This window comes from Quercus robur, chromosome 3 (assembly GCF_932294415.1).
Source record: "Quercus robur chromosome 3, dhQueRobu3.1, whole genome shotgun sequence".
NCBI lineage: Eukaryota > Viridiplantae > Streptophyta > Magnoliopsida > Fagales > Fagaceae > Quercus > Quercus robur.
Genome location: NC_065536.1, coordinates 56656735 through 56713841, shown reverse-complemented (window position 1 = coordinate 56713841; position 57107 = coordinate 56656735). Strand labels below are relative to the sequence as shown.

General features: G+C 39.0%; 5 protein-coding genes across 6 annotated transcripts; 2 read left to right on the top strand and 3 right to left on the bottom strand.

Moving 5' to 3' along the window:
* Positions 1 to 10825: 10825 nt before the first annotated feature.
* Positions 10826 to 16437, top strand: LOC126718498 (proline-rich receptor-like protein kinase PERK13). The gene is given in 9 exon segments (XM_050420725.1): positions 10826 to 12336; positions 12417 to 12872; positions 12958 to 13007; positions 13009 to 13048; positions 13361 to 13431; positions 13533 to 13609; positions 14069 to 14216; positions 15285 to 15446; positions 15731 to 16437. Coding segments are annotated over 9 exon segments (2238 nt in total). The 5' UTR covers positions 10826 to 11414; the 3' UTR covers positions 16043 to 16437.
* Positions 16438 to 16548: 111 nt separating this feature from the next.
* On the bottom strand, positions 16549 to 19857 carry LOC126718497 (transcription factor bHLH90). 2 transcript variants are annotated; one of them, XM_050420724.1, is made up of 8 exons: positions 19646 to 19857; positions 19335 to 19490; positions 19165 to 19243; positions 18607 to 18675; positions 17994 to 18518; positions 17641 to 17871; positions 17363 to 17539; positions 16549 to 16958 (listed from the first exon to the last, which is right to left on the bottom strand). In XM_050420724.1, the coding sequence occupies exons 1-8, from the start codon at positions 19753 to 19755 to the stop codon at positions 16884 to 16886; spliced, it is 1422 nt and encodes a 473-aa protein (XP_050276681.1). In that variant the 5' UTR covers positions 19756 to 19857; the 3' UTR covers positions 16549 to 16883. The 2 variants fall into 2 exon arrangements, with proteins under 2 accessions (XP_050276681.1, XP_050276680.1); XM_050420723.1 differs by having other exon boundaries at positions 19335 to 19520; positions 19646 to 19855.
* Positions 19858 to 23287: 3430 nt separating this feature from the next.
* Positions 23288 to 24342, bottom strand: LOC126718496 (uncharacterized). Its single transcript, XM_050420722.1, has one exon. It carries the CDS (start codon positions 23959 to 23961, stop codon positions 23488 to 23490), a length of 474 nt encoding a protein of 157 aa, XP_050276679.1. The 5' UTR covers positions 23962 to 24342; the 3' UTR covers positions 23288 to 23487.
* Positions 24343 to 25955: 1613 nt separating this feature from the next.
* Positions 25956 to 27532, top strand: LOC126719829 (glucan endo-1,3-beta-glucosidase-like). The gene is made up of 2 exons (XM_050422339.1): positions 25956 to 25992; positions 26561 to 27532. The coding sequence occupies exons 1-2, from the start codon at positions 25956 to 25958 to the stop codon at positions 27523 to 27525; spliced, it is 1002 nt and encodes a 333-aa protein (XP_050278296.1). The 3' UTR covers positions 27526 to 27532.
* A 21683-nt stretch (positions 27533 to 49215) lies between these two features.
* LOC126716430 (uncharacterized) lies at positions 49216 to 50416 on the bottom strand. Its single transcript, XM_050417269.1, has 2 exons — positions 49991 to 50416; positions 49216 to 49912 (listed from the first exon to the last, which is right to left on the bottom strand). The coding sequence occupies exons 1-2, from the start codon at positions 50144 to 50146 to the stop codon at positions 49397 to 49399; spliced, it is 672 nt and encodes a 223-aa protein (XP_050273226.1). The 5' UTR covers positions 50147 to 50416; the 3' UTR covers positions 49216 to 49396.
* Positions 50417 to 57107: the final 6691 nt, after the last annotated feature.

Sequence of the window (57107 nt, the reverse complement as noted above, 5' to 3'; positions counted from 1 at the left end):
TCTTTTTTAGCAAGAAATTATCATTTAATTTTTTTTAATATAGAATAATTATCATATTAATTATAAAAAATTAAATTCTATAAAGATGTGGTGTAAAACCCAAGTTTCATCTTTCTAATCCTAATATGCCACATCATCATATTATATATTAAAGAATTGTAAGTTATAATATTCGGAAAGAATGTAAACTTTATTTTTTGTAAATTAGAGTCATGAATAGAAAATTTATAAATATATAATATTATCTAATAACATGAGAAATGAGAAATCAATAATGCTCTTGGAAAATCTAAAGGGTAATTTGACCAAATAATTTTTTTTTTTTTTTTTTAAATTTCAGCATGCACATTCATTATTGAAAACTTAAAATTGATCTTGTTTAGATATTAAGGTCCATTACTAGTCAAAGCCTAAATCCATTACCTTAATCCATGTTCATTGTACTAGACCTAAGTAATTCTAATTTTACTTGTAATGACCTTACTTGTAGCGCAAGTAAAATAGTCCTAATCCTACTTGTAGTAACCTTACTGCTTGCAATTCAAGTATTTTAATCTTAATTAGTTTAGGGTAAGCCTAAGTTTTAATCTAATACTATAATACTTATAAACTTGAATGAATCATTGTAACAAATAAATTTATTATCATAATAAATATATAATCATTAAGGACTTCGTTATATACGTAGCATATAAATTTTAGCAAGCACATATAAGAATGAACCAAGTTAATGTTAGTTTTGCTCGATATTTCTCTCTCTCCTCTCAATGACACAATCAATAAAGCAATTCTAGTTTTTCTTGAATCATGACCCTTTATTAGATTCAAGTTACAGAAGTGTTTTAATCTCATATGACCATTAACAATTCCCTAATTAGTAAATGGGTTGGAAAATTTAGAAATTATCACAAAAACTAGCAAAATAAATAAATAATAATGATTGTGTTCATTACACACAAGTTGTCACACACAGTTTTATACACACCTTATTTTTAAATTGAAATCACGACTTAAAGTTACAATTTTGAACTTGAAAATTGTGACTTCAAGTTATAATTTCAATTCAAAAATAGGATGTCTAAAACTGTGTGTAATCACTCCTGTGCAACAAATATTACCTAAAGGAAAATGGTAGAAAATAGGGAGTGGGTTGGAAGATTTAGAAATTATCACAAAAACAAGCAAAATAAATAAAGGAAAATGTTATTACGCACAAGCTTTTATACATAGTTTTACACATTTTATTTTTAAATTGAATCTGTGATTTGAAACCACAATTTTGAACTTGAAAATCATGACTTGAAGTTGCAATTTATGTTAAAAAACGGAGTGTGTGCAAAACTATTTGTAATAGTTAATGTGCAACAACAATTGTGGAAATTAGGGATTGGATAGTTTATGTGCAACAAGAATTGTGGAAATTAGGGATTGGGTAACGAGGAGGTGCTTATTTTTGGTTTGCTTGTTTTCATCACCCAATTCTTATTTTTCACAACTCAATTCCTAAATTTGTGGGCCCCACCCTATTTCAGTTTGTTTGGGTTAATTTCCAAACTCAAATTTCATAACTCAATACTCAAAAAATTGAGTTTAAGTTGTCGAAACTGAGAACAAACTTTTATTATTTTGACAAATGGACTAGCAACTATGTTAAATTTGCTTTTATAAGAGAGGAAAAAAAAAAAAAAAAATCTAAGCTATGAAATGCCAAACACAAATTATTCTGGGTTAGGAGAAAATTGGGTAACAGATTTGAGTTAAGAGTTACAAATTATGCGTTATGGATTATGGATAATGAGTGATGTGTTATGAGTAATGAATAATGTGATAACCAAAAATATTAATTTAACTATCATTTTTTTTTTTTTTTTTGAGAAAGAGCTATCAAAAAGTTGAAACCGACATCTTTTTTATTCTTTAATTTTTTGGAGAATAAACGGCTGAGAAACCGACATCTATTGGTATTGCTAGTTGTGCAGCACGATTTTTTTTATACCTTTAATATAAAAATCTTTACCCTCTCCAATGGGTGGATCTGTGGCTTTGCGCTCAGCACATGGAAATCAAAGGCACTTCAAATATGCAGCCATTGTTATTATTATTTTGCTTATACCATGGGCATCAACCAAAGAAGAGGAATACGATTTTGATTCTTAAACTGTATCAAAGACTAATTTCGTTTATAAAATAATGGATTGTATCAATTAGCCTTAGAACTTTACAAATGGAGAAACAGTTTGTACGATTTTGTTAGTTACTTTTGATTAAATATTTGATGATAAGTAAAATACCTATTGTTATAGGTTAAAAAGTAAATTTTATATATGTTGTCACTATGATTAAGGTGTTCTAGAATTAAGGTGATCACTTCACTATGAAGGGATTATGAATCTCAATGGTTCTTAATGTAACTCCAACGTGGAATTTCTATAATTCTATCTTATATTTTGAAATGAATAGATTATATTTTATCTTGATGTTAACATTTATACAAAATGTTAACTATCGTCGATGTGTTTTTTTATTTTTATTTATTTTTAATTAATTAATTAATTATATTATATTTTTTTAATTTGTAAAAATTATTGATGATTTAGTAAAATTTAATCCAACCATTTGAAAATAGATGAATAAAATTTTAAGAATTATACAGTAGAGTTACTCTAAAAACTCTAAATAATCCTTGTTGAGGGCCATTTGTGAGAGCCCAGGCAGACAGGAAGAAAGCCCAATAATAAGGGCAACAAGGAATTGACAAAATAGATAGCAAAAAACCATTAGACCCAAGCGGCATGAATAATGGATCACAAACCCACAAATAAACAAATGGGTTTTGAAGAAGTAAGTGGGCTCAAAGAAGCCCGGAAAGAAAGAAATAGTATTCCATGGGCAGTGTATGAGAAAAAAAAGCGAGAAAGGGCCGCCACAGGTCCAAGGCAATGCAAACTAAGAGAGTAAGGGGTTTATGGCAGGTCCATGAACTCCAAGGATGAGAATAAGGTTATTGAGTCAGAGAAGCCCAATGAAGTTAGTAAAAAGTCCATGGGAGTGAGGAATTAGCAAATGGGCCGAGGAAGCCCAAAGAAAGCAAACGGGCCGTGGATGCCCAAAGGAAAGTCCAAAGGGACATAGGAGCCCATAAGAAAAATCAAAACAGTGGCCATGACAAGCCACTGAGAGAAGGAATAAACGGCTGACCCAAAAGAGGCCCAGCAGGATTAAGTTATTACGGCAGGAATAACAATATAACGTTGCAAGAAATAAAGAAAATCGAGAGTGGACCAAAGAAATGTAAGGCCCATCATCAGACAAAGTCCAGCTCTTAAATGGAGCGGGAAATCAAAGAAAAGCCCACATAAGAGGTCAAAAAACACGGACGGAAAGTCTCCAGATCACAGCAAACGCATGAGCAGCAGGCAGACTTTTGGACATATCTGAAAGGAAAGCACGCGCAAGGCCCAGACACCACCAGCCTGTACCCAGCCAATATGGGGCGTGGTGGGGACATGAGTCAGAGATAAGAGGTAAAGGGGGTATGGTTTGGTGGTAGGGAGAGGGGAAAGGACCTATTTTGCGGCTCCTGCCCAAGCCCTTTTGGGAGGTACGTCCTGCTGGGATGACAGACCACCCAAAAGAGGTAAGGTTGATGGGGGAACCGTTCGGTGCATGCCTTGAGGGAAAGAGAGAGAAAACATTTATACCGTGGCAGGAAAGAGTGCTATGGTGGACTGAGGAGTGAGACAAACCTGCTTTTGTCTAGCAAGGGTAAGTGTCACACACCTTTGGTGGTCGGCAAGTACGCCTAGACCAGAAAAAGGCGGTTAAGGGGTAAAGTGGTAAAAACTGGCTACGGCAGGCACTATAAAAGGACCTTTGTCGTGCCCTGAGAAGGGGATCGAAAAACAGAGCATTCACGGAGTAAAAAAAGAAAACACAGTAAAAGAAAAGAAAAAAAGATAAGAAAGAAAATAAAGAAGAAAAGAAAGGAAATTGAGGAAAAGAGAGAGATAGTACAATGGGCATGCACCAGTAGATCGGTTTCCCTTTCTTCCCCTTCAAATCCCGCTCTCTTCCAAAACATAACAAGGATTCCTTTTGGGCAATAACCATTCAGGTTCGACTCCCTCAAAGCCATTAATCCCCACGGCAGGATCTTTTCCTAGGAGATTATTTGCATTGAGATGAGGCGTTCTCCCCTCTTTGGCTTTGCTTCGACGGACTAAACTTAAAACTTGATTTATGCCCATTCTTGATTAGTTCATATTGTTTTCTTTCTCCTTTACTTTCTCTGTAAATGACATTATCACGACTGTAATCATGCTTTATAAGTAGGGATTACTTGGCCATTTTATTTAAATAGTCAGAATACTCTGTTTTGGTTATTATTATTATATCTGCCTACCGTAACTCATCTAAAACAGTTTTGCTTGCTATAAGCCAACTCCTGGCAGGCAAGGCATAGTTTGTGCACAAACCAACCCAAGTTGAGTTATAATTGGACACGCCCCAACTCTCTTACTCAGAAACATTCGGGCCCATTACCGCAGAAGGCAGCCCAGCCCAACGCACAATACGTAAGAAAGGCCCCTACAATCCTTAACCTATATAATTGACTTTTTAGTATAAATTGAATGAATTTGTCCATGTGTCTGGATTACATCAACACAAAATCCACCTACTTGATTAATGAGTAATGCTATCGTCATAAATTATTTTACAACATTTTTACAAACTATTGATGTGACCAACCTTTTATTGGTTTTCATTTAGACCCACTATTAATATCATTTTTTTATTTACCAATAATCATTCACCACATCAGCAGTTTGTAAAAAAATTTATAAAATAGTTTGTATCTCTAGTATTATTCCTGGGTTAATTGGGTTCTCAAATTAAGTTCCAGTAACCTTTTGCCTTAAAAAGACATGTTAATAGATATCTTCTTTTCTTATTCAGTAGTTATTCTTTCCTTTCTTTTTTCACAAGAAAACTTCTCATATTTATAGGATTAAGGCTTTGTTTTGATGTATAAATTGTATCATTCTTCTTTTTCCTTTTTCACTATCAAACTTCTTAAAAAAAAAAAAAAAAAAAAGAGGAAACTTGACCTTGGTGACGGAAACGACGTCGGACTCGGACTTGCAGATACAGCAACGGCGATCCTCACAGATGAAGCGGAGGTGAGCGACGCAGGTGGAGCAGACCTCTTTGTGGCCACAAGCTCCATACACAACCCATTCAAGAGCATTGGCACACATAGCACAACTATCGTCCATGTCTTCCCCCTCTTTCTTGCAAAACCCTAATTGGACGTTGAAGACGAAGATGGAGATCTAAATTTCTAGGGTTCAAAGAAAGGGACGACACCTACACCAACGCCACCTTTGTCGTGCATTTTAGAAGCAACGTCACCTGGGATCGGATCCAAGTCCTCTCCGTTTGGGACTGCCCCACCGCCTCCGATTTAGGCCACCACCTCCGATTTGCTAAACTTTTTTTTTTAAAAAAATTATTATTGTTATTGTTGTTGTTGTTGTTTTTATTTTGATGATTCTCATGAGCTTTTTATCTCTGAGACGATTGATTAGTTGAGTTATTTGTTATTCTATTAATGCTTTTGATGTTAGTAATATTAGTTTTCGATTTTGATTTCCTGTTTGGTTGCCAAGAAAGCTGAGGTAAAATAGAATTTATAATTATTTTTATTTTTATAATATTGTTGTGTTCTCTGAAAATTTAGTGGAAAAGGTAATCCATGAAAGTTTTGGAGTTTTTACTTTAATGGTATTTTAGTAATTTTGATAATTGGGTAATTAGGAGAGTTGAAGTTTACCTATAATAATTGAGTTGAGTTGGATTTAGGTTAGAAGTAATTAGTTTTTTTTTTTTTTTTTACAAGATAAAATTTCTACTCTAGTTTAATCTAAGTGTATATGTGTATGAGTCTCCTTTTTAGAGACTTGAACCCGGTCCTTACTCCTCACACCCCACAAGCACTTATACTTGTGGAGTGATCATCGTACCAAGGGTGTGCGGTGGTGAAGTAATTAGTTAAATGAATTTTAATGGGTAAATGAATTTTATATACCCAATTCAATTATGCCCACTTCAAACCCACACATTCGACAGTCCTAATTATATGATATTTTTTAAAGGTACAGGTCACGAAAGTCTCCATTTTAACCAACAATGAAATTTAGGAAATATCTCGGCCATTACAGTGGAATTCAGGAAATAGAAATACCTCTAAAGCCATAGGCCATTGGCCTTTTATATATATATATATATATATATATATGTTGTAATACCCGAAAAAAAAGAAAAAGAAAAAGAAAGGGTATTTAAGTAAATCTTTTGTGGGGTCAATTTTATAATTAATATTACTGAGGGAGATTTTAGAAAACTAGGTTGAAACCCTAGTTATATATAAGCTAATTAAGTTAGAATAACATTAGATATTTTTTGAAGGAGAACTTCTAAGTTTGTTCAAGTAGTGAAAGATTGACGACACACTTGATGTAAAAGTCTAAGAAATCTCAATTTTTGTCAGATTTAGGTTTTTTTTATGGATTTAGAATATTTTGTTTATGTGAGTATTTTGGCTAATAGTGAGACTTTCTTTAGGCATGGCCGCATGGGTCTGTTCTGCATAATTTTTCTTAAAGGAATAGTATCGGATTGATGAAAAAAAAAAGGCTTGACGAAAAGGAACACCAACTTCTTTATGATTTGGCTATTCAATTGGGAATAAGCCAGCTAGAAATAGAGCTTGATGCCAGGGTGATTGTGGAGAATCGGAGATGCTCCAAAATACAAATTGTCCTAGTAGAAGTTTTACTACTTTACTGCATAATTGCAGGTGTCTCATGGCCAGGTTCAGGCAGGTTCGGGTGGGGCATGTGTTTAGAGAGACGAATAAATGCGCCGACCTTTTGGCTAAGAGGGGTTGTTCCTTGTTGGAGAATTTTGTTGTGTTTGATACCTCTCCCTCTGATGACTTAAATATATTACTTGAATCTGATAGGAATGAGTTGTATTATTATAGGCATGTTGCCAATACTTTGACCATTTTGTAGTTGCTTTTGTTGTTTATACAAGTACTTGTTTAACCAAAAGAGAAAAAAAAAAAATTTCTTTGTGATTTATTATTATTTGTTTATTGATTTGGTAGAGGAAGAAGAGTGTTTCCATAAAAAGTTTGAGTCAGAGCTTGATTTGTGTGATCTGTCCTCATGCCAAAAAAAAGTTAGAGGCGCAAGTGGCAAATATATATATATATATATATAATTAATCCATAGAATAATCCCCTTGACAAAGCAATGCGCCAACGCCAGCTTCCTTCTAATATTATTTTTATTATTAGTTCATTGGTTTGGTAATTGAGGCGTTTGGGGAAGTCAGCAAGTGATCATGGAACATGGTCTAAGCTATGCTTTTGATCCTATATGACAATATGTATCCTAGGTTTTGTTAGAGGCAGTAGAGGATATGTACAAGAATTTTTTACTTTGAGATAGTAAAAAGAAATTATTGGATATTTTTAGTAGTCGCTCTGTTGGCCGGATACCATTATAAGTCATTTTTAAATTATTTGAGTATTGAGTAAATGATACTTGCAAAATTGTTTTAGGTGATATCTAAGGATTTTAGAAGAAGTGTTAGGGATAAGTTTCTTTTGGTATGGCTTTGGGAGGTAGGTAACCTTATCCTATTTGGGTTTTATTTTGTTTATATTAATGTATTTTTAACTACTGAAAATTGTTTATAATTGTTAGAATTTTTATTTTTATTGTATTACTGATTTCAAGTAAAGGATTATTATAAATATATTTTAAGATTGAGTATATGATTTTTATATACATGCTTGAATAAGATATATTTTTGTTAGAAACTATGATTTCATATATATGATTATGGACAATCTGACTATGAAATGATTCTGATACCCAGCCAATGAGAGTTATTTATTGGTACTTTGATACTCAAACCAATGGAGGTTATTCATTGGTATTCTGATACCCAAACCAATGGCAATGAGAGTTATTCATTGGTACTTTGATACCCAACCAATGAAGATTATTCATTGGTACTCTAATGCCTAGTCACGGAGATATAGCGTGACTATAGTCATAAGATTGTTAAAAATATGAATTACGTTTGAATATTTGAACTATTTTAAGTCCCTGAAACTACATATTTGATTTTGGAAATGTTTGAGTATTTGAACTATTTTGAGTTATTAAAACTGCTTGTGTATTTTTGGAACCTATTGTAAGGTATAGCTTTTGATATATGGAAAATTGACTACTTTCTAAACCATCTATGATATATTTGTAAGATTAAAGTATGTGATCTATTTGCAACTTATTATTTTAAGACTACGAAACTTCTTTAGTTATTTTTGAAAACCAATAGTATATCATAACTTTTGAAGACTCATATTACATCTTCTATACTATTATTTAAGGGGCTTCCCCTATTTGGATTCCTCATTTTTTAGTTCAAAAATGCTCTTACACCCTTATGTTTAAGTAGAGACAAAACTAAAGGTCAATTCGGTAAAAATGCAACTATAACTCCCATTAAAACATTGTCTAAAAAATAGGACTACTCTCATTTTATTTTTCAAATTGATTTATTCACTTATAAATTAGATTTTTAAAATAAAAATTATATATATAATAAAAAAACACAATTTTTGTTTTACAAAATAGGACCACTAAAAAAAAAAAAGCCTCATCGCATGCGCGAAGCACGTGTGATGAGGCTAGTATTACCTTACAGATCTATTGCTTGATAGAACTTATTAAAAATTTGGTTACTTATTGAGTTGTCAGCTCACCCCTTTTTCCCCTCCAGTTTCAGATTGTGAAGAATAACAAGTTTTGGGAGTTTTGGTATTGTGTTCTGAGTAGGAAAAGAAGTTTAGTGATTTTGGGATTGGATGGTCTTCTAATAGTTTTATATTTATTGGCCAATTGACATTATGTACATGAGGTTTGGATTTTGTTCATATTAAATTATTGGAGATCTATTCATAAATAAATTGTTTAGGTATTTTGGATTTATTTGATTTAATTTTTGAGGATAAATTTTAGTTGTTAAGAAGGTTTTGCATACTTGTAGGGTGCTTACCATATAAGCGTGCGGCAGTTGTCACATGCCTATCTTTATAGTTGGGTTCGGCGTGACATACGTAGTTTTGAGTAACAGAACTGGTTGATAATTTGATATAACTATTGTCTTTCTTGAATGTTTTTGCTTTGTAAAATGGGTATTAGGTGCAGTTGTTGCTTTGTAGGAGGCAAACTACAAAATGTTTATAAAAAGAATTTGGAGTCAAAATTGATCAGAATGAGTGCACATCACTTGGTTATTAGAAGATTCCTTTATAAACTCTTCCATATTCAAACGAGATAAAGGTTTTTGATCTTCCAGAAGGACCAGAAAAAAATAAAATCGGAGTCTAGGGGTTTGGACTTTAGTTTAGACCCAAGAATAAGGCTAGAAACAACAACAACCACCCACACCCCCCCCCCCCCCAACCAAAAAAAAAAAAAAAAAACTCACAATTTTCCTAAATTGGTATTATTTTTACATGAGTTTATCAATTTTACTATGCATAAAACACAACATGAAACCTTAAAAATTATGAAAAAAAGTTGTGAAATTTTTTGTATCACTGAATCTATCCAGTAAGAAATATTGTAACCCAAAAATGAGAGGTCTTTTTCAAAAAAAGAAAGTTTAGAGGCACAACAAAATCTTACAACATTATAAAAAATAATACCTTTGAAGTTTAGAAGTGTTTGAATTTTACACTATGAAGTTTGAAAATTTGGATTTTACTCCATGAAGTATTGGGGTGTTTGAATTTTACATATTAATGTTTCAGAATTTGGATTTTACCTTTTAAATTTTATGGGTGTTTAGATTTTTCTCCTTAAAGTTTTATAATTTGGACCATAAAAGCCAAACACCTTGAAATTTCAAGGGATAAAATCAAAATTTTGAAATATCAAGGTGAAAAAAAATTTCAGAGGTAAATTCCAAAATTTGAAACTTCAAAGTGTAAAATTTAAATATCCTCAAATTTTAGGGGTATAATTTACAATTTATCATATATATCTATACTACTATACTATTTAAGGAGCTTATCTTGTTTAGACTGGACTTTTATGTGGTTTAGAAATACCCCTAAACCTAATGTTTAACAGAGAAAAGACTTGAGAACAACCTGGTAAAAATATATTTCTAACTCCACTTAAAATGCATATAAAATAGGACACTCTCTTACTAATATATGTTTTCAAAACAAACTTAGCCAAAATTATCCATAAAAAAAAAAAAAAGCCAATTTTTTTTATATATTAAAAAAGGAAATTATGACACTAGACCAAAAAAAAAAATCTCATTGTACGCGCAAAGAGCGTGTAATGAGACTAGTAAACTCTTGAGAGAGAGACTAGAGAAATTATAAGGTTCTTATAGTGGACAAGTGATATGGTCTAGCATTCCATTAAAAGCCTTTCATCTATTTAAAATTACTGAGTCAGAATTTTTTTTTAAACAAAAACTAATTACTGACTCAGTAACTCTTGAGAGAGAGAGAGAGAGAGAGAGAGAGAGAGATGTGGCAAGATTATAGTGGATATTATTTATCGCTGGTTCCTTTCCGGGTAAAGACCCAAACCCGGGCAGAACAAAACCCGTTATTCTTAATTTGCGCGGTAACCCGAAATTGAAGGAGAATTTGCACCATTAGAAAACAAAGGCAGCGAGACAGTTGGGACGTAACAATTTGTAACAAACCGAAAAGGATACTGCGCTCCAATGTCCAATCCAACCAAAAATGAGACAAAATCTTTACCTTAATAAGAAGTAAGAACCAGAATTTCTTGCAATTTTTGTTGTTGTTGGATTGTCTTTTATTAGTTTCTTTGACTTCGTTTCATTGAAGCCGTTCTCTTCTCTCACCATTATTTCCTCAACCCCTCTGAAAATGGCTCATCATCACCATGCGAATCCACGAATTCTGATCTAGCTTCAACTTTATTTTCACTTTCCACACATAACCCAGGTTTCATTTTTTCTCCTATCGTTTTTGTTTGGTTCAAGTTTGTGTCTTTAGAATTCAGTTTTGTTTTCTTGGCGTGCAAATTGAGCATATTGTAGTTTGTTGTGATTGAGATTGTGTGGTTTCTGCTGTAAATCACAGAGCAGTAGTTTTTTTTTTTTTTTTTTTTTTTTATTAACATTTGAAAGAAAGAAAGAAATGTAGAATCCATGTTTGTAGAATTGAAGAAAGAAGAAGGAGAAGATACAATAGAAAGCATTTGAGAAGAAAGCTTTGGCAGGAAGAAAAAGAAAAAGAAAACAATCACAAAATAACGAAATTTGTTAAGCTAAGGAGAATGGCAGACTCAGCGGAAACGCTGGGTTCTTTGGTCTCTAGTTCCCCTTCACCAGAGGGATCAGGGAAAGATAGTCCTCCTCCCCCACCTGATAATTCCTCTCCTCCACCGGTGGATTCTTCATCTTCTCCACCTTCACCTAGTTCAAGTTCTCCTCCTCCTTCTCCTCCTCCTCCTACTACTTCTTCTCCACCGCCTTCAAATTCAAAATCCCCGCCTCCTACCTCGTCTCCAGGCTCAGGTTCTAATCCCCCTTCACCCCCACCGCCATCGGATACAGTAGCTCCGAAGGCTTCACCTCCACCACCATCAAATTCAAAACCTCCACCACCATCACCACCACAAAAATCTCCTCCTCCTCCTCCTCCTCCTTCTACTCCTACTCCTACTCCTCCTCCTTCTAATAATAATGGATCTTCTCAAAACTCGCCACCTCCATCACAATCCCCACCTTCTTCTTCTTCTCCTCCTCTTTCTTCTCCTCCTCCTCCTCCTACTGATAATAATTCTACTTCTCAGCCAACTTCACCACCTCCATCTAATACCCTTGTTCCTCCTCCAACTGCCAGTTCCTCACCTAACCCGCCTGGTTCACCACCCAAGATATCGAACACTTCTCAGCCACCCCCTCCAGCCAAATCATCACCATCACCTCGGTCATCCCCTTCTGGTTCTGGCCTGTCCCCTCCTCCCCCCAAAACTGTAGGTTCCTCTACTGAGGTTAGCTCCAGCCCACCACCACCAGCACAGAGTGGGAGTGAAACTGTTACTACTACTGCTACTTATGTTGGGGTGGCGGTAGCAGGAGTGTTCATCATTGCCTTAATTGCAGTCGTTTGCGTAACCACAAGACGGAGGAAAAGGCGAGCTCAGATCTATACCTCCCATTACATGCCCCCCAATAGTGTTGCGGTGAAAACAGGTAAAAAGAAGTTCTTGAGGATTCGACTTGCATACTACATGTCTCTATGATCTATTAATTTTGGCGTTTCTGATATACAGATGGATTTTACTACAACCAGTCACAGACTGTGGGGAATAATGGAGGAGATCTCTATTATCATTCATTTGGAAGTAGTCAAGGGAGTCAAAGGGGGAATGCATACCAAGGACAAGGAGGGGCACCAGAATCGAATTCCCTAGGTGCTACTAAGTCATTTTTCACCTATGAAGAGTTGATGGAGATAACCAATGGGTTTTCTCGCCAAAATGTTATTGGTGAGGGTGGGTTTGGGTATGTTTACAAGGGTCAGCTACCTGATGGAAGGGTGGTGGCTGTTAAGCAGCTCAAGGCGGGTAGTGGACAAGGGGAGCGGGAATTCAGGGCTGAAGTTGAGATTATTAGTCGTGTTCATCATCGACATTTGGTCTCGTTGGTGGGTTATTGCATCTCTGAGCAACAAAGAATGCTCATATATGAATTTGTTCCAAATAAAACACTTGAGCATCATATGCATGGTAAGGGGAAATTCTTGTTTTCTCACCTTATCAATCATTGTCATAAACTCATAATTCTCAGTATGATATTGGTATCTGCTGTCAGGTCAAGGAATGCCAGTGTTGGATTGGACCAAAAGAATGAAGATTGCTTTAGGGTCTGCAAAGGGTTTGGCATATTTACATGAAGATTGTATGTATCTCTTCTGGCATTATCATGACTATTGTACTTGTGCTTATTGAAAACAAAAACATTCTCTCTTAAATATTTTCTTTTGTTTAGCAATGCTTGAATATGCCTTTGATCATAGTTGAGTTTTTTTTTTTCAATGAATTGAAATCTAATTTTCTTGCCCACCTCCATAATGTAAAGACAGTTCACCAGTAAAATTTAGGTCATATTAACTTTTTATGAACTCCTGTCGATCTAATATAACCGTCCAATGCTTAATTAACTGTTAGATAACTATGTTATCTGATTATTTCTTCTCACCGTCACTTGTTTCTAGGCCATCCAAAAATTATTCACAGAGACATTAAGTCGGCAAATATTCTTTTGGATGATGTTTTTGAGGCACAGGCATGTGTTTTGATCTCTTTGCTTATTTTTTTTTTTCTCTTCTAATGCTACCAATGATGTTTCTCTAACAGGTTTTAATTTGAGAATTGCTTTGAGCACAGGTTGCAGACTTTGGACTTGCCAAACTGGCAAATGACACTCACACTCATGTATCCACTCGAGTCATGGGGACATTTGGGTAGGTTTGAATGTCTGGAACACCTTGGCACTTTTACAATGTTGAAGCATTTTATGAGTCTGTTCCATTTCTTTTTCTTCCTACAATTCATGAGTACAATTCCAGAGAAAGCTAGTTGAAGTACTAAAAATGGCAAATACCTCAAACAGTCATGATATGTGGTCATGTGAAACAGAGGTGGGGTTTAGGACCTTCAGTTATTGCCCAGTGGCGCTCCATCACATTCTGAGAAATAGAACTTAGCCAGGATGGATATTTACAACAATCCAATCTATCACTTCCTTTAGAAGGCAAGGAAGTGATTGGTTGAGATATAGAGGACGGACTTGAATCTAAAGAGAGAAAACTCCCATTTTGGATCCATTACATGATAATTTTTGGCTTTATTCAGTTAATAGTAAAGGGATTTTAAAAACTTGGTTTTGTCTTTGCATAATCAATGTTTAATTTGCCTGTCAGGTACTTGGCACCCGAATATGCATCGAGTGGAAAATTAACAGACAGATCAGATGTATTCTCATTTGGAGTTGTGCTTCTAGAGCTAATCACTGGGCGTAAACCTGTTGACCCAAGGCAGCCTTTGGGAGATGAGAGTTTGGTTGAATGGGTATGAATTATCACTGTACTTACTCTTCAAGTTATTTAGAAGACTGATGGACTTTCTAACTTACACTCTTTCCAGTGGTCCTTTTACTACTAGTTTTCTTTCAAATGTTGGTGACCCTGGGGCCTGAAATATGGAAGAAGTTTAACTGTGGCCAATATTATTACTTCATATTTGAAAAAAGTGAAAATGATAAAGTATGCTTATTCTAGTAGAAGTATTTCCATGTCAGCTACCTCTCTTGCACTTTGGTATTGTCACATGGATATCTCAAGAAAAACAATGGAGTGACTAAATTAAATTCTTCCCTAATGCCTTGTATGTTTTCTTGTAAAACAGTTTTGCTTACCTTGAAGGTGTCTCATTTGTCTCCCATTGCCTTCTGTTTTCAATGAATGCAAATTTCCTAGTCCAATACATCCCTATTGCACCCTTACAATTGCAATTGATAACATGTATATTTGAGAGTTGGTACAAAAATTTCAATTCAGTTCTGTATATCAATAAAAATTATAATAAATTTTTAGCATTGCCAGGGGTTTGGTTTTGACGACAGCCCAGGATTTTTCTCTGTAACCTGCTGAATCTATACTTACAATCCACCTCCCCCCTCCCCCCTCCCACTTCCCCCATCGAAAAAAAAAAAAAAAAAAAAAAAAAAACCACCTTCCGAATCTGTATGAGATGATCAATCCTGATTTCTGAAAACTGACATGCTGTGATCAAAACAAATTTGTGAAGGCTTTTTCTTTAAGAAGGACAATATTAGGCATACCAAAAGCTACTGCTGCCTAGGCTGAGCTACTTTCTATGGTCAGTTTGGATTTGTTTCAAGTCCATGTTTCATTTGACCATGTCCAACAGATGAAGACTCTTTGACCTTATAAACGATCAAAAGGTCCTAAATACTTAAGTGTAATGATTTCCTATATCATCTCTTGGTATCTAGAGTAGAGGGTTTGAATCATAGAATTTATTTATTTTTGGGTACTTACATTTAATCTGTTAGAATGATGCTGGTAATTCTTTTCTTATGATTCACTTGGTTCCCTTTGAAAAATGTGTTGTCAGGCTCGTCCACACCTTATTCATGCCCTTGAAACTGCTGATTTTAGTGCATTGGTAGATCCACGACTTGAAAAGCAGTATGTGGAGGTTGAAATGTTCAGAATGATTGAGGCAGCTGCTGCGTGCATTAGGCATTCTGCTCCAAAACGCCCACGCATGGCGCAGGTAATACTAATAAACAGCACTTTGTGATTTCTCTTTGTTGTTGCCAGTTCAATCTCATGCTTCTTATTTACATATAACATTAAGAGAGAAATATGCTTAATGGGATTAAATGACATAAGGTTAGCTCTACATCAGCTTTACCCTTTCTCCTATTTTTAATACAGTTTGACTTCTAATCTTCTATGACTAATATGTAGGTCTTTTCTTATAAAACTTATTCCCATCTCCAAGCTTCTTGTGGTAGTTCTCTGACTACAATAAACTATTTGGGCTCTCCATTTCAGGTGGTAAGAGCATTGGACAGTGAAGGTGAAATGTCTGATCTGTCTAATGGGGTGAAATATGGCCAGAGCACAATATATGATTCTGGCCAATACAATAAAGAAATTATGAGATTTAGGAGGATGGCACTTGGCAGTGACGGCTCAGATCTTGACGCGTACAGTGGACCATACAGTGGACCATACAATTCTAAAGAAATGCCAAAGCTTAAGGATGAATATTCAAGTTCTGAATCAGAAACTCGAGCCTTTAATGCACGTAGTGGTGAGCAACGATATGGCAGCACAAGAGAAGGCAGTGCCCGCCGGTTTTAACTACATGTGATTCCAAATGGTTTTCTACTGCACAATATTTGACCCATATAGGGCACTAGAAAAGGCAATATCTGCAAGAGAGGCATTTGTTTGATTTAATCTGACTTAACTAGTGTGTAAAGCTTTTTTTTCTTTTTCTTTTTTCCCCTTTTTCCTTTTCTGGTGAATCCTGGTATATCACTTAGTCCTTTAAAGTATTTGCAGAGTAGGGGAAGCTTAAACTAAGTAATACTCAGAAGGTAAATTTTAATACCAACAATGTCTTGATACTGGGGCGAGACCGTTCATTTTTGTGTGAATACTTATTGTGATAAACGTTTTATCATGGTGAAATGATTTAGCGTTTTCTGTATTGGATGCATATCATTTACTACTATTATCATCGTGTTTTTCTACTCTTTTTGCCAGAAGAAATTACCTGTATCTTAATATATGAACTGTAGAAGTTGCAACATGCTGGTAGTTTCTTTTGCAAAATAATCAAGTTATTCGCTTGAGAAGAAACGAAAGGCAACACAGGAGGGAAAAATTCTCAAATTCAAAAGTAGTATGCCTAAATGTCTCGCAAATGAAACAAGAGGTAAGAAAGTTATGTACAAGACACACTTGATGAGCTCCATCTATCATAAACCGACTTGAAGAAAAACTACAAAATTAGAAAGCTGCAATTTTACCCTTTTCTACTTTCATATTTTCAAGATCTACTTTACTAAATTGGATTTCAAAGTTGATGTATCAATGATCATGCAATATTGAGTGATACTATATGGTTAGAGGAGGTGTCAAAACTTTGTCATACCCTTTGCTTTCTGAAATCAATACCACACATTCTATCTTCCGTCTATTGTGATAGTCTACAGTCTACTAGCTCGAACAGAGCATCCCTCAACTTCTTCGGCTTAATGTCTGTGTTTGCCTGGGCAATATACAATGTTATTCTGTATCAGACAGATGATCCAACGAACAATCATGCAAAAGGAGAAATGGATGTGTTATGCAATTTTAAGCAGGATTCAATATGAATACATTGTTGTTTTACTTAAAATAAATTTATTGACTTGTTTACTCTCTCTCTCTCTCTCTCTCTCTCTCTCAGTTTATTATTATTATTTTTTATGGTTTTGGTTATGATGGTATTCCCTAACAAGCTGGCTCTTTCAGTGCTATGTAAATAAATAAGGACTGGCTGATGCTATGCAAAGGCAAAATGAAGTTATTATATTTCCCACTGAGCTCCAAACATCCCGAGGAATTTTAGCAATAAACCATTACTTTCACATCACCTAAACCCGTTTTGGTATGTCTTTACTTGAATCTTACCTCAACTCTGAGAATGTTCAAGACCTGGCCACAGAATGTGGTGACATTGGCATCGGCTACTTGAAGTCCTAAGGAATCTATAGCCTCCATGAACCTCGCAAACCCACCTCGCTTCTGCTCACAGATGATCTTAATCAAGAAGTCTCTTTGGCCTATCTGGCTTACTTCCACTTGCACCTAAGAAAAGGTTTATGCCAAAGGTGTTGAGGCATATTGCAATAATAAACTGAACAAAGACATTGGAAGTGACAGCTAAAGGTTATGCTAGCACTACATACCTCTGTTTGCTTCTTTTCTCCAAGGCTGGATGATTCTGGTTTTTGCTCAGTAGGAGCAAAACATGTGGTGCCACCATTTGTTCTGTTTGGTTTTAAGATCTTCAACTCTGCTCTATTCTTTTCGCAGTCCTCTTCTTCCATTTCCCTGAGCTCATCGTTAAGTTGCTCAACCTCCTTCTGCAACTCTTGTATATATTCAATTGCATCTCCAACAATCGCAGCTCTATCCATCTAGAAATTCATTAAATGAAAGAATAAAAGCTGAATAAATACAGAGAGGCACATCCAAGTTGGGTGGAAAAAGGGAGACCAATTCACTATTATAGTATTTCACAAGTATTTATCATCTTAACCTTGGTTATCTTTGGGACTAAAGCACGTAGAGTGAAGAGCCCATCTTTAATCCTGTGCCTTCTTTTCCTCTCTGTGGCGAGATTTTTTGAATGGAATTTTTTTGTTTTTGGCTCCTGGATAACTTTTTCCTTCTCTTTTTCTACCACATTGCCACAATTTAATGCCAATTTTGTCTTCAATGAACTCACATTGTACTCAGGCTTTTTAGAGCCAGAAGATTTTCCAATTGACTGATTCATAGAACCATGTAGTGGTATATAACCACAATTTAAGTCAAATGGACATTCACTGGAACGAGTGGATCCACTAGATAATCCCTCAACACTAGGATAGGAGCTGGACTGGGTCACCGGAGAAAGAGCTTGTATTCCAGGCCAATGTTGTGAGTACTCTTCAGGCAATGGAGCAAGATGATGTTCACTGAGTTTCACATTGGCAGTGTTCCAGACACTCTTGGCATCTTGGTCTAAAGAGATGTTAAACTGAGCTGTAATGAACTCTATGGTCTTTTGGTCTTTTGGTAGCTGAAAAGAAGAATTATATATTTATAGACGGGAGGAGAATATCTCAATTATAATGCTGAAATTAAATTAAGCACAAAGCTAATCTTACATGCTTTGCGACAAAGAGCTCAATAAGACCACCAACAACTGGGATCAGAACTCGGGTTCCGAGTTTGTCCTGTCAAAATAAAATTTTATTTTTAGTTAAGTAGCCAGTAACACCTCTATGTTTTCTAATGGTCTGTCTCAATCCATAATGATCCTTTCAGATATGGCCATTTATGATGTAACAAATCTGTGGGATGTCCCATGTTTTCTATGTCTTGGTAGTATAGTCAATTTTTCAAGCATATCATCAACTACTTGATGAGGGACACTTAAGGAAAAATATATGTTAGAGCCTAGAGCCTGGAATATGTGATTAGCCTCAAGCCCATATCAATGGCCTAAAGCTCCTTTTGGTTGCTAAGAAAATATTTGGTAAAAAAAAATTGAAATTCAGTTATTGTGTTTGGGACCTGAGGAAGCAAAAGCCTACTCTTTGAACATTTTATTTCTTGGAAAATCAGACTGTTTAATCCATAGGATGGAGTATGTACTTTCTTTTTGGTTTCATCAGTTTGTTATCTGAAAGCAAATTCACAGAGAGAGATATTGGTGTACCCACGTTTGAAATATCTGAATCCAAGGCATTGGCATCGCAAATCCACCTGGGTTGGGTTGATATGACAACTTCACCATGAACCCTGGTTCCAGTTTTCCATATCATTGTATCTTTATCATGTATTCACAGAATGAAAGGTCAAGATTTTGAGAGAGAGAGAAAGAAAGTTGTACCCAGAATACAGTGGCATAGAAGAAGGAAGTTGAGCAAGAGCTTCACAAGCCTTTGTGCTTATGGGATGCTGGAAGTGACCATCTTTGCAAAGAGGACTCAAATGATGCTCCACGCCTCTTTCCTCTTTCACATTAGCAACAAATCTATAACCACCACTACAACAGCAACCCATCCATTCAATAAACCTACAATAATCAATGACCACAAAAAAAAAAGAAAAAAAAAAGAGCAAAGAGTGTCAAAATCTGATGTTGGGTCTAGTTGAAAATGTTTGATACAATGTAAAACAATATGCTAATAGTAATACTACCTAGATGGATCATCTCCTAGTTTCCAAACAACACAATAGTCCCAGGTCTTTGTCCGAACAAAGGGTCTAAGCCACTCCACTGTTCTCTCCAAACCCCTCATTGTCTCCATTTACAACAATTTTGGTTTGTTTGTGAGTTTGCTAAGAGTACTAGTAGAGTCCCAGGTCTTAAAAGCCTTTCTTTCTTTCTTTCTTTCTTTAATTTGGATGAGTACAAAGGAGCTTTTAACTTTTGTTATATGTCTCCCTGTATATGTCTCCAAACTAGAGGCAAAATGGTACGCGACAATGCCAACACTCCTGTGCTTTTCAATTGGGAGGGTATCGTAGTAGTCAGTTGCAAATCCGTGACAGTGGGAATCTGATGCCAGAAGAGAGAGAGAGAGAGAGTGAGAGTGTCATGTGTGTGTTTTTTGACCGATTACTAGAGTTGGTATAAAAAACAACCATCGAATGGTTCAAAAGCTCCTGTGAAAACAACCCATGACAGCACATAATCACTATTTCATTCTTTATTATTTGGAAAATGAATACAAGCTTACCATTTTTGAAGCATGTATACCATCCTCTTTATGTGTATATATATATATATATATATATTTATATATATATATTTAAGAATCAATACCATCTTCTTCATTTTAAATAATGTTCACTAGATTAAAGGGTTCGCTAGAAAAATCGGGATGGACTTCTTATTTGCAGCAATTGTAACTTTGATTGTGTAGAGAATGAACTGGATGCTAAAGCTATTATAGATGTCTTGGCCAATCCTAATTATGTAAATAACATTGTCTCCTATCTTGGGTGATTGTAGGCAATTGATCTGAAATCTTCCCTAGGTCCGGTTTAGTCATTGCTATTGTGAAGTGAATTGCTGTGTTGATGAGCTTGCTAGGATGGGTTCGAGCCATAATTTAGGTTTTGTTATTTTTGACAGTTCGCTTGTGGACTTGCTTTCTATTTTTGAGGATGACTTCAATAGGATGTACCTAAACCAGCTTTGCTTTAAGATTTTTGTTCTGGTTTAGTTTTAATCTATTATCCTTTGCACAAAAAAAAAAAAAAAAAATGTACACCCTATAAATAAGATTCTTAATCATGAAATTGACTCTTTCAATTTTCAATTAAATGGAGAGGGTTGTGGTTAATTGTGGTGAAAATTTTTTTGGCTCCTTAGTTTAATATATGAGTATAGTTTGATCTGCATTCATGTTCAATATGTGAGGTCTTTGATCTTAGATTATTGAAGGAAAAAAAAATTATGGTAATTCCCAATTGAATTCATGCAGTGCTATTTGGTGCTTTTACGGCTGTTAAGTTGGGTTTTTGACAAAGAAATGACATTTAAGAATAAGATTACTTGTCAATTATCCCAATTTACCAATCAGCTATAAACCTATGTGATCTACTAATGGTATTCTGATCCTTTACGTGGGCTTTGATTCAGAATCAAATCCTTCATTTACAGTTATCAAAAAAAAAAAAAAAAGAAAAGCCTTCATTAACTTAAAAAAAAAATAAATAAATGACAAAGTTAATATAGACATCGCTACAAGCCTATTAAAGTATTGTATATGAAACAGTAACACTCTAAAACCAAACATCATTTTGAAGTGTAAAATTACAAAACGTAATAAGTCTGTTATTAATAATAATAACTGCAAATACTAATACTTTCTTCACAAGTTTCAAATAAGTGGTACGCTTATATTTTACAAAAGAAACAAAAAGTGGCATGTAAACTTGTAGGACAAGGATTTCAGAAAATGGAATATTACACGGTTTGGCTCTGTTTCACCATAACAGGTACAATTCTGTATTGTTCCTAAACGGTACAATAATGAAAGGCGGTATTTAGCTAAACGACAATCATGGAAAAATGCAGACATTTTGCACAATGCATGAAGATCTTAAAATCCATAACAATAATAAACAGAAAAAAAAAAAAAAAAAAAGAAAAGAAAAGAAAAGGAGTTGAGTTGAATGTGTCACAAATTTTTTAGCAATTTTTGGTTTTATTGCTTGTTGCTTTGTTTGGTTCAATAATACCGTATATCCTAATGTTTACAAACCCACTGAACCAGAAGCTATAGAATTAGAGGGTTCATTTAGAAAAGAGAGTATTTATGAATTAATTAGTATTATTGGGTCACAAGATATATAGATTTGAAAGGGTCAAAGAAAATTTGAGTAATTTTATAATCACAAACTATTTTATAATATTTATATAAAATTATTGATGTAGCAAATTCTTATTGGTTCTTATGAGTCCATTACTAACATTACTTTTTTACTTACTAATAATCAATAGCAATATCACCTATTTGTAAAAATATTTGTAAAATGGTTCATAACTTTACTATTTTCTAAAAAATTTAAACCATTTCAAAAAAGATTGAGGGCTATAGCTTCAACGTGGCACTGCCCTCCATGGGCTTAGTAGAGCTTATCAGTTGGGTTGGGTCGTATATTTATCAGAATTTGGATCCATGACAAGGCCTACATATACATGTGTAATATATTTATATCGCCACTTACTATTTGTACTTTTTGTTTGAAACTTTTTTTTTTTTTTTTGAGGAAAAGACTAAGAATTTTATTAAGAAAAACAGCTATATCAGCTTGAATTACACGTTAAAACTGTGATGGGATATCTTCCATTCACACTAAGAGTCTAACCAATTATTACTTCTTGTATTTAGGGCCTTTCGTTGGTTTCCAAAGTTCTTAGTTATAGAGTTAAAGGATTATATGTAGCTAAAACGAGATCTAATTAATTCATGCTTTCCATTCTATGTTAAATCCATCCATACTTTCAACTAATTCATTTGGTTTGGTATCGGTTTGAAAACATTTCCACTCGTCCTGGCTAGGCCAATTAAGAATCTCCCTTCAATCTACCTAGCTTGACTGATGCACATTCCCAAATACATATACACGAATTGGACAAGTCATTTGATGAACTACAATGACAGTTGCATACCATCTAGCAAGTACCTCAAAAGGTTAGTTTTGTAATTATTGGATAATTTATTGGTGATGTTGAAAGATTTTAGACAATTTTTCTAAACTTATATTTTTTTAAAAAGTGAATTACAATTCACTCTTATGGTTTGGTTTAATCACAGTTTTATTAAAAAAAAATTAATTTTTACATTTGATCCCCTAAGTTTGGATTAAAATATAATCATTAGGTTCCATCCAAATTAATATATTTTGTATTTTGTGGACAAACCTTCAATTAAACTCTTCCCTTTTAGTTTGGCCATGTAACAATTTAGTTCTGCAAAACATTTCAATTGTTCTATTTTGACCCTAAAATTTGAATTAAAATTGAATTGTTGAGAAGGATTTTGACAGAATCCTAACAATTTCGTTCGATCCAAACCTTAAAGGGTCAAATGTGACAATTGAAAGTTTGTGTACTTAATTGTAAGAGGACTCAGTTTAAATGTAATAAAAAAATTTGTTGTTGAAGGTGCACAGTCTAAGTCAAGGGCCTTGTAATCAAAGACGACTCTTCTTTATCAGGAGAATTAGGATTTGAATCCTTTTATAGTAACTAATATATATATATATATATATATATATTCTAAGGTAGATATATATTTCTTGATTTTTCAGCTCAAACAGCCTTGCTAATTAAAACTATTGCATGTCACAACACCACCATATGTAATTACATATTCCAAGTTGTGGCCCTTGTGGGTGGACACTGGAGATATGAAAATACAGAAGAAAAATTAAAATAAAAAACAGAAGGATTTTGATAGAAATGTAAGCCAGGTACATAACTATATCATATGGAAGCTCCTGATCTTTGATTTTCTATACCATCATCATGCACCGGCTCTGGGCTCTCCTTCATGATCACCACCTGGCCTCATTTCACCTCTGTTGTGATGGTGATGATTACCATTTTCGGATGGCCTATGCCCTCTGCTATTATCACCATTTTCAAATGGCCTGTGCCCTCTGCTTCCTCCATTTCCAGATGGTTTGCCTGTTGGAACTTTCTTCTTACCAAACCCAAACTCAATGTCCCCATTATCTTTGGGACGAAAGTTGTGGTTTTGCTTTGCTGGTTTTTGTTTGTTGTAACGCCGGTTGCAGAGCCTGCCAAGAAAGCAAGCTATAGCTGATACAACAATGATCACAGCAAGGACAATAAAAACTGTCCCAAATGACCCATTTGAATGGTGTGAAGGTGGTTCCCCAGTGACAGTGTTGGGGTAAACCAGAACTGGCTGTTGTTGTGGCTGAGGGAGTTGCTGCTGCTGGGGTTGTTGCTGCTGGGGTTGTTGCAAAGACATCTTTAGGCTTAGTTGAGAGAAGAGAAAGAGGAGGGGCTTGGTTTTAGTATTAGTTTGCAGCTCTTGTGCTTTGAGTGCAGACAAAGGTTGTTTTTTGGATTACTCATGAAACAAGCAATTAGATTGCTGTGTGAAAGGGTTATGTATAATTGTGTTGATCCATTCAAATATGTGGGGGGTTTTGCATTCAATAAAGGAGGAATTTTCTTTAATAAAGAGACTGCTAAAGATATTCCTTGTGTTGATTACTGCGGGAGATTCGGTACTGCTGTTGCTTTGTATGGAGAGAAAGTAAGATTTTGGCTGCTTTGAACAACACACTTTTAGATCTCAAGGCCCCCACGAAAGAAAAGCAATTATTTTATTTAGACTCTCTCTCTTTTAATCATTGGAGTGGGATGATCTCCGGTGAAACTCATGCATACAAATAGATGTTATTATGTATTCTTATACGGTTTCTTTGTTGGGTCAAGTGGGCTGAGTTCAATTGATTTTGATTGTTTGAATGCAACATATATGCATGTTTCATATTTGGTATGTAAAGCCGTAATTAATGATGGTTTCATAGATTTGTGTGTAAGAGTGGTTTGAACCGTTCTATTTACATGAAAATTTGTGCTCCTCTCTTTCATTTGGTGAAGAATTCTAGGTTTTTTTGCAGACATTTTTTAAAGGAAGATAGATTATGTGGTTCAAAATTGGGATCTGTGTAATTAGTTATGTACCATTTCCCCAGGCTCAGGCTCATCTGCTTTAATGGGGTCACTCGTCTAATTGTTGTCTTTATTCCTTTCTCTTTTTTCAAAGAAAAAGGATTCTGCTAGAGTGCTATGAGCGGCTTGAGTTTATCATTTTTGTTGATGATTGGAGAGCAATGATATTATAATCATACTGTACTCATAATAGGTTGGTAGTTGGTACAAAAATTCAACAAGGGACCCAATGAATCAGAGGTTCCAATGCACGGAAATAAAGGTGACCTTGCCACTCTTTTTATGCAAGTGCAAGACCAATTGACAGTCCCCTTATTGCTTTATCATTGCATTGTTCTGATGATCATTGGATTACTGGCATTATGCCAATGGATTCACAGCACAGTGGTCTGTGACGTGCCTCTATTTTCCTCTTTAATTATACCATTTTGATATTGTATTTTTGTTATTAGGAATAAAGTAAATAGATAATGGTAGGAGTGATTATTAGTTTAGGCTTTAAATCAACTTTACTTGTAGTAGGTAAATATAGGATTCTTTTGAATTTCAAAGTTATGTTTATCTTATAAAGCCTTTTTTTTACAAGTTATAACTTGACATTGAATAAGAAGACTGGATCAAAAATCTTATCATTGAATGAAATTTTCACTTTGCATGATCTTTTTTCTATTAAAAAAATGATGATTTTTTGTGATTTTATCCATTTGTGACACATAACAAATGGAAGCAGCAGCCCTGCTAATTTTGTAATATATATATTTTTAATGGAATTGTAATTTTTGTTGTTCTCCATGAGAAGTTTAAACAAAGAAATTGATTTTTAAACTAAGTTTGAGAAAAAGGAAGAGAATGGTATTTATGTACTAATTATCTATTTTTTATGAAAGTGGACTCTGTGACCTATAAGAATGGGATAAAATATGCATTAAACGTTATATTTACTGGTGTCCTAAGAATATTTATTAATTAGGCCTAAAAATGAGAAAAAAAAGAAAAAAGAAAAGAAGAGAGAAAGACTATAGGTAAACTTTTTTTCTTATTTATTAAAGTAAAACATTATAATCAGTATAGTCAAGAATCTTGTAATTTAGTGATATTGTCTATTTTCTCACAGAACTTACATAAATTCTTTCTTCCATATTTATTATAATTAAAACATAAAAAATTTATGATTGATACGTGAAAAAAATGTAGTGAGTGATGAGTTATGTGAAAATCATGTTAGATAAATCCTAACTTATTTCTAACCGGTTGGAAAATTTGAAAGGTGTCTCACCCCTAATGTGTGACTCTTGTCAGGCTTATGGCTTGTTCAAAGGTTTGTTTGCTCAATGGACCAGAGTCAAAGTGGGATCACTTGACATACTTTAATTGCTAAAAACAGCAAACCCTGCATAAAAATATGCGATCCTAAACGACCATGCATCCTACAACACCTAAACGAACTAACCAGTAACAAATTAATAATAGGATGAATACCCTTGTATGCGCCAAGCCACACAAACCACTTCAAACCAAATTTGTAACAAAACTTCACAACCAAATTTCTATCTTCTCCACACCATCAATTCTCACCAAAATTCCATTCTGAGATATAAATTTAACCCTCCCAATCCCATCCTTAGTTCAATTATTCACAAATTCAATTCAGCAAAAGAAAAAGGAAATTTCACAAATATACAATGTCAACAATTAATATTCAGCACCTCTCTCTCTCCCTCATCTCAATCCACCTCATTTTAATCATTTTCCCATCCTCAACAGGTTTCTCAAACCCTTCCATTTTATTACATTTACTCAGATGTAACATGCGCGCGCACACATATATATAGCACATTATTTTCTATTTAAGTATAAAATTGTGACATTTTTTTTTGGGCATGCAGGTGCAGCACCCATTGGAATATGTTATGGTCGTGTTGCCAACAATCTACCACAACCCTCCTCCGTTGTCAACCTCATCAAATCCAATGGCATCAAATACGTCCGCCTCTTCGACATTGACCCCACCACCCTCAAATCATTCTCCGGTACCAGAATCAACCTTACGATTGGCGTGCCTAACGAGCTCCTCCCCTTCCTGGCCAATGCCAAAGAGGCCACAACCCTCAGCTGGCTCCAATCCAATGTCTTCGCCCACATCCCCGCCAACCAAGTCCGCTACATTGCTGTAGGCAACGAGGTCTTCCTCAAAGACCCGTTCTACACCCCCCACGTCATCACCGCCATTCTCAACCTCTACCAAGCTCTCAAAACCCTTAACCTCACCAATTCCATCAAGCTCTCATCACCACAAGCAGCCTCAGTCGTAACAAATTCATACCCTCCATCCGCAGCAACCTTTGACCCGTACATTGAATCTGCTATCATCCCTCTCGTACAATATCTATACGATAGCCGTTCACCTTTCATGGTAAACGTGTATCCCTACTTCAGTTACATAAACAATAAGAACCATGTTTCTTTGGACTACGCATTGTTCAAGTCTAAGAATAATACAGTTAGAGATGGTGCATTAACGTATAGTAATCTTTTTGACGCGAGTGTGGATGCGTTTGTGTCTGCAATGGAGAAGGTGGGGTTCGAGGGAGTGCCGGTGGTGGTGACTGAGACGGGGTGGCCAACGAAGGCTGGCGAGGCGGCGAGTGATGAAAATGCGTCGGTGTACAACGGAAACGTGGTGAGGCGGGCGGCAGACGATGTTGGAACGCCACGGAGGCCGGAGACAGGAGTGGAAGCTTACCTGTTTGATTTGTTTGATGAGAACAAGAAGGGTGGAGAAGAGTACGAGAAGCATTTTGGGATTTTTGGTCTTGACGGGGTTAAGGCTTATGACATCGATTTTAACTAAGAGAAAGAGGCACGTTTGTAGTAAGGTTGCCCTCTTTTTTTTTTTTTTAAATGGTCCAAGAAGTTCACGTATTCTACTTGTAATCATAGTAACATTTTACCCGTTAATATTTTAGATAGATATAACAGCCTTCATTTGTTAATAGTAGCTCTGGATTGTATTGCAAGATTTTATAAGGAGAAGGTTTTATTCTTTCATTAACTATTAAATTTATCGAAAAGAAAAATATGAAGTGATTAATAAAAGATAGTTTCAATCTAAATAATTTATTTTTTTTGCTATGATTTTTTATCTGAACATGTAATATGCATGAGGTAGAGTTCACAATAAATTATATATTGGACTTGAGAAAATTGGGCCCAGACCTAGCTAATAACATATCCAAAGTCGAAGGAAAAATATTGGTATAGATGGGAATTTTTGGACCAGTTATAAAAAATAGTCAACCCATTGAAACGTTGGTCAATCCATGGGGTCACACAGGTTGATCATTTTTAAAAAGGGATTTTTTTTCCCACATTTTTCTCCTCTCTTTTCTTAAGCCTTTCTTCTAACAGGCACTCATCGGTTCTTTCTTCACAAGATCAAGCTTGAAAACTTAATTAGTGGAACTTAGATCGTGTAAACTTAAGAATTATTTATTATTTAATTTTTAATTAAGATTGTTTTGTTAATTTCTTTCATTATTTATATTGGAAGGAAGACAAAAATAATATTATCAAGTTTGTTTTTTATTAGACAAGAATCTTATAACTTAAATAACACTTCATAGTGTTTCCAGCATAGTAATCTAGAGTTTAAATTCTCCTACCCCAATTATTGTTGAATACTTTTTTAAAAATTTTAAATTCCTTCATTTTTTGGCATGTAAAAAAGAGGGGGTTATAACGAGTTAATCTGACCCTGAAAAGATCAAGTAAAGGTTAAAACAACATTCCATGTGAAATTTAGGCAAAGGATGATGCATTTGAAGTAATACACATCTTTAGATGAAGATTACGAATTCGATGAATTATTTTCAAAAGTGCCATGGCTAGGACTCCCACGCGGTGACAGAAGGCTATATCTTGCACAACTTGCTTTCCAAATCCAGCGTAGGGATACCCCTGCTGTCATAGCTCTTGGACCAACAAGGAAAGCAAAAGCTCTCACATTGTTATATGGTGCTGAATCTGCTGATGCTTATCCTTTTAGTGATGAACGTTTACTAAAAGTTGAAACACAAACTGAGGAAATGACAATGGATGATTGGCCTAGGAAGGTCAAGCGGGATCTCCATGTGAATTATGATGTGGTACCGTGCTCCATGTGAATCAGGAGGAGTTTTGTGGACTTATTGTAGTCTGGGGTGTAACTATAAATACCATCCTAATTGTGCTTTTAGGGCAAGACATTCAGGACAAAGCCAGGATTTGAAGTTAAGAGAGGCGGCTTTGCTGCTCGCTGTGTGTGGCGGTTCAAGCCTTTGACTCTACTGTTTAATTACAAAGGATTTTTATTTAAAACTTTTTAAAGAACCAAGTTGTTTGTTTTGGAAAATAAAAAAGGTTGATTGAGCTTAATCATTTTTTAGCTTTATTATTGGTAATTTTTGTTATTAGGCTAATTTTTTTGGGTTTGTATATTTTGTTTTAAATTTAATCTATTAATTTTTTATGGCATTTATTAAGTGGAAAATACTAAAACTAAAACATTTTTATAAATTACTAATGTGATGAGTGGTTATTGGTAAGTAAAAAGTGATGCAAGTGTGTGAAATAATAAGAATTTGCTACCTCAATAATTTGTAAAAAGTTTTGTGGCTAAACAATACTCTTTAAAGAATTGATGGTATTGTTAAGGGCGGACAAAGTGTAATTTTATTGAACAAAATTGCTAAAATTAGTACCTATTACTATACTGATTTAAATATATATATATATATATATATATTGTATGGCATAGAGATCCCAAGACCCATATAGGCCCTTGGGCCTAGGCCCAACAGGAACAGTCTCATTGCCCTAAGCCCTTCTTGGATCTACCTTAGCGCAAAAACCAATTTTGGGCCTTGAATTCTGATGTGTGCTCGGCATAAGCTTTCCCGAACAAGCGTATTAACCGTGCCCGGGTAAATCATGATATGCTCGGTAAACTGCATTACCGAGCACTATCAACTAAGCTGGAACCAAGTTTCAAGGCCATAATTGTTGCATCCCACTCTCACCTAAAAATCCACTTAAATCAGATAATACTGGACCTTCAATAGCACTAACAGAGGCTGAAATCGTAATCTCACCACTAACCTTGGCTATAAATAGCAGAAGTTTGGAAGGAAGAGGGGGTTCAGAAAAACGGAGAGAGAAAACAGTCAAGTGAGAAAGTGTGAATTGAGTGTTGTTTTGAGTCTCTCTGCCGAGAACAACCTAGAGTAGGAAATCCTCAAGCCCACTATAAATAAATTGTGAGCCCAAGTGATTTAAGGCCCAGCAGCCTCATACTTGGTTCCTACAATTGGCGCCCACCGTGGGGCTCTCCTACGAAGCTGTGGTTCAACTGAGACTCAAACAAGGGAAATGTCTGAGGAGCGTTCAGGAGGGCGTGCATCGAGCAGTTCCATAGGATCTTCTCGGGGATCGACATGGAGGGAGAGAAGGCAGAAACGACGGGAGGATAAGGAGCACCCAAGAGGAGAGGAAAGGTCCGGATTGGGAGAAGGGTCGGCCCAGACACACCGAACGGTTTCAGGCGTCTCGGCGCATCGACAGTATGATGATAGAGACCGAGAGCTGGAGCGGTTGCGCAGATTGGTAATGGATTTGGAGCTGGAAGCAAGGGGTCGGCGCCAAGAACGGAATTGCAACCCTCAGCAAAGGAGAAATCGGGGCGAGGAGGGCTCCAACCGATCTGGTACGCAACGATTCCGAGACCGATCACGCTCTCAAGAGTCACACCGGCACTCCCGGGAACCACGTCATCAACGGGACCGTTCACGGTAGCATGGATACGATGACCGAGGATCAGAATCGCTGGAGGAACGGCAGCACCACAATGCCGCCATGGACGCCATGAGCCGAGCCTTGCGGATGGCAGCCCGGTCTCCATTCTCCGATGAGATTGAACGAGCCCCTATGCCGAGCAGATTCACGCGACCGCCATTCAATTCCTATGAGGGGAGGACAGACCCCGTGGAGCATGTCAGTCACTACATCCACATGATGTCTTTGCATGCACACAATGATGCATTGTTATGTAAAGTATTCCTCTCTAGTCTCGGCTCAACGGCCCTGAGATGGTTCAATGGGTTACGGAAAGGCTCCATCCATAGCTTTGCCGAGTTGATTCAAGAGTTCGGCAGTAGATTCGTGACATGCAGCCGAGTGCAACAGCTGGTTGACGCGCTACTTTCCATGAAGATGAGGGTCGGGGAAACCCTTCGGAGTTATGCCAGCCGATACTGGGAACTCTACAACGAGATTGGTGGAGGGAACGAGAAAATTGCAGCAAGCACCTTCAGGATGGGGCTCCCCGAAGACTCTGAATTACGGGAGTCGTTGACGAAAAGACCCCCCGAGGATATGAGGCAACTGATGAGATGCATAGAGGAGTACAAACGCCTGGAGGACGACCGGCTGCAGAGCAGGGGGAAAGCTCCATTAATTGGGAGATCTCGGCAAGGCGTTTTGCCGACAAAACCAAAAAAAGACTTCAGAATGCAAGAATCGGAGGTGCAAATCGAAGGGGTTAATGTGGCGTTTAAAGAGCCCGTGCACAAAATCTTGGAGCGGATCAAGAACGAGTCATTCTTCAGGTGGCCAAACAAAATGGGGGGCGACCCGTCCTGAAGGAACCAAAACCTATACTACACCTATCACAGAGACAAAGGACACACCACCGAGCAGTGTCGGGTATTAAAAGATCATCTCGGGCAACTAGTAAAGGCAGGGTTCCTAAAAGAGCTTGTAGTAGACTCCACTGATCGAGAAGCCGGACAGGGCGTCCAACAGAAAAGGAATCCCCTCCCGCCTCCACTGGGGGTAATCGAAGTCATCCATGCTGCACCAAGAGGAACAACAGCAGCAAAAAGGGTATTGACAGTGGCTTGCACGGGAGGAGAATCAGCCGAGAAGAAGAAGAAAGTTAGACGGCTGACCATCTCGTTCGGAGAAGACGACTTGGAAGGAATGGTCCAACCTCACGACGATGCTTTGGTGGTGACGGCCCGGATAGGCGGGTTCCTGGTGAAGAGGGTAATGATTGATCAAGGGAGCGGGGCTGACGTCATGTACCCGGACCTCTTCGAAGGTCTTGGATTAAAGACCCAAGATTTGGTGAAGTATGACACGCCGCTGGTCTCATTTGACGGGAGAGTCGTAATTCCTGAGGGACAAATCTCTCTCCCGGTGGACATGGAAGGCAAAGGAGTTATAGTTATCTTCATAGTAGTCCGATCATTCTCACCGTACACCGCAATCCTGGGGAAGCCGTGGATTCACGCCATGAAGGCTGTTTCGTCCACCCTCCATGTGAAAGTAAAATTTCCCACTGAGTATGGAGTTGCCGAGGTAAGGGGGAACCAACAAGTGGCGAGGCAGTGCCTTGTCGCCGCGGTCAGATGGAAAAATGAACAGCTCGAACAAGCTGAGCAGGCCGAGAAAGAAACTTCATAGCAATTACAGAGACCCCGAGGGGAAACAGGGGCGGACGTGGCCGAGGAGGTATTGAAGGTTAGAATTCTTCCAGATACTGACAGGTATTTCCAGATAGGCACAAGCATGAATGACTGGGAAAGGGTAGAGATGTTGTTGTTCCTTTTGCAGAATGTAGATGTTTTCGCGTGGAACCCATATGAAGTGCCCGGCGTAGATCCCGAGTTCATTGTCCACAAACTCAACGTAGACCCATCATTTCCCCCGAAGAAGCAGAAACCGAGAAGAGCATCAAAAGAACACGTCGATGCAGTGAACCTGGAGGTCCAGCGGCTGAAGGAGGCCGGAGTCATAAAAGAAATATTCTTCCCGAGATGGCTAGCAAACACTGTCGTAGTGAAGAAGAAGAACGGCAAATGGAGAGTTTGTGTGGACTTCACAGACTTGAACAGGGCGTGTCCCAAGGACCCATTCCCAATGCCCAAGATTGATCAACTAGTCGACGCAACGTATGGGCACCCGAGGATGAGCTTCCTGGATGCCTTCCAAGACTACCACCAGATTGCCTTGGCGCCCGAGGACCGAGAAAAGACAGCATTTATATCCCCGAATGCAAACTATCACTACGAGGTCATGCCGTTTGGATTAAAGAACGCTGGAGCCACGTATTAGCGAATGATGACGAGAATATTTCGAGAAAAAATTGGATGCACGGTTGAAGTTTATATTGACGACATGGTGGTAAAAAGCAGAAAAGAGTCACAGCATACGGAAGACCTCCGGGGAGTATTCGAGATACTACGGTGGCACAAATTGCGCCTGAATGCCGAGAAGTGCACTTTCGGAGTGGGGGTTGGCAAGTTCCTGGGTTATCTGATCTCTACTCGAGGAATAGAGGCTAACCCCGACCAAATAGAAGCCGTGAACCGCCTCAAACCACCAAGCAATCCTAAGGAGGTGCAAGTACTCACTGGAATGTTAGCCGCCCTGAACCGATTCATCTCCAAGTTTGCCGATCGCTGTCGGCCGTTTTATCAACTTCTGAAGAAGTGGAAGGGGTTTCGTTGGGACGAGGGATGTGATGAGGCTTTTCGAGAACTCAAGGAATACTTGGCAAAGGCGCCGAGGTTGACGGCCCCGGAGCCCGGGGAGGATTTGTTTATGTACCTCTCAGTCACCGAGCATGCCGTAAGTGCTGTGTTACTAAGGGACCAAGGAGTACAAATGCCAGTGTATTACGCAAGCAAAACCTTGGTAGATACCGAGACAAGGTACCTGCCCCTGGAGAAGTTAGTTTTAGCCCTGGTGCATGCCACGAGGAAGTTGCCACATTACTTCTAGGCTCATACGGTGTTCGTCCTCACCGACAGCCCATTACAGTCACTGTTAAAGAGATCAGACTTCACAGGCCGAATTGCCAAATGGGGGACTCGGTTGGGATCGCTTGACATAAGATACCGACCTAGAAGCTCGGTGAAGGGACAGGTTCTCGCAGATTTCATCGCAGAATTCACACCCAAGAACGACGGCAAGGTAATTTGTAGTGCAGAAATTCGCCCGTGGAGGGTATTTGTGGACGGCGCGTCAAATGCTATGGGGGCCGGGGCTGGTGTTGTCATAATCACCCCTGAGGGTATACGATTGGAACACTCCTTCAGATTGGGATTCAAAGTCTCAAACAATGAAGCCGAGTATGAGGCCCTATTGGCCGATTTGAGGGCCGTATTGCATCTGGGCGCGAAAGATATAGAGATTTACTCGGACTCTCGGCTGGTTGTTTATCAAATCACAGGAGACTTCGAGGCTCGGGACTCTCGAATGAAAGCTTATCTGAGTGCGGCCAAGCAGATTATCGGTCAATTCGGAACGGTAAAGGTATCCCAGGTAGCTCGGTCACAAAACAAGCACGCCGACTCCCTTGCCACGTTAGCCTCATCGGCTACCGAGGACACGCCACGGCTAGTCATAATAGAACTTATAAGGGAGCCAAGTATCAGTATGAAGAGTATTCCTGACCAAGCCAGAGTAGAGGTTGCGCAGGTAGCAGTGGCTAATCCATGTTGGATGAACCCGATCATAGATTTCCTTGCCGAGGATAAAGTTCCGGAGGATGAAGACGAGGCCAACAAGATTCGTCGGGTGGCTCCCTGGTACTGGCTGTCTTCGGACCGCAAATTGTACCGAAGGTCCTTCGCAGGCCCTTACCTTTTGTGCTTACATCCCGAGAAAGTCAAAGAGCTTCTGACCGAGCTACATGAGGGAGTGTGTGGCGGACATGTTGGGGGACGGTCTTTAGCACACAGAGCGATGACCCAGGGGTTTTGGTGGCCACAGATGCAGAAGGATGCCGCTGAATATGTTCGGAGCTGCGAACAGTGTCAAAAGCACGCCCCTTTGATCCATCAGCCTGCAGGACGTCTAAATCCTGTCAGCAGCCTGTGGCCGTTCGCGCAATGGGGGCTTGACATCCTCGGACCATTCCCCCGAGCAACGGGGAACCGCCGTTTTGTATTGGTGGCTGTAGATTACTTCACAAAGTGGGCAGAAGCTGAGGCCTTGGCCAATATCCGGGATACTGACGTGAAAAAGTTTGTATGGAAAAATATTGTCACAAGGTTTGGGGTGCCAAATTCGCTAGTAACAAACAATGGGCTACAGTTCGACAGCAAAGCTTTTCGGACCTTCTGCAGCGAACTCGGCATCAGGAACAAGTATTAACCCCGGCTTACCCATAAAGCAACGGCCAAGCTGAGGCAGTGAATAAGACTATTTTGAACGGGCTCAAGAGAAGGTTGGACGGGGCAAAAGGAAGATGGGCAGAAGAGCTACCCAGTGTATTGTGGGCTTACCAGACGACCCCCAGAAGATCCACGGGGGAGACCCCGTTTTCTTTAATGTACGGAGCGGAGGCAGTGATACCAACCGAGGTGAGCTTATGCAGCGCACGGGTCACCGGGTTTGGCCCCGTCCAGAACGCCGACCTGATGATGGAGCGTTTGAATTGGCTAGAAGAATGCAGGGAGGCCGCGACCATACGGCTCGCCGAATATCAGCAGAAACTAGCCCAAAGATACAACTGAAATGTAAAGGGGAGGGAATTCAGTGCCGGAGAACTAGTGCTAAGAAAGGTTGTGGGAAACATGCGAGACATAGCTGCAGGGAAGCTTGCTCAAACTTAGGAGGGACCATACAGAGTTACAGCCATCGCGGGTGCAGGGGCCTACTACTTGGAAGACCTCGACGAGAGGCCGCTTCCCCGGCCGTGGAACGCCAACAACTTAAAGAAATTCTACGCATGATCATCCGTGTAAGCCAGAACTTGTATTTCGCTAAAATCAAGATTAAGATGAACTTATTTGTATATGCTGTTTCTGGTTCCGTGACTGCACACCAAGAGAATTGCAAATAATATTTCAAAGGATAGAAACCTGGTCCTCGGCTCGATTAAAATCGCCGAGCAGGTGAAAACCTTACAACTAAAATCTCTAAGGACAGAAACCTGGTCCTCGGCTCGATTAAAATCGCCGAGCAGGTGAAAACCTTACAACTAAAATCTCTAAGGACAGAAACCTGGTCCTCGGCTCGATTAAAATCGCCGAGCAGGTGGAAACCTTACAACTAGAATCTCTAAGGACAGAAACCTGGTCCTCTGCTCGATTAAAATCGCCGAGCAGGTGGAAACCTTACAACTAGAATCTCTAAGGACAGAAACCTGGCCCTCGGCTCGATTAAAATCACCGAGCAGGTAGAAACCTTACGACTAAAATCTCTAAGGACAGAAACCTGGTCCTCGGCTTGATTAAAATCGCCGAGCAGGTAGAAACCTTACGACTAAAATCTCTAAGAATAGAAACCTGGCCCTCGGCTCGATTAAAATCACCGAGTAGGTAGAAACCTTACGACTAAAATCTCTAAGGACAGAAACCTGGCCCTCGGCTCGATTAAAATCGCCGAGCAGGTGGAAACCTTGCAACTAAAATCTCTAAGGACAGAGACCTGACACTCGGCTCGATTAAAATCGCCGAGCAGGTTGAGACCTTATGACTAAAAACACAAAGGACAGAAGCCTGACTCTCAGTTAAGCTAAATGGCCAAAACATTGGCATAATCCACGTGAAACATACAAATTGACAGAAATTCATTCAACGGATTAAAATGAAAGTCAAACGGAAAGCATTTTACCAATTAAATAAATAAGGGTAATTGTTCATGCACCACATCCCGGTGCCTTAGGCAAATAAACCATTAAAATTAGAAATATGATAAAAACAAGTAAAAGCATAAAAGGACTGTAAGAAAATCAGCTGGAGGGTCGGGCCGGGTCTGTCGCTTCTGGCTGGTCGGTCAGGGGGAAATGCGGGTCTTCACCGAGAAGCTCCTGCACAGTCGGGATGCTGGTGGCTTCCATGTCCTCTGGCTCAGCATGAGCGTCAATTTGTTCAACCAGCTCCCTCATGCTGGCCGTTTCCTCCTCGTCAATAGCAGCCGGGGTGTCTTGGACGGTAGCGACAGGGCTCGGAAAGGGAATTTGGTCGGGGTCTCTCAGGTGCGAATCCTCGGGAACACCCAGTGCTTGGAGAGCGGCGAACCACCCGGCCTCAAAACCCAAGTTCCAAGCCCGAGCCACTACCGGCTCTGCAGAATTCTCGGCATCAGCAAAGCCTTCGTTATACCATTTTTGCTCCGCGGCCGCCAGGGCTGCCCTAAGGTCGGCTAACTCCTCGGCGTTGGCGGTATTGAGGCTGATGGCTTCAGCTAACTTGACCTCCGTCTCATTCTGCTTGGCCAAGAGCTCCGCACGCCTCTTTTCGGCCAATGCCCTGTTCTTCTCCGCGGCAGCAGCCTTCTTCTCGGTGAACTCAGCTACCTTGAGCTTTTCCTTCGCCGTTTTGGCCGCTGACTCCCGCGCTCCCTTTTTGCGCTCGACTTCCTCGGCAAGATCCCGTGTCCGGCTGGCTACTATGTGAGCCAGTTGGGCAGCCTAGCAAGCACAAAAGTTAATAAAGAAGCAGAAGTGAATGTATGGAAAGAAAACGAATAAACTAAGTAATTACCGCAATGGCGTGCCACTCTAACCGCCGCCCCACAGACTCCTCAGATCCCTCCTCGAAGGCATGCACGTCTTCGGGAAGAAGAAGACCTTCGGCCAAAGTTTGGGCTATACGGCCGCCCTCGCCCTTCTCCCACATCCGAACACAGGCCGTTGAAGGCAGCGGCTTGCCGTCCAAAAGGAACTTGGGCTTCCACGCTGGAGCCACCTGAGAGGAGGACACAACCCCCGTACCAGCCTGGGTTGGCGGGTCACGGATAACGATTCCCCCTGTTGGTGGGGGAGGAGTCTGGACGGCGGCATCCCCCGGGCCCGTGGACGGTTGATCGGTTACCTTCTGTTTCTTACGGGCCCGTCCAGCCTGTGAAGAGGGTGGAGGCTGAGGCCCCTGGCCCCGGCCTTGAGAAGGTGGGGGCTGGTTGGGTTGCCGTGCACCGGGCACGAAACGATCAATGGTCATGACCTTCCTTGATACCATCCTTCCGTCCGGATGGATAGCTTCAACCGACAGGGCAGCTGCTTCAACCGCTGGTTGCTGAGTCTCGGCCGGGGGATCCTCGGGCTGAGGCTGCTCTTGAACAAGGCCCTCTTGTTGGACAGCTTCGTGGGCTAACTCCCTAAGGCGCCGAGATACCCGTTCCACGGACTCGTCTCGCAATGGGGCTAGCTCGTCCGAGCAGGTGAAGCGCCGTCCAAAATCTCTCGCCTCCCCGGTTGTAAGCGTTGGCGGCAGGAAATTCGCGTACCGGACGTCTATGTAGGACAGCAGGGGATTGTCAACCAAAAGTGCCTGCTTGAAATTCTGCCACGTGGAGTAAACTGGCTCTATCCCGAGGATCAGGTGCGAAGCTTGGAGTTGTCCGTCCCAGTGCACGTATATCTCGAAATGAAGGATGAAGTTCAAATCCTTGGCGTGGACGGTTCTAATGTCCGGAACAAACACTTTGCCGTCTGCAAAAGAACAGGTGCCATATCAGTATCTGATTATAAAGATTTATTCCATTAAAAGAAAAGGAAAAGCGAAGGAAAACAGTTAGATCAAGGGATTGGTACAAACCCACTTCACGTCGTGAAAGGGGGCAAGGGACGTCCCCGGCAAACCAATTGCCGCGCACGCGAACGAACTCCCCGACGGAGTTCCTGTTCGAATCAGGCAGGCATGATATCAGCCGTACCCGATTATCTCGTGCCTTTAGGTAATAGTTTGTAACTTTATTCCCACAGAGTCTATACATATGGTTAATGTCATGGTAATTTAACTGTAAATCGAAGGTATGGTTCAACCTACTGACGCAGCTAACTACCCGGTAAAAGTTGGGGGGCAGCTGGTCGGGACACAGCCCGTAGTACCTAAGTGTATCGGTCAAAAGGGGATCCACGGGGAACCTAACCCCGCCTTCTAAGATTGCCATCAGAGGAAAAAAGGCTGTACCGAATCCTCGGTGGAGAGCAATATCACTCTCGTGGCAGTAAGCCACATCCACGTCATCGGGAATACTAAATTTGCTCCTAAAGGTGGCCAAGGCCTCCGGAGACTCTAGAAGATAAGAGTAACCCATCTAAAACACCTAATACTATGAAAGGGAACTTGAAGAAATAAGCTGAAGGAATAGAAAAAGGAAGAAAAACTTTGGGTTCTAAGGAGGAAGAAAACACTGGGCAGGAGAGTAAGCACACAGAGAGTTGGTCGGCAGAGTGTAGGCGCAAATTATCAGAGGTGGAGGAAAAATGAGAGAATGTTCTATGGGGAACTATTTATAGAGTCAGAAAAGAGGGGGGGGGGCAAAGAAGCGTTTAATCAAGCAGTAAATGGGCGCGATTTACGAACGACTCTGCGGATGCCAAACGTAACCAGTACGCGCGCCGCTCCGGTTCACGAAGCGTCAGGCAATAATGGCAATTGTACCTGGCACAGCGAAACGGCGCGTCTTTTGAGATGAGCATTAATTAGGAACGATAACCACGATTCCCAGGCCATGAAAGTCTCCGAGGTCAAAAGGCTCGGCCAGCTCCTTGATTCTTCCCGGCAACTGGGTATGAATCAAGGGGGGCTAATGTACGGCACCGAGATCTCAGGACCCATATAGGCCCTTGGGCCCAGGCCCAACAGGAACAGTCCCATTGCCCTAAGCCCTTCTTGGATCTGCCTTAGCGCAAAAACCAATTTTGGGCCTTGAATTCTGATGTGTGCTCGGCATAAGCTTTCCTGAACAAGCGTATTAACCGTGCCCGGGTAAATCATGATATGCTCGGTAAACTGCATTACCGAGCACTATCAACTAAGCTGGAACCAAGTCCTAAGGCCATAATTGTTGCACCCCACTCTCACCTAAAAATCCACTTAAATCAGATAATACTGGACCTTCAATAGCACTAACAGAGGCTGAAATCGTAATCTCACCACTAACCTTGGCTATAAATAGCAGAAGTTTGGAAGGAAGAGGGGGTTCAGAAAAACGGAGAGAGAAAACAGTCAAGTGAGAAAGTGTGAACTGAGTGTTGCTTTGAGTTTCTCTGCTGAGAACGACCCAGAGTAGGAAATCCTCAAGCCCACTATAAATAAATTGTGAGCCCAAGTGATTTAAGGCCCAGCAGCCTCATACTTGGTTCCTACATATATATATTGTAATACCCCGCATATTTTTTATTTGAGGTTATTATTAAGTTTTCTTTTATATATAATTGTTGGGCCATAGGTTTTCTTTTATTAGTAACTGCAGCCCGCTACCCCACTAAGCCCACATCTTTACTGCAACTACAGGGTAGAAGAAGAGACAGTCAGGGTTTTCATAGAAAGGGTTTTATCAAGAGGCTAAGAGGTTTTTCTTTGGAGTTTATAGCACATACAAGTAAAAGGGCAATCAAATTGTTCAAGGAATGATTTCTCACCGTTAGAAACAAGAATTAAGGAGTTAGAATTTTATTATGAAAGAAACTTTAGTGGTGTGTAGATTTGTGAATTGGTAATTTCTTAGATTATGGTTTTACGTGGTTTCAATTATTCTGAAATCTTGATTGTCACTGTTCGGACCCCTGAGCAAAAGCCGAAACTGTTAAACCCATGTATAAGGCTAGCGTCACTTTTGTAGGGCCATATGAATTTTTGGGCTACCGTAACTCTAATTCTAATTTGCTGGAAATTTTGCACCTGACCCCACCCTTATGTCACTTGTTATCTCTCACTTTTGTCAGGATCCTATTCTTCTTATTGTAGCTTTAATGGTCTATAGCCTAGGTGTTGATTAATTCCAATCAGAATGATACTTAAGGTTCAACACGTCTACTATTCTTTAAAAGGTTAATGACAAATTTGTTTCTTTTATCCGAATTGTAATTTCATCCCAAAATATTGTGGTATTAAATCCATTAGGGTCAGTGAAATTAAGTCCTTGAGCAAAGTCATAATAGATTCGGCCCACAGTTTTCTTTGGGGTTATATATTTAAATCTTATAGTATTAGCTGCTGCCTATGGGTTTGATAAATTCAAGGAAACACATTTTTGGGTAGAGATGCTTGGCGTTAGTGCTATCATTTAGTTCAGCAAAGTATTTTACTTGTGAGTCAGTTTGTATAGGTTAGTAAGATTTATATTTTGTGGAGGATATTAAGTAATTTCCATGATTGATTCTAGGTCCCATCTAAGAGTATTTTGAGACTATTTGGAGGGTGTTTCAGCTGGACTTTCAGAGTGATTCAAGTGCTGTAAGTAATTATGCATAATATGCACAATTTTGTTCATTAGGTTCTTAGATGTCAAAGGTTTTCAAAAGTTATGTTTTTAAGCTTACGTTTTCTAAAGTCTATCAAAAGCATTTTTACAATTTTGAAAGAGAAACTTCGACTTTTAAATAATGTTTAAAGAGAAACTTTGAATTTTAAATGAAGTTTTGAACGTCTAAGTCTCATTTAAAAGATGATTTCTAAACTAAACTACTTGTAGAAAATAATTGAGTTTCAAAGTAAGTTTTCTAAAAAGGTTCTTGTCCTTTAAGTTTGTTTAAAACTAAGCGATTTCAAAGTCATATTTTCCAAATGGTATTTAAGACATTTCTTTTAGCAAAATGGGGTTTTCAAACTTACTCAAGAATTGTAAAATATATATATATATATATATATATATATATATATTTATATAAACTCTTTAGTTCTTATTCATTCCCTAAGAGAGTCAAGCATCCTTTGATTTATATTCTATTCAATATTGTGATCTTTGATATGCCTCTGTATTTGAAAAGAAATTGTTAATATCAAGTAAATTATTTTATTTAGTATAAACTTTGCTTGTGATATGTGACTTAAAATAAGTGTTTTTAGAATTGATCAGAGATATCAGATATGTGTGTAAATCCGCTCACAGGATTGTATGTGAGAATATGTGTTGATCCCTCACCAACAGGGGTTAGATGTTGGTATCCGTTCACAGGATTGTATGTGAGAATATGTGATGTGTATATGTGACACTGTGCTTTGATCAATTATCTGTATTTGTTTTCGAATAACTTTAAGATTTGATTATATACATGTGTTTAGTGGTTCTTTATATGTTTGGAAAACTATATCGAATATTTTGAGTGAAATTGTGAAATCAAACTCGTGCTTTGCTTGACTCTATTCTGTTGTATATTGTGTATAATTACTTACTGGATGTGTGGCTCACCCCATCAATTACAATTTTCAGATTAAAGTTGGTTGGGGAACAGGACCTTTGGATTGCTTAATAAGGTGCAAGGTAGAGCGTGGGAGTTTTAGGCAAAGTCAATAATACTTGAAGTCTTAAAAGATTATTAGCTATTTCTTTTTTTTTTTCCGCTTTAGATTGCACTGTATTTTGGAGATTATTCTAAATTTGAGGAGTTTGGATTTTGTAAGAGATTTATCAATAGCATTGTTTATTTGGAGTTTTGAATTATGTTTAAATTAATCATGTTTATTGAGTGATATTAGTGCAACAAGTTAGTCATGCATCAAAATTCATGTTCCATGGATTTGGGTCGTGACATATATATATATATATATATATATATATATATATATATATATATATATATATATGTATGTATGTATATTTGTGTGGCCCATTGCTCTCCCAAGTCCATATATAGCTCCGTCCATGAAGACATTGGTAGCCGAAAATGTGTGTTGCCTGGTCAATATTACATATATTGCAAGAGGATGGAAGACCGTGTATAATGGATGGTCAGACTTAAAACCGTGAGAGAATCTATTGGAAGTTATTCACACTTGCTTTTAATTAAACTAGTGTGTAACCCAGTGTATATATACAGGTGCAATTAAAAACAATCACAATCATACTTTTTTTTTAAAATTTTTTTTTTTTTTTTTTTTATAAAAGAGATTCAAATTATACATAGTATTAGCTTACACTTTTTTAAATCATATATTTCTAAAATATGCAATTGTTTCTCATTATATATATATGAATATATATTGATGGTGTCACAAATTATCCCAAGTCCATGATTCGTCCATATGTATCGTCCAACGACAGAAGCAACAACAAGCGCACCAGCGACCCTCGTCCGTATATGGACGAGCTTAATACCTCTAAGATCTACTTGTCATTTATGAACGACAAGCCTTCCAAGATGATCTCGTCCGTCTTTCACTAAAAGTGGACGAGATCATCCTGGAGGTCTCGTCCATCCTTGCTATGGATGGACTAAAAGTGGACGAGCTCCTCATGAAGGTCTCGTCCATCCTCACTATGGATGGACGAGTTCATCGGCCCCTCCGACCTAAGTAACTTCCACAGCGGTTACTCCTAATTCTCCGGACTCCTCGACACTGGGAACGGTTACCAAATAGATAACCGTTCCACACACTATATAAGGCTTCTTCGATGAAGGAAAAAGGTATTCAGACATTTTCTTACTTTTAAGAGAATACTTCTTCGTTACAGAGAGTTCCAAGAAACTAACTTGATCATCGGAGGATTTTTGGCCGGTCACCACCGGTCCCCTCTGATTCTGTGTCTTTGGTATTACAGGAGATAGCCCGAAGATCAACGTTCAAGCCTTATCAACCCACTGATAATCAAGGAATCATCAGTTGGCGCCGTCTGTGGGAACGATTGTTTTACAGTTTGTGTCTCCGTGACAAAGGGTTGATGGTTCGGACTAGATCAAGGGCTACTAGCCCAGGCCATCAGGGAAGCAGCAACCCGCTTCGCGATCGCCAGTCTGCGCCGGTCATGCAGTCATCTGCCCAACATACACAATCTATGGCAGACGCTATGGCGGAGTTGACTCGCCAAAACCAAGAATTACGAATGGAGATTAATATGAGGAGACAAACACAAGAAGAACGTGAAGGAAGACAAACAGATAGTCATGGTGGAAGAGAGAATACCGAAGTCGGAAGTCAGTTTAGAGGCACCACTTCGCGAACGGTACCATACTTGAAGGAGGAAATGGACCAAATGAAGAGAGTTATGGAGGAGATGAAAGAGAATATGAAAAGAGCGAATCCGATAGAAGACTTGGTTCACAGGACTGATTCTCCCTTTACGGCCTCCATCAACGGTCACCCACTACCATCAAAGTTCAAGTTGCCTTCTCTGGATTCATATGATGGAACACGTGACCCGTTTGATCACATAGCCACTTTCAAGACCACCATGCATCTTCAAGGAGTGCCTGATGAGATAATGTGTAGGGCCTTCCCAACCACCCTTAAGGGTTCGGCGCGAGTTTGGTTTAGTAAAATACCTCCAAATTCGGTGAGTTCTTTTGAAGAGTTGAGCAAGTTATTTGTTAACAATTTCATTGGAGGACAAAGGCACAAACGTTCCTCGTCCAGTTTGTTGACGATAGAGCAGGGAGAGAACGAGAGCCTTCGGTCATTTATCACCCGTTTTAACAGGGAAGCTCTCAGTGTGGACGAGGCAGACGATAAGCTTCTACTGGCAGCCTTCCACAACGGGGTGAATTCAGATCTGTTTATACATAAGCTCTACGAGAAAGAGCCCCAGTCCATGGCCGAACTCGTCCATTCGGCTCAAAATTTCATGAATGCAGAGGATGCAATCATTGCTAAGAAGAGGAAGAGGTCCGAGAGAATGGACGCAAATCCCAGTCGTCAGCACGAGCAGGGTACTCGTCCAAAGAAGGGACGGATGGAGGAAAGGAGAGATCGAGAAAGTAAGAAACCAGGCCCTCCAGTACGGAACCAGCAGTATACCCCTTTAAACGCCCCACTTGACCAAGTCCTTATGCAAATCAAGGATGATCCTTCCTTGAAGTGGCCGGAGAAGATGAAGGGTGATCCCAACAAGCGCAACAGGAACAAGTACTGTCGCTTCCATAGGGATCATGGTCATGACACGGACGAGTGTTTTGACTTGAAGCAACAAATTGAAAATCTCATAAGGCAAGGGAAGCTGAGGGGTTTCCTTGGACGAGACCAGAGGGACGAGAAACAGAAGGGAAAGATGGAAGATTCATCGCGACCACCACTCGGGGAGATAAGAGTCATCATTGGGGGAAGTACAACTGGCCAGTCGTCCAAGTCCAAGAAAGCTTACTTGAAGGTAGTACAAAGCGTCCAGCTTTCTGGACGGTCACCAATAGCAAGATCCACGAACGAGCGGGCAATTACTTTCACGGACGAGGACGCTGACAGAATTCATCACCCTCATGATGATGCCCTCGTCATCTCCTTACTAATTGCAAACTACACAACCAGAAGAGTGCTTGTGGACAATGGAAGCTCAGCAGACATTTTATATTATCCAGCTTTTCAGCAGATGAGATTAGGACGAGACCAGCTCCGTCCAGTGAACTCCCCCCTAGTAGGCTTTGGTGGGATGAAGGTGCAACCAGTGGGTACCATTTCCTTATTCGTGATAGTGGGGGCATATCCACGACAGATTACCAAGGATGTGAACTTCCTTGTGGTAGACTGTCCATCCTCTTACAATGCCATCATTGGGAGGCCAACTTTGAATAGTTGGAAAGCTGTTACCTCCACTTACCACTTATCAGTCAAGTTTCCAACAGAACACGGGGTAGGACAGGTACAAGGTGACCAACTGGCAGCAAGAGAGTGTTACTTGGCCATGCTGGCCATGGATGAACAAGTTCAAGCAATGAACATTGAAGAAAAGAGGGTTGTAGCAGAACCTACTGAAGCATTGGAAGATATTCCCTTGGATGAAAATAACCCTGAGAGGTGTACCAGGGTTGGAGCAGATTTAGAAGAGAAGATTAAGACGGACCTCGTCCAATTTTTGAAGAACAACATCGACGTGTTTGCGTGGAGTCATGATGATATGCCGGGTATAGACCCTAGTGTCATTACCCACCGTTTGAATGTATGTCCTTCCTCCAAGCCTGTGCGGCAAAAGAAGAGGGTGTTTGCCCCCGAAAGAGATAGTGCAATCAAGGACGAGGTCCAAAAGCTGATGGTAGCAAAGTTCATTCGGGAAGTGTATTACCCGGATTGGTTGGCCAATGTAGTAATGGTCAAAAAAGCGAATGGAAAGTGGAGAATGTGCGTTGACTTCACTGATCTGAATAAGGCTTGCCCCAAGGACAGCTATCCGTTACCGCGCATTGACCAGTTAGTAGACTCAACTGCAGGCCACAAATTGCTTAGCTTCATGGATGCCTTTTCAGGATACAATCAGATAAGAATGGACGAGGCTGATCAAGAGAAGACATCTTTTGTCACCAGTCAAGGCTTATTCTGCTATAAAGTGATGCCGTTTGGTTTGAAGAATGCAGGGGCGACATATCAGAGGTTGGTCAACCACATGTTCCGTCCGCAGATTGGGCGGAATGTAGAAGTCTATGTAGATGACATGCTGGTGAAAAGTCAAGACGAAGGAAGACATCTAGACGACCTGCAGGAGACATTTGAGACATTGAGGCGGTATCACATGAAGCTGAATCCTAGCAAATGTGCTTTTGGAGTATCATCAGGGAAATTCCTTGGCTTTATGGTATCCCACAGGGGAATTGAAGCAAATCCAGATAAAATTCAAGCAATACTGGACATGAAGCCACCGCAAAATACTAAGGAAATCCAATCCCTCACTGGACGAGTTGCTGCGCTTAACAGGTTTGTCTCTAAAGCTACTGATAAATGTTTGCCATTTTTTAAGGTTCTCAAAAAAGCATTCGAATGGACCGACGAGTGTCAGAGAGCTTTTGAAGATTTGAAGGTATACCTTACCAGGGCACCGCTGCTAAGTCCATCAGTGGAAGGAGAGGAACTATATTTATACCTAGCGGTAACTCCATATGCTGTGAGCTCAGCATTGATAAGAGAGGAAGATAAAGTCCAAAGACCTGTGTATTATACAAGCAAGGCATTGAAAGGAGCGGAAGGACGATATCCACAAATGGAGAAGTTGGCCTTCGCACTGATCACAGCTTCAAGGAAGCTGAGGCATTATTTCCAAGCACATGTCATTAATGTTATGACAGATCATCCTCTCAAAAAAGCAATGAGTAGACTGGAAGCTGCAGGACGATTAATCCAGTGGGCTGTGGAGCTAAGTGAGTTCGATATCAGATATCAACCAAGGCATGCCATAAAAGCTCAAGCCCTAGCAGATTTTATCGCAGAGTTTACCCCAAGTCATAATGAGGCAGAGGAGAGCAAGAGATGGATCATCCATGTGGATGGTTCGTCTACACGGCATGCAGGAGGAATTGGTGTGGTCCTGCAGTCCCCAGAGGGAGACAAACTGAAACATAAAGTCCGTTTACAGTACCAAGCGACAAACAATGAAGTCGAATATGAAGCCCTCCTCAAAGGGCTAGAATTGGCGAAGTCCGTGGAAGCCAAGTCCATATGTGTTATGGGAGATTCCCAACTGATCATGGGGCAAGTGAATGGGATGTATGAAGCGAAGGAAGGACGAATGAAGAAATACCTTAGTAGGGTGATGCGCCTTGTGAAAAGGTTCGAAAAAGCTGACTTCGTTCAAATCCCCAGGGAGGAGAACGTGGAAGCTGATACTATAGCCAAAGAGGCCTCAGCAGATGAATCATTAGAAAAGTCAGATGAAGTTCAGTATATGCCGAGTATAGATGCCCAGGAGGTACAACAGGTGAACCACAGAGAAAATTGGATGACTCCCATTATATCATATTTGAAAGACGGACGACTACCAGAAGAAAAGGACGAAGCCAGAAAGGTGAAGGTGAGATCAGCTAGATACGTCCTTATGAATGAAGTGCTATACAAGAGAGGCTTCTCTCAACCTTACCTTAGGTGCCTTGCTCCGGACGAAGCAAACTACGTGCTGAGAGAAGTTCATGAAGGGGCGTGTGGCAATCACTCAGGAGCCAGATCACTTGTCCACAAGGTCGTCCGTGTAGGATATTACTGGCCGAACATGCAAGCTGATGCAAAAGCATACGTTAAAGTCTGCGACCAGTGCTAGCGATTTAGCAATGTCCCCAGGCAACCGTCGGAATACCTCACCCCAATGGTAGCACCGTGGCCCTTTGCACAATGGGGATTGGACATTTTGGGTCCCTTCCCTTTGGGAGTAAGACAGATGAAGTTTTTAGTTGTGGGCATCGATTACTTCACCAAATGGGTGGAGGCAGAACCGTTGGCAAATATCACACAACAGAATGTTAAGAACTTCGTGTGGAAGAACATTGTTTGCAGATTTGGAGTGCCGAGGGTATTGGTGTCTGACAACGGACGGCAATTTGACAATGCACTCTTCAAGGACTTTTGCCTACACTTTGGAATTCAGAACCATTATTCCTCACCTGCACACCCCCAAGCCAACGGCCAGGCTGAAGTAGCAAACCGATCCTTGTTGAAAATCATCAAAACTCGGCTTGAGGGGGCAAAGGGAATATGGCCAGATGAATTACCAGGAGTTTTATGGGCATACAGGACCACTGTGAGGACCCCTACAGGGGAGACCCCTTTCAAGTTGGCCTATGGAAGCGATGCGGTCATACCTGCAGAAGTGCATATGGCTAATCACAGGGTGATGACGTATCAAGACAAGGATAATGAGGACCAGCTTCGTCTGAACCTCGATCTAATAGACGAGGTAAGGGCAAACGCAGAATACAGGGCAGCAAAGTATAAGAACCTCATGGCTAAGCAGTATGATGCGATGGTGAAGCCTAGGCGTTTCCATATAGGAGATCTCGTCCTGAGAAAGGTCTCTTTGTCAACCAAGAACCCAGCACATGGGAAGTTGGGCCCAAACTGGGAAGGACCCTATAGAATAATCAACTGTAAAAGGCAAGGATCCTACTACCTGGAGGCCCTGGACGGGAGAAAATTGGAACATCCTTGGAATGTGGAACACCTGAGGAGGTATTACCAGTAAGAGTGAACCTATGGACGAGACTTGGGTCTTATCTGTCTACTAGCGTACTATTATGAGTGATGCTGCTTGATACTACTATGTTTGGTATTGTTTGTGTGTGAAGTTTGAAACTATGATTTACTTTTTATAGTTGTGTTGTGGTTATGGACGAAGTCATGAAATATGTATTTATTAAATAAAAAGGCATCAGTGTGCATATGCCTTGTTTGTAAACAATATTTATGTTATGTACAAAATGTTGTGTGAATTCTCCATGATATTGTCGTCCAATTCAATCCTCAAGAGGGTTGAAAGATCCAAGACGAACAAAATCTCTGGACGCAGAGATGTAACGTCTAAATTTTCTTGAATAAAAGAAACCACATCCATACTCGTCCAACTCATGGACGAGGTAAAGCCAACTGAAACAATCCAAATTCTGGACGAGACAAAAAGTTGGCAAAATAAGTAGACGGTATGAAAAATTAGTTTGCAAGTCTTAAAGACGAATCAAACTAATTAAAAATACTACCTGCTAAGACGAGTTAGACTACATGAAAAATATGTATTATGGACGAGCTAAGAGTAATAGCTTAGCAGCATCTGTCCATGCAAAGAAAATGAAATCACTCGTCCATTCAAAGAAAATGAAATTATTTATCCATGCAAATAAAATAAAACTTCATTCAAAGGGTGGACATCCTACGTCCAAAAACCCTTGATTAGTTTGAAAAGCAGAAATAGTATACTTAAAAACCCGTCCTAAAACCATGGACGAGTATAATGTATTCTTGTTACATAAAGAAGGTCCAAAAACAAAGGACCAAACACAAAAGTTACAAAAAAAGAAAAAGCAAAGCTACAAAGTTTAAAATCTCGTCCTAAGAAGGGGGAGCATTCACTGTAGGCTCGTCCTGAGGAGGCTGAGTGCTGGCGTCGTCTTCAACGTTGACATCATCAGAGCCAGTCTGGAGGAGAGAGCTTGTGGCAGCAGCAAGGTTAAGCTTGATTGTGCTGAAATCAACTTCAGGAAAGTTTTCAACAGCGTCCATTCTGAAATCTTCAAAACCAGCTGCATAATTGCGATCCAAAGTGTCTGTATACTCTTTGGACGACTTGAACTCAGCCACAGCGTCCTCTCGTGCCTTGGAAAGACGAGCATTCAACTCATTGTTCACCTGTTGTAAGTGATCAATGCGCGTCTCCTTCTCCAATGCATCCGTCCTTAGCTCCTCAATCAGCTTGTTATGCTCTTTGACCTCGTCCTTAGCTTTTTCAGCAAACCCAGCCCATTTCTTACAGTCAGCGTTCACTTCCTGAATCCTCGTCTCCAACAAGACTCTCGTCTTGTCCAGCTCCGTTGCCTGTCTAGACGCTGCTATAAACTTCGACATGGCCTGTGAACAGAGAACAACATAGAATGATTAAATGAGGAAAATTTAATAACTAAACAAGGACGAGGGATACTGGCATACCTTGAAAAGGTCATGGACGCCTGAATGCTCAAATTCCTTCAAGCCCATGTTATAGCACATGTTTATATCCTCGTCCTTGACGGCCATCTGGAACCGTTCCCAAGCCAGGTCTTCATTTGCAATAATATTCATAGAAGGCTGGGACGAGCCAGGCATGGTAGATCTGGCCACAGGAGTTCTGGGAGGAGTCTTGGACGGGGTGGACTCAACTGGAGTGGACGAGTCCACATCAACTATTTGGACGGCAGGCTGAGACGAGGGTGGTTTGGACTTGATCACCTTGGACGAGCTTTGTTTAACCCTTTTATCTCTTCGACTGGGGAGCCCTTCCAGGTCAATGTTCTTAGGCAAGAACTTTCTTTTGTCCCCAGCCGTTGGACGATCCTGGGCTTGACCCTCAGGACGTTTCCCCTCTCCTGCGATCTCTTTTCCATTCCTTGATTATCAGTGGGTTGATAAGGCTTGAACGTTGATCTTCGGGCTATCTCCTGTAATACCAAAGACACAGAATCAGAGGGGACCGGTGGTGACCGGCCAAAAATCCTCCGATGATCAAGTTAGTTTCTTGGAACTCTCTGTAACGAAGAAGTATTCTCTTAAAAGTAAGAAAATGTCTGAATACCTTTTTCCTTCATCGAAGAAGCCTTATATAGTGTGTGGAACGGTTATCTATTTGGTAACCGTTCCCAGTGTCGAGGAGTCCGGAGAATTGGGAGTAACCGCTGTGGAAGTTACTTAGGTCGGAGGGGCCGATGAACTCGTCCATCCATAGTGAGGATGGACGAGACCTTCATGAGGAGCTCGTCCACTTTTAGTCCATCCATAGCAAGGATGGACGAGACCTCCAGGATGATCTCGTCCACTTTTAGTGAAAGACGGACGAGATCATCTTGGAAGGCTTGTCGTTCATAAATGACAAGTAGATCTTAGAGGTATTAAGCTCGTCCATATACGGACGAGGGTCGCTGGTGCGCTTGTTGTTGCTTCTGTCGTTGGACGATACATATGGACGAATCATGGACTTGGGATAATTTGTTATATATGATTTAGAATTTAATTGGATTTAGACTTTTTGGTTTTTTTTACCCAATAATTCACTCGCTATAAAAATTTAAAAAATAAATGAATACATAGCGGAAAATTAGACTCCAATTGAAATCCAATTTAAAATCTAATTAGATTTGAACTCTTCGATATATATATATATATATATATATATATATATATATATGATTTATAATTTAATTGGATTTAGACTTTTTAGTTTTTTTACCCAATAATTCACTTGCTATAAACATTTAAAAAATAAATGAATACGTGGCTGAAAATTAGACTCCAATTGAGATCCAATTTAAAATCTAATTAGATTTGAACTCTTCGATATATATATATATATATATGTGTGTGTGTGTGTGTGGGTACCCGAGGACCGAGGATGAAGTTGAAGGGTCACAACATTGGTCCAAGGATCGAGGAAGAAGTTGAAAGGTCGCAGCATTGACGTGGTAATGCTGGAAGCCACGGGCCCTAGGGAGGGGGTTGCCCGAGGAGGAGAAGAAATGAATCATGGTACTCTTTTGTATTCTAAGTGGGAGCTAGGATCTGAAAAGAGTGGAAGTCAGTGGGTAATAGGGAAGTTTTTAGGCTTGATGTAGGCTGTTGCATTTGCATTAAATGATGGACAATAGTTTTATCAGCCGCATTAATGAGGAAGTGACCTGAACAGTGCAAGCCACAGCTAAACAAATTCATTCCTCCATCTTCTTCAAATGAGAAAGGTAACAAGTGTCAAAAAAGGTGGGAGATTAGGTAGAAATGGAGGGTGAAGATGTAATAGAGGTAGAGGTATATAAGGAAAGGAAAGAGCATTGAAAAGTGGAGGGGAAAAAAAGAAAAGAGAAACAGAAGGAAGAACAAGGAGAGAAGAAAGTGAACAATTCTATTTTTTTATGCAAACTCAGTCTCCTCGGGAGTACTTATGTAGAGCCTTATACTCGTTTGTTTCTAAATATAAACCTAATTATGCCTTGTAGCTGTCTTCGGGTAGAGCCTATTGTTGTTGTTATTTCCCTCCTCTTACAAATTTTATTGGTTTGGGTCACGTTTGAAAGGCATAGCCCATTGTTCTAAGTGGGCTTGCGCCACAAATTTTTGGGTTATATATATATATGATTTAGAATTTAATTGGATTTAGATTTTTCGATTTTTTTATCCAATAATTCACTCGCATAAAAATTTTAAAACTAAATGAATATGTGACAGAAAATTAGATTCTAATTGAAATTCAATTTAAAATCTAATTAGATTTGAATTCTTCGATTTTTACAGTAAATAATTCACTTGGTACAAAAATTTAAAATTAAATGTGACACGTGACACAAAATTGAGAATCCAATTAAAATCTAATTAGATTTTCTCTAAACTTTGGTGTATATATATATATATATAATCGTGACTTGCGCTTGTTTTTAATTGATATTTTATTATTTCAGTTAAAAATATGATTGTGTACGGTGTGTAGAGTTATTTCCTTTAAAAAAAAATTTATAACTTGATATTTAATATCAACCTAGGTTTTGTTTGGACCCATAACAAAAACAGGCTAACATGAATCTATGCTTTTATTTATTTATTTCTTACGTATCAAATTTGAATGGGACAATAGGATCTACGTGGGTCCCCGAAGAGTAACAACTAAAAAATAATAATTGAATTAGATTTTATAAAGCAAAAATAAAGGAAAATTAAAATATCACCTACAGCATTTTTTCCTTATAAAGTTATAATTAACACCAAGGTTTAAACCATTCATACAAGTGAAACATATCTTATCATAGAAATAACTATCAATTTATTGGTTAGCAAAAAAAAAAAAAAAAATCAATTTATTGTATAATTTTAATGGTGCAATAAATGTTGTAAGAACATGTTATTTAGGATTGGAATTTTTCCTTTCTTTTAAAGGACAATGGAAAATTGTTTCATCAATGATAGAGCATGAATATGTTACACATTTATTTTAAAAAAATTTACACATGTTACCAACTAGTGTATAAAATTAGAGATCTCAGGTAGGAGAGTATAAGGCTTTGCCATATGACGTATTACTCAAGATTTAGATTATGACATCCCTCCTGATGTTTAGTTGCTTTCATAAAAATTGATACAAAAGTCATCAAAATTTAAATATATGTGAATTCACTAAAATTAATCTTAATCATTTAGATTATCCAACTCCTTTCAGTGACATGTATGGAACCAATATTGTAGTATTTATTTTATCTTCTATAAACAAAACATTGTAGTATTTATTTTGAGTAATTTAAAAAGTACTAATAGGATAAACATGTTTGTTTTGTTATAATAATTATTTTAAGTGATGCATTAATTATTTTAAGTGATGCATTAATTATTTAAGTATAATGAAATTTTGATGTCATTTTTCTAAGATTCATATGAGAAACAATTGGTTTGTAATATGATATTCTTGCTTAAATTTAATTGCCTTTGCAACAATAAAAAATTTAAGATAGATTCCAATAAAAAGGAAAAACAAATTAATAATTTACAATCAAGAATGTAAAAAAATAATTGAACGACACTTTCATTTATTTTATCAAAAAGATATTTGCATTTTTAAGTATGAATATTTCGTTCCTAATTGAGATTGCAAATCTCGTTTTGTAAACACATTTATAGTGTGTGTTTAGGAGAAGATTATAAGCCATCTTTTGCTTTTTAGCTTCTATGTAGAGCTTTATAAAACTTGATTTTTTTTTTTCAAAGTACAAGTTCCCAAATGGACACATAGTTTGATTAAATCACTACACCACTTTTATTATCCTTCTATTTTGCCTATAAAATATAACACTAAAGATTGCAATTTTTTACAAAGAAAATTATTGAAATATTGAAGAAAACTAATAAAGTTGAAATTCCCAAACTCGAATTCTTAGTGCCCAAATTTAAAATTCCCAAACTTGAATTCTTAGTGCCCAAATTTATTTTGTCATTTTTTTTCTTCGAATTTTCCTTTGAATTTTCCTTTTCTCTCAAATTGTCAAAGAATTTTCTTGTCATCAATGGCTTCCTCTGCTTCTTCATTTGCTCCCACATCAGAGAATGCTACTCCATCTACATAAGATTTGCAGATGGACAATCCTTTGTTTTTACACCATGGAGAGAGTCCAAGCACATTTCTTGTGACTCAACCTTTGGCAGGTAGTGAGAATTACTCAGCTTGGGCACAAGCAATGAGGAAAGCTCTACTCACCAAGAACAAGTTAGGCTTTATTGATGGCTCACTCACTCTGTCATCTCCATTGGCATCCACACCTTCAACAGTTCAAGCTTGGATTAGGTGTGATAATATGGTGGGAACGTGGTTAACAAACTTAATTTCTCCTAAGCTTTAAGCCAGTATCATCTATGAAGACATTGCTTTGGAGATCTAGAATGGTTTGAGAGATCGCCTTGCTCAAAAGAATGGTCCAAGGATTTACAATCTTCAGAAGGAGATTGCAGAACTCCATCAAGGTGAGGTTTCCATTACTGATTTCTTCACTCAATTGAAAGTTCTTTGGGATCAATTGCATAATTATAGCCCTTTTCCTTCTTGTACTTGTGGAAAATGTACATGTAATGTGAATAAAAGGCTTAATGACTTGCAAGCTAGAGAATCAGTAATGAAGTTTTTGATGGGATTGAATGAATCTTTTTCACAAGGACACAGATTTTGTTAATGGACCCTCTTCCATCCATCAATAAAGTGTATTCTTTAATGATCCAAGAAGAGATACAAAGGTGTGTTTCCAATTGTTTTAATGCAAGGGTTGAATCGGCTGCTTTGATTGCTAAATCACATAACCTTAATGGTAATATTGGAGTCAATTATAGTGGTGACAATGGCAACAAGGGAAAGGATAAACCAGTTTGCACTCACTGAGGTAGATCTGGTCACATTGTTGATAAGTGCTATAAATTGCATAGATTCCCTCCTAGTTACAAGTTTAAGGGAAAAAATCCAATGGCACATCAAGTCTCTTTCACAGCCCCAAGATTTGCTTTTTTTGCCTTCTTTAGGACCAGTGGCTCCAAGCTTCACTCCATAGAAATATCAGCAGCTTCTTGCTCTCATTGATACTCCTAGTTCTCCACTAACTCTACCTGTTCAAGGGAAAGAAGCAATCAACACTACTATGGCTAATGTGGTGTCCTCTAATGCCACTGCAATGGCAAGTATGGATCTTTCTCATTCAGTCTTTTCTACACAAATGGTTTATAGAAGAGCATATGATTCTAAAACTTAGGTCATTGATACTGGGTCCATTGACCATATTGTGTGTTCTGTCCATCTTTTGACTAATATTACTGCTATTACTTAGTCAATAGTCCAATTGCCAAATAGAGAAACTGCATTAGTAACACATATTGGCACTGTTACATTGTCATCCTCCCATACTCTCCAAAATGTTCTTTGTGTACCTTATTTTACCTTTAATCTCTTGTCTATAAGCACTTTCACTAAATCTCAACCATATTGCCTTGTATTTTTGTCTACTTTTTGCATCATACAGACCTTACCTTTTGGAGAACGATTGGAGTGGGACCTGCAATTGATGGTTGTGGTGGGCCTTTTTTTCCAACTCTAGGCTAGACTTTCTCCTGCCACGTTATGGCCCAATGGATCTGGGGTAGGAGAGTTGGAATTGGCTTGACTGCAACACACCCCAAGCCAGCTTGTGTACAAGCTAGAACCCCTTTGCTAGGACCTTGGATACGTGCCCATGGCAGAGGATGCTATTACAAAAAAGTTATGACAGACAGGTGTAACATAACAAAAATAAGAAGAATATGAATACTGTAAGCCAAAAAAAAAAATCATTTTCTTTGTAAAGGAGGAAATAATACAGTGATTAAATGCGGCAAAAATGAGTTAATAACAATAATAAAAAGAAAAGGAAATAATATTAATGCTTAATCAATAAAAGGAAGAAAGATTAGTCTGCCATGCTTGATTTCTCAATGGAGTCAAGTCCAGAAAGGGAACCACTTTTCAATGTGGGCAATCTCACAAGGAAGTCCTGCCACAGAAATTGCCCACTTTGAGAGAATGGGCCTAGATGGCTTATCTTTGAATTCCTTAATCCTTACTGGAGAGTAGGCTATTAGAGGGAGAGAAAGGAATAGCCTATTGGTCCATGCCCACCGTCACACTCTTGCTCACTCTCTGTTTTTTCTTTTTTGATTCCTTTTTCATTTCTATGTTTCTTGTTTTCTCTTTTATCTTTCACTCCTTTTCTTACTTATTTTTCTCTTGTTTTATCCTTCATGTTTTCCTTCCTCCTTCTTCCGTTCTCCTCTCCCCTCCCCCGTTGTTATGTCTACTATGCACAGCTAAGGCCTTTATTATTCTGCCTTCCATGATGAATTTTTACTGTTTTACCCCTTAACCGCTTTTGTCCTGGTATAGGTGTCATTCCTAGACCACCCACTGGTCTGTCGGTTGCCCAGCCATCACCATTTACCTATGCTGGCCATGCCACATTCCATACCCAAACAAAAGAGTTTTATTTTGTTTTCTTGCTCTTTGTGACATTCTCATCCAGATAAGGGTGGACATTCTCTCTTACTAACCCCTATGGTATACACCTAGTGATTCCAGCTCATCTTTCCCTCTTTTGGGTGGTATGTCATCCCGACAGGACATTTCTCCCAAAAGAGCTTAAGTGGGAACCCCATAATAGGCTTCCTCCTTCTCCCCACTGCCAGACCATACCCTTTCTTACCTCTGACCCATGGCCCACCACTCCCATATTGGCTGGGTACAACTGGGTGATGCTTGAGTTTTCTGCGTGCTCCACTTCCATGTGAGTCCAGGGCTTGTCTGCCGTTTATGCGTTTGCCATGGCCTGGGGGTTTGTCTGGTCTTTACTACCCATTTGGCCACTCATTCTTAACCTCTTGTAGCATGGATAAGTTACTGGGTCTTTGTTCTTTGTATCTTGCTTTCTCCTTGGGCTCGGTTTTGCTTGGGCATGGGCCTTTCCTTCTTCAATCCAACCCTTGTCTTCATTGTGGGTCGGTTGACACATTTGCCATGTTGCCTCGTTGTTTC

Excerpts from the sequence above, each read along its gene's own strand:
- LOC126718497 (XM_050420723.1), bottom strand. The coding sequence starts at position 19,755 with ATGGAGACAATGAGGGGTTTGGAGAGAACAGTGGAGTGGCTTAGACCC. Across the intron at positions 19,244-19,334 it reads TCTATGCCACTGTATTCTGG|GGTTCATGGTGAAGTTGTCA; the intron begins GTACAACTTTCT and ends AACTGGAACCAG. Across the intron at positions 17,872-17,993 it reads TAGTCCCAAAGATAACCAAG|ATGGATAGAGCTGCGATTGT; the intron begins GTTAAGATGATA and ends ATGAATTTCTAG.
- LOC126719829 (XM_050422339.1), top strand. The coding sequence starts at position 25,956 with ATGTGTGACTCTTGTCAGGCTTATGGCTTGTTCAAAG. Across the intron at positions 25,993-26,560 it reads GGCTTATGGCTTGTTCAAAG|GTGCAGCACCCATTGGAATA; the intron begins GTTTGTTTGCTC and ends TTGGGCATGCAG.
- LOC126718496 (XM_050420722.1), bottom strand. The coding sequence starts at position 23,961 with ATGTCTTTGCAACAACCCCAGCAGCAACAACCCCAGCAGCAGCAACTC.
- LOC126716430 (XM_050417269.1), bottom strand. The coding sequence starts at position 50,146 with ATGCCTGGCTCGTCCCAGCCTTCTATGAATATTATTGCAAATGAAGAC. Across the intron at positions 49,913-49,990 it reads GCGTCCATGACCTTTTCAAG|GCCATGTCGAAGTTTATAGC; the intron begins GTATGCCAGTAT and ends CTCTGTTCACAG.